The sequence below is a fragment of the Pyrus communis genome, chromosome 5, assembly GCF_041283825.1.
Source record: "Pyrus communis isolate YQ-2024b chromosome 5, ASM4128382v1, whole genome shotgun sequence".
Classification (NCBI taxonomy): Eukaryota; Viridiplantae; Streptophyta; class Magnoliopsida; order Rosales; family Rosaceae; genus Pyrus; species Pyrus communis.
The window spans coordinates 27,986,081-28,058,169 of NC_142569.1; the positions used below are offsets into that span (position 1 = coordinate 27,986,081).

The window sequence follows — 72,089 nt, forward strand, 5'->3', positions numbered from 1 at the left end:
AAGCTTTACGTGTATGTTCACATTGCACCGCACGCTCAACTTGGATCCATTGTAGGTGCCAGTCTTGTTGTATAGGTTGCAATAGGCAACTCCAACTCGTATATGATGCGCCTACCACCAGTCTTCATGTGATTATAGTACTAGAGCGTATATTATGATTACACTCAGTCCTATTCATGTCAGATTCCCTTTGCATGAACTTGTGTGTTAGCATAGATTGATAAGCACTTGATTTTACTTATGCTACTGTTGAGCTATTATGATTGGTATATTTTTGGATTTATTGCTAATTTACAGTTGATTTCATACTTATATGTAGTATGATTTTCTGGAAACTATACATGTTTTAAGACGATGGGTTAGTATGTTTAGAAATAAATGTGTTTTATAAACCTTTGCTTTTGCCCACTCATCCTTCTGTTTTTCGCCCCTCCAGGACTTAGATAGTTAAATTCTCTGTGACATACGAGGAATCTCTGGCAGTTCTGACTTATCCCTAAATAAATGTAGGAACTTTTTCCAGGATGTGTAACAAGTACTTTAACTAGTTTTGACTGCACTACTTATGTCGTATTGTCATCTATGCTCTGAATAATTATGTTTTTATGGGTTCTTCCCACTACTGTGCACTCTCTACTTTAGTTTAAATAAATGTTAGTTTTGGTTTAAATTTATCCATATTTTTATGTTTCATTTTCCTTTTTGGTTACGTCACCTTTAGGTGTCGGCCAGCATGCCTCGACTCCGGTCGAGGTGTGTCAGTTTGGTATCAAAGCATAGGTTTGGCAGTCCTATATTCCTTGTATGTGTTGTAATTCCTAATAATTTTTTTATCTCTTATGTCGGAATCATGCCACCTCGTCGAGCGCCACTGTTCCTTCTGAGACAAACTTTCCTGATTTTGGGCAACTCGGTGAGGCTATTGCCAGCGCCATTTAGTCTACATTTTGTCCTCCCTAAAGGACTACCTTAGAGACAGTATCCCATCTTCAGATAAATAATTTATTTGGCAACGAGGGACCTGTGAAATCCATGGCTTGGGTCGACCTTGTTGAAAAGACTTTTCACATTAGGCAGCGATAAGAGAATCTTCCAGCGGAGAGATGGGTTGAGACAACGACTTGGTTATTTCGTCTGGGAGCGGAATGATGGTGGTCTCAGGAGTCATGCTAGTTGTTTGCTCAAAGGAACCCTAATAATTCTGGTGCTCAGTTTTGCCATAGGTGCAATAGTTGTCATTACGGTGAATGTAAAAGGGGAAGTAGTGGATGCTACACATGTGGTCAGATGGGGCACAAATCTACTCAATACCCTCAGAATAAAAAAAAATCAACCACCTACTCTACCACCTGCAGTTCCTTTCCAGCATATTCCAGGTTCTGGCACCAACCCGCAGACAGGTTATGGTGGTGCTTTCCACCACCAGGGCGACATATCTAGTATCCAAGATGAGTGTATCAGTACCCACCTGATGTTCCTTATTACTAAGGTGGCTATCCACAGTACTAGGGGGTTATACGCCATATCAGGGTGACGGAGTGCAGTGGTATGCTGGAGGACATTACTAGAATCTTGATGTAGCTTCTAGCAATGGCGGCTTGACCAGGCAAACTAATCAAACTAATTAGGGTTGAGGCAATCAAGGACATGGCAATCAGAATAGGAAACATGGGTCATGGAGGCAGACAACAAATGCTGGGTCGCGTTAACAACATCACTATGCATGATGCTCAGAGTAATCCCGATTTGATCATGGGTATGTTGAATGTTCTTGGCCATCTTGCTAGAATTTTAATTGACTCGGGTGCTTCTCATTCGGTTATTTCCCGTATGTTGGCTTAAAAGACTCAACCTCACCCCAATCCCTTTGGTTATGAGTTAGAGTTCTCGATGCCTAGGGGTGAAATTTGCTATGTAAGTTGGGAGTATCGAAGATGTGGTAATGCCAGCTAATCTTGTTCCCTTAGACATTGTTGACCTCGATGTTATCTTGGGCATGGTTTGGTTATATTACAATTGTACCATGTTGAATTGTCGTCAGAAAATTGTTACTTTTCATCGACCAGGCATGCCTATCGTAACTTTTGTCGGCGAACGTAGTGGTTTAAAACACAAAGTTATCTCTGCCATGAGGGCGAAGCGGATGTTGAGGAAGGGTTGTCAAGGCTACTTAGCTAATGTAGTGATAACTAAAGAGACTCATGCACGGGTGGAAGACGTTCGAGTAGTCAAACATTTTCCTGATATTTTTCCCGACTATCGTGAAGTGGAGTTCACCATTGACCTAATTCCAAGTACCGACCCTATTTCTCTAACTCCTTATCGTATGGCTCCTACGGAGTTGAGGGAATTAAAAACCCAGTTGCAAGAACTTGTTGATAAGGGGTTTATTCAGCCGAGCACTTCCCCTTGGGGAGCTCCAGTCTTATTTGTGAGGAAGAAAGACGGAACTTTGAGGCTATGTGTTGATTATAGACAGCTGAATTGGGTGACGATTAAAAACTGTTATTCGTTGCCTTGTATCGATGATCTTTTTTATTAGCTTCATGGTGCTTGTGCTTTCTCAAAAATCGATTTAAGGTCCGGTTATTATCAGTTGAAGATCAGAAATGATGATGTTATAAAAACAACATTCCAAACGCGATATGGTTATTATGAGTTTCTCGTGATGCCATTCGGGTTAACTAATGCTCCAACAACTTTTATGGACCTGATGAATTGGGTATTCCGTCCGTATCTTGACAGGTTCATAATTGTCTTCATTAATGACATTTTGGTGTATTCTAAGAGCAAGGCTGACCATCCTAGACATTTACGTCTGGTTTTGAAGAAGCTAAGGGAGAATTAACTGTATGCTAAATTCAGTAAATGCTAGTTTTGGTTGGATTAGGTGTCATTCTTAGGACACATGATATTAGGTCAGGGTGTTATTGTGGATTCTCAGAAAGTAGCAGCAGTGGAAAATTGGGAGCAACCTCAAACTATCACTGAAGTACGGAGTTTTCTTGGTCTTGCTGGCTACTATCGACGTTTTGTGAAAAACTTCTAGGCCATATCATTGCCTCTGACAAGGTTGACTAGGAAATGAGTTAATTTTGAATGAAGTGATGATTGTGAGTAGAGTTTTCAATAATTGAAATATTGTGTCACTCATGCGCCTGTTTTGGCACTTCCCGATGATAGTGGGAATTTCGAGATCTATAATGACGCCTCTTTGAATGGTCTAGGTTGTGTATTGATGCATTATGGAAAGGTGATCGTGTATGATTTATAACAATTAAAGCCCTATGAGATGAATTACCCTACTCATGATCTCTAATTGGCAGCTATTGTTTTCGCTTATTTAGGGACACTATCTTTATGGGAAACGTGTTGAATCTTAACTGACCATAAAAGCCTCAAGTATATCTTTACTCTGAAAGAACTTAATCTCCGACAGCGTAGATGGATGAAATTGATCAGTGATTATGATTGCACTATTGAATATCACCCTGGTTGTGCGAATACTGTACCAGATGCTCTCAGCAGGAAATCTCACGATAGACTTAATGCTATTTATGCATGTCATGTTCCTCTTCTGACCGACCTAAGATCTACTGGAGTGCTTTTAGGAGTAGATCACCAGGGAGCCCTACTTGCCAACTTTCAAGTCAGAGCAGTTTTATTGGATCTTGTTCTTGAGGCTGAGATGAGTGACTCAGAATCCTTGGAGTTACAACAAGCAGTGTTGAACGGCAATAGCGGAGATCTCAGGATTCAAATGTTGGAAATGTGCCCTAAGGCCAATCATATGATGATACTTTACTGACATTTCACATGTTAAACTAATCTAGTTTAATATAAAGGGCAAAGATTATTGTTTACAACCATCTCATATAAATGTTATATGCTTAAACAATAAGTCCAAGGAATATGTAATTGGGAGAATGTGATATAAAAAAGTTAGATTCATAAGACCATTCTATTTAATATACATATCCTAAATGTTCCTGATCATAGGATTGCCATTTGGGCTTTGACAGTCTATTAAAATCAGTACGTGCTATGTCATCTCTTAGGGAGAGTGACTGGTATTGAGTCATTGGTGTGACTGACATTAAGACAAGCATGTAAGTGCTCAATAGAGAATGAGTCCACTGAATGCGATCAACAAGGAGTTCTCATACTTATGTCACATGAGAACTCATGGTTGGGATAATGCAAAGTAGTCATTTGACCTGAGGCATCATAGTTTTCTTGTGGTTAGGTCCTTGATCTTTGACTATGTTGAAGTCACTCCGTTAGAGGGTGTCCACGACATAGTTGGGGTTAAGCCACTTAGCCATGGAGGCAAGTGAATGCCTAACAAGGGATCTCTAACCTTTAAACTGTTTGAGGGAGAATACTCTATGATATGATTAATAATCTTTGGCCAGAGTATGAATAAGATTTAGGAAGTCAGTCCAAATCACATTCAAGGTAATCATATAAGTAAATGAATCACATTGTATAGTAGACATGAATAAATTATCAAACCAAATAATGTGGTCAAGAATATTGTATTATAGAAAGACCGTATTGCATTATAATCCTAAATTGAATAGGTTCTCCACCTCTTCTGATTAGCTTTGGTAGCCATGACATATTGCTAGGTATCACTCATGGTTTGTGGAAGCCCTAAGGGTGAGTAATCACTAAAGGGAGAATTGAAAGTAAGTTTCAATTCACAATTGATTTGAAGAGTTTTAATTGCCCACTGCCTCGCTAAAAGGAACCTAATGGATCGTACACCGAGTAAGGTAGAGATTGAAGAAACAACGGAGATGAGTAAGGATAATTAAATGGTTTAATTATTTATGGCTAGGATTAATTAATATGTTAATTAATCAAACGAATATGTTCGTTATAGACCTCGGGCTAGTTTTGGGCCACAAGGCCCAATATGATTTGAATGTCAAGCCCATTAACTCAAGTTGTATGACAACTTGAAAACACAAAGGGCTGTCAAGCCCAATAAACCCTTAAGGTCAGCCACATTAGAGGGACTATATAAAGAACTTTATAACATTTCATCATTAGGGTTTCTTTTGGAGAAAAGATGAGAACACAAAACTCTCTTTTCTCTCTAAGAGGCCGGCCACCCTAGAGGAACATAGCTAGCAATCTTCCTTCCTCTACGTCACTCATCTCTTCTTCAATGCTCTCATTTGTATGGAGACTTAGAGGTTCCCTATTTTGGGAACTTGGAGAATCCAGTCCTTCATTCATCCAAGAAGTCATGGAGCTAAGAAGCAAAGTTCCTCCATCCACATCCATTGAGCAAAGGAGTAAGGAGACTAAGGAAAGAAGGCCCTCATATGGGTGAATATCCTTTGCTAAGCAAATAGGTGTTTCAAAGGTATAAAAGTTTCTCAACTCCTTTCTTTAAGATTTGAGTTAAGTCTTGGTTCACCATAACTACTAGGCCTTGAGTTTCATGGGTAAAATTTTGTTTTTGAGTGCATACAAGCATGATTCCGCCTTTTAATTGTTAATTGCATGCATAAATGTTGCTCAAATAAACTAGTTTTCACAAATATTTCCTTCATCGAAGACCTGATGGTATGCTTATGCAAGGCGATCGAATGTATGTACCGAATGTGGAAGAACTGAAGAAGGAAATACTCGATGAGGCGCATATCTCAGCTTATGCGATGCATCCTGGGAGTACTAAAATGTATCATACTATTCAACCTTTCTACTACTGGCCAGGAATGAAAAGAGAAATTACGAAATATGCTAGTCCTTTTCCGGTTTGTCAGCAGGTTAAGGCGGAAAGAAAGAAACCATTCAGGTTACTACAACCACTTCCTATACCCAATGGAAATGGGAAGATATCACAATGGATTTCGTGTACAAGCTGCCTTGTACACGTAATGGTTATGACGGTATCTGGGTGATTGTAGATCGACTTAACAAGTCAGCGTATTTCCTACCTGTTCGTGAGAACTACCCGTTGAGTCGGTTGGCCGAACTTTTTGTTTCTGAAATTGTCAAGTATCATGGTGTTCCAGTTAGTATTATTTCTGATCGGGACCCTAGATTTACTTCGAAATTTTGGGTAGCTTTCTAAGAAGCTCTAGGTTCGAAATTACTTTGCAGCACCGCCTATCATCTTCAGACTGATGGATAATCAGAGAAAACTATTCAGATGTTGGAAGACATGCTGAGATCTTCAGTTCTGCAGTTTGGAGACGCATGGCACAAGTGCTTAATTTTGATATAATTCGCCTGCAACAATAGCTTTCACTCCAGCATTGGTATGTTACCATTTGAGGCGTTGTATAAAAAACTCTGTCGTACACTGTTGTGTTGGTTCGGTCGGCGAAAGAGTTTTGGTGGGCCTTGAAATTGTGGATGAGACGACGCAGAATATCCAAGTGATAAAGGGCAATTTGAAAGCAGCACAGGTTCGACAAGAGAGTATAGCAAATAGACATTCCATAGACAGAGTATATAAGGTTGGATATTGGGTATTCTTAAAGTTGTACCCATGGAAAGGCGTTGTACGTTTCGGGAAGAAAGGAAAGTTAAGCCCTCGTTACATCGGACCATATCAGATTATTGAGCGAGTTGGTGAAGTTGCTTACCGACTTGATCTACCTCCAGAATTGTCAAGTGTACACAATGTGTTCCACGTGTCCATATTACGAGGATACATCTTTGATCCATCATATATGATTCCTCCTTAGCCGTTAGAGATTAACCCATATTTGACTTATGATGAGGTTCCAGTGACAATTCTTAACTGGAAAGACAAGGTTCTCAGGAACAAAACCGTTTGTATGGTGAAAGTTTTATGGAGAAATCACTATGTTGAGGAAGCTACCGAAGAGATAGAAGAGCGTATGTGAGATCTTTATCCACATCAATTCTTTAATTATGATCTTTAGTAGTGTTGAAATTTCAGGGACAAAATGTTCTTAATGGGGGTAGGTTGTGACGACCCGTCCCTAATTTTCCATGTAATTTTCTCCCCGAGTGTGTAAAATGATGTTTATGCCCTTGTTGGCAAAGTGACGTAGACGTAGTTATTTGGCTTTAAATTATTTTTCTCGTTATCGTAATTATATAGTACTCGTTGTTACGAGTGTGCAAGCGCGACTTAGACCCAAATTAAGTTGCATGGTTTTGGAAGGTTTGGAGACATCTAGGCAACTCCTCGTGGCCACTAGCGTAGGTTTGAAGTGGAGTCAACGTGAGAACATATGGATTTGAGACGATGAAAATAGGGATGAGAGTTTTGAGGCTTTTTCAGTCCATTTCCATCCACTTTTTGAACTTTTGAAAGGTACAAACTTGTTCTCCTTTTCATGAGCTTCATTTCCATATAAAGTACGTCGAAAATGGTTGAGAAATGAAGAAGTTATGAAGTTTTAAATTTTTTTCCAGAAACCGGCGAACCAGACGGCGATGGACGACAGAGGACAACTGGAGAAGAAGGAGAATATTCTGTTAAAGTTAACAGAATATTTTGACGCCCTTAGGTAATGCCATTAAACTTAACAGAATATTATGTCAACTATGAGGGAATATTCCCTAGGGTTTTTGTCAGTTTGTCAGGCACGTGGCCTACGTGTGTGGCCGTGACTTGGAGGATCATGAGGGCTCGTCCGGCCTTCGGGCAGCGCGTGCTTGACATGTACGGGTCCGTGACATCAAGTAGAATGTTTTCGTATACTTAAACCTTCCGTTTGAGCAAACTATAGGGGATTTTCCTAGCCTTTTAGTGCATGTCCTAATTAATTAATTAGTAAAGTTATTTCACATATAGGTGAGACTTACCCCGAGGAGGTACGTGGATAAACAAGGCTAGGAGGCTACGATCCATCGACGTATCAGTGAGTGGGCATTTGTTTTTATATATTATATATAAAGTTTTATAGTTTCCACATGTGCTTTTAGATTGATTTTACACCTATCATGCCATGCTTTATTTAATTTTAAAAATGCCATATTATTGTTGAGATTTTTATATATGATCATGGCATGTTCTTACATATTACTTTCTCATCATGCATGCTTGCACCGGTGTAGTACTCGCCTCGGCCAGGGCCAGGCTTCACGTGTATGTTCACATTGCACCGCACGTTCACCTTGGATCCATTGTAGGTGCCAGTCCTGTCGTATAGGTTGCAATAGGCAACTTCGACTCGTATGTGATGCGCCTAGCGCTAGTCTTCACGTGATTGTAGTACTAGAGCATATATTATGATTACACCCATTCCTGTTCATGTCAGATTCCCTCTGCATGAACTTGTGTGTTAGCATAGATTGATGAGCGCTTGATTTTACTTATGCTACTGTTGAGATATTATGGTTAGCGTATTTCTGGATTTAATGTTGATTTACAGTTGATTTCATACTTATATGTAGTATGATTTTCTGGAAACTATACATGTTTTATGGTGAGGGGTTAATATGTTCAAAAATAAATGTGTTTTATAAACCTTTGTTTTTGCCCACTCACCCTTCTGTTTTTCTCCCCTCCAGGACTTAAATAGTTGAATTCTCAGTGGCATACGAGGAATCTCTGGCAGTTCTGACTTATCCCTAAATAAATGTAGGAACTTTTTCTCAGTTGTGTAATAAGTACTTTAACTAGTTTCGACTGCACTACTTATGTCGAACTGTCATCTATGCTCTGAACAGTTGTGTTTTTATGGGTTCTTCCCACTACTGCGCACTCTCTACTTTAGTTTAAATAAATGTTAGTTTTGGTTTAAATTTATCCATATTTTTATGCTTCACTTTCCTTTTTGGTTACGTCACCTTTAGGTGTTGGGCAGGATGCCTCGACTCCGGTCAAGGTGTGTCATTAATCTATTTAATTAACAAGTAAATCGAAATGCAAATTAGATTTAAATACTGAAAAAAATACTTAATGTAAAATTCTATATTTGTCTTTTGGTTCTTCACTAATTGCTGTGAGTCTTCAATTAAATAAATATCAAACTGTACTTCAGTTGAATAGGTACAATTCCACAGCAGCCAAACGCAGCATAACCTCATAAGCAAGATCAAAAATACTAACCCCATGACATGAATTAGTGAGCTTAACGACAAGATTAAAAATACTAAACGGAATCCTACCATCCACATTTTAATTCGATCACGACATAAAATGCATGCCTGGCTAGCTTTGCCTAAGACAAAATCACGTCAAATGAGGTTTCTCTATCGATACTATTCATCTCATGAGATAATGATTAATTTAAAAAAAAAAATATTAACTAATTTGTCGCCGAATTTTGTAGTGTGGGCTTATAACTAAACATATCATTAAAGTGATTGGTTGTATGAAGAACTAAGTCAAGTGGGTGAGAAATTCATTATCATCTCATGTTGAGGTCACATTAAGCATGCCTTGAGCCCTTGGGTTAGTATGGTATACCCACCTCTGATAAGTGCATAGCAAACAACAATTGGTATCTTAGATTAAAAAAAAAAAAAAAAACTAATTTTTCATTATATTATACAGTGTAAGTCAGAAAGTTGCATACATTCATGAGGTCTAAAGATTGTGTTTGAATTAATTAAACAAATGAATATTGGAATTTAACTCCAATACTTACATGTATTTAATACAACTATCATCTTGACGATTAGATGGTGATTGTGTTAAATAAATATATTCATATGAGTTATTTGACCGTCATATAGTGATTGTGTCATATGTATATGTAAGTATTGTAACTCATCCTTTAAAACACGGATGTTAAAAAAAAAAAAATATACACACACACACACACATGAAACTTAGTTCTTAGTCATGCCCAAAGCACATGCTTTGTTTGCCTTGCTTAGGGGTCCGCTTTGGCATAAACTCACCACTCTTAAATTAAATTCTATTGCAGGCAAAACTTGCAATACGCACTTTGAGAAGAATGACAAGTTGACAAGAGGAAAATGAGTGGGAGGACACAATAGAATCCATGCGCCCACAGTATCTTGTCTGTTCCTTATGATATTCTTCTGACACCCAGAATCACCGTATAAGAACGAAAATACCATGTTAATTAATTTGCTAGCTATTACGTGACCTTGAATAATCTTGATTGTTCAACGACTTGATTACAATTCCTTGGTGCACCCAAAATGGTCGGCATGCATTGCTGATTGGTGGTGTTCAGATATGCGAGCATTGGTTATTTCTGCGACTCCTTATTTCAAAATTTGCATCGCTCGTCTTACCATCACACATCTCCTATGAGTTGCTTCATATCTTGTTCATATATATATATAAGCCACATAACCATTATAATTCACGAAGCCTTTCAATTTGCATGGTCTCTTTATCCCTCTTTTTTTAGGGGTGTGTTATATATATAAGCCACATAACCATTATAATTCACGAAGCCTTTCAATTTGCATGGTCTCTTTATCCCTTTTTTAAGGGGTGTGATATCCACACCCCATTTTACTTCTCACACACCCTTTTAATTTTCGGCCGTTAGATCGGATGAATTGAAAAAGATCAATGGACAAAAATTAACAAGGGGTGTGTGAAAAGTAATTTGGAGTGTGTGGATAGCACACCCTTTTTTTTTTTTATCTTCTAATAATAGGAAAAAAGATTATTTCGGTACCGGATACCAACTTACAATATTTTAAATGAGAATTGTTATTGGCACTCTAAAAATCTCATTCTACACTCCAAACTTTCTATATTTGGAAAGAAAAATACACTTGTGAGGAGTGTAGAATGAAATTTTTGGAATGTTAATAACACTTCCCTTTTAAATATGGTCAAAATTTAGTCAATATACTATATTGATATTTGGTCCGCGTATAGTAGTATCAACAGAGAAATAATACATTAAACATTGAAAAACTGAAAATCAATATACCTGTCAATCATTGCCCTTTGTTAGATTGATGATATACTGAAGTTTATATTTTCAAGGTCTAATTATAATCGAAGATGGCATTAATCTAAGATTCTCGCCAGAGACAAATTGAACCATATTATTGTTAGTTTATTGTGAGGCTAAACCCACTCATTTCTTCATTAGTATAGATAATATCGTTTGTTCAAAAAAAAAAAAAAAACCATTAATTAGAAATACTAGAATTATAGTTGCACGTTGTGGTTGAAACCTCTAGTGTTTATTTAGTAGTTTTTTCTTGATGTGCAAAATGCAGAATAAGTTGCATTGTGTCTCCGCCTTATTAAATAGCAGGATGGAGTTAATTGTATATGAAACAAGTAAGATTACTCGTGTTTGATATTCAATGTTAGCTCATTTCTAACCGATTAAGTTTCTGCATCAGTGATTGCCCGAAACTTTTGCTACTCCAAGTGCACTACGTATAAGAGAGTACACTACCACACAAATGGCCTTCACACACAGATAGGATTTGTGCTTGTTAGTGTAATCCACATAGATATAAGTGCGTAAATGTCAATAGCTACAATTTAAGTGCGGAATCCAAAGTGAAAAGCTTGTTGAGACCATGTATCATTCACTCAAGCAGAACTTCCCATGCATATATCGTCCACGTAGGTCATTCCATAAACCATAAATCACCAATTTAAAACTATATTTCCATTTTCCACAATCTCCCCTTTCAATCAAAGATTCCATAGATCCTATGGGCAATTTCTATGCTTTGCGGCCAACTTAGGATTTAGGACCAGCAAGAGGTGCGGGCGGTGGACTATTGCACCATGAAGTTATGGATTCCCAACCAATTTACTAGCTTATAACAAAAATGCAAATTAATAATGGGCTTAGTATGAAGGATAATTAAAAACTAACCCTTGTTTTAGTGATAGTTATAGTTCTCTTTGCAATGTAAGAAGAGGTCCCAAATTTGAAGTCCACCCTATGGTTGACCCTCGATTACTAGTGATTTCAGCTACATGCATGAGAGTTGCAGCCTACAATCCAAATTGGGAACGGGTTTTTGGTGTTGGCTCGCCCGCTCGCATGTTAATCAAAGGAAAGTCTGAGATATTTTAGGTAAGTACTATATGCATCAGTACCAAACCAACTAAGGAAATCATAAGCACAAAATTCTAGCAACTTGTAAGGAAGGACCACAACCGCCAGAAGAATTAGTCCTGAAAGAGAGGAGGAATCTAAGAGATTTTGCTTTCTATTGGAGATAGACTGGGATGATAAGGATTCCAAATATCGTTAAGAGGGTGTATTGACCTCAAAGCATTACTTTATTAAAATTTCGTATAGATCCATAGAAAGTTGGTCAAAGTAGTTTTCAGCTAATGATAAGTGATAGCCCCATTAGCATGTGGCCTGTATACCACGACCATGATTGATGCAACTTGACAATGGAGGCCACATTTACTTTCGATGTTTCGATTGATATACCTTCTGCGTTTGATCAGCCAAAAAATCCTAGTCATTGTTTGATATGAAGATAAGAGATCTATTTACTAAAGGACTTTTCATTAGAATAGCACGAGGACACACAAATGCGTGTGCAGAGGAATAGGGTTTTCGAGATCATGTTTGATGACAAACTGATATCAAATGTAGGTAATCTGAAAGACAAAACCATATGTTTGGAGAAGAAATTAAGACTTGAGTATAGTTGTCCACAAGTAGGAGAAATTTGTGGGTCTGAACTGTCACACCACTATACAGTATTATATTATCCATAGACCGTTGATATAATATGATATGTTTTCATTAATACTATGACCTAGGTACCAGAAATATAAACCTTGTTGTCAGCTCATACTATATATAATACATGAATTAGTAACACTAAGTGATAGTAAGACAGTCACTGCCATTTTTGTTATTTCCAAAAGTAGAGTTCATTAAGCCCTGCAAACGTTTCTTGAGATTTAGAGAAGCAACTAAGTTCAGTCACTGAGAAGTATTCAAGAAAAAGAAAAGGTTCAGTCACTGAGAAATATTTCCAAATACTGAGATATCCTCCAAATCTTATGTCCCTGGATACACAAACTGGTTCTGGATCACAGAAGTTTGTAAACTGAGTAAACTAAGGTCTAGTTGCAGGATTTTTGCAAAATGTAGACCCATAGGTTGGGCTACATTAACCAAGTTGCAGATTAAAGCCATGGTATCACATTGTCTCCCTTCTAAAATCGGATTCCTCACACTTGACTTTTTGTTCTAAGCAGATATTCTCTTCACCTAATGCTGTCACTCTCTTAAATTAGATACTCCCTAACCCTGTGGTGTTATGCAAGTTATATCTTGTTCACCGACTATAGATAATCTGCCGAACAAAATATGCATCTAGCTAGTACACCATTATGGTGTTCCAAGTCCAACGCATCGTTTTCTTCGGAATCACCAGCGTGTTGGTGATGCTAACTTCACAGGTACTCAACATAGAATATTATAACATATCTGAAGTAAGAAGTATGAAAACATGCACTTTCCATGTCTTAGGTGCAACCGATGTATAAAATAAGTTTATGTCTCTCGTCATATGACTAGTAGTCACATAAGGCGAGAGATATGAACATGGTTATATACATGTAAATGTGCAAAGTTCCAAAAAAACCACAACTAGGCCACTTTAACTGTGACCAGTAAACGATTCTATCACATTATCGCAATCGGTTGCCCATGAGTTCATTAAAAGATGCCTAAAAACAGACTAACAGCCACCCAGCTTCAGACTGTTTGTTCATCCCAGAGACAGAGGTTAAACTTAAGCCAATTTTTTATTTTATATGAGGAATAACCAAATATAGAAATAAAGAACAATGATTTGTGGATCAAAATAAGCTAAAATTTGAAGGGCAAGTGGCAGGATGTATGAACTAGTGTTTGTGACTCCAATGCACCATCGTGCAGCAACAGCTAAAGACAAGGCAAAGGAGATCGTTATGGGATATGCTTGTTATATATATCAGTACTGAAATTTGTATTACTTTAGACCTGTTTGGCACATGAAGGGGTCAAAATCATGAACATCATAAAATAATTGATGTCACTAGTTCAACTCCTACGAACGACAAATTTGGATCAGATAAAATTACTATTTACTATCCTAGAAACTAGATATCTACAAAAATTGTTTTCTACACTACTATATACTGCAATTCTCCATTAATCATGAAAAACTTGGTTTTGTTCGTTGATGTTGTGATTCAAATGACAATTAGCAATAGCAACTCAATCTTAACTTTTTGTGTAAAATCAACATAACATAATGATTTAAGAGTTTAAGTTGAATTCAACCAATTATCTAGACATTCCTTTTAGAAAAAATAAAATTCGAGGGACATAAACAAATAGAGGACAATTAACCATGATTTATATACACGACTTATTGTTCTCTCAATTTTACTTTTTGATAAAAATTGTAGCCAATTTTATTGGTACATTTCCCCCTTTTTTTTTAACTACATAGTGAATAATATGAGTAAGTTTTCTGTGCCAAATGACCAAACTATATCAGAAAGGGTCCCAAACTGCTGAAGAGTTGGTAACATTATATATATTGACTTATTCTCAGAGAAAAACACAATTGCATCATTGTACGGACGAAGCAGGCCGCCAGCTAGAGTGCTTGGAACGTTGTTCAGGACACAGCACACTAATTAGCGAGATCACTTGTACTGCGGAGAACACAGGCCTCCCAATTTACTTAAATCCTCAAAAACAAGAAAAAAAAAAAAAAAAAGGTGGGAAAAAAAAAAAGAGAGAAAAATGGCTTGTCATGCACACGTGAAAATTTGGTACGGTCAATCTGATTGACTGTGGTTTAAGAATGGGGGCCCCACGTTAAAATCCTACAAAGTTAGGGAATAAAACAGAGAGGAAGTGATGTAATCCGGAAAGATTTTTCCTTGTACTAGGAACACAATCCGCTACACTAATGACTCATTTATGTAACCGTAATTAAAATAAGAGGAATATAATTGAGGAGTTGGAATGCGGAGGAATCAAAATCAGATTCATATTGAAACTGTTTACTTAAATGTTCAAGAATTAGAGTAAAAATGAAACTGAGTTCATATAAATTGTTTACGAATCCACATAATAGAAATGTATATGATTACCAAAATACCTTTGTTCTAAATAACGTATTTCTATGCTAATCAGTTGGATAATTTTTTATTCAAATTAATTGTATCATTAATGATATTTTTGGAACATAATAAAATCTTGATAGTAATTACCCTATAAACATTAATTATGTGTTTTCTTTTAATTTATATGTTTATTAAAGAAACATGAAATTCAAGAAATACAACCCAAGAATAGGAAATTATGGTAAATATCTAAGGTGTAATGGGTAAGAAAAATTGTTTCCGAATCCTTCGTACTCTCAAAATTGGATTACCACCTCCAATCAAGGAGTCCAATTCCTTCATTCAAAATGAGGAATTGAATTCCTTATTTTATGTGGGTCTCACTTTTCTTTTTATTCTCCAAAGCTCAATAAACAAAGGTAGTTCCCATAATCGGAATCCAATTTTGCATTTTGATCTAGGTTATTGGTGGTTGGATGCTTTAAAAGACAATTTCCAACTATTTATATTATAAAATTTGTTGTGGACCATGTATATGCGGCACATTGGAAAATCTCTCTAATATGAAGGAAATCTCAATGGATGAAGAGACTGTCACCATGAGAATTTCTACTTTGTTTTTTTTTTCCCCTTATTGGTATGCTTTATCTTCTAAAGATACTTTACAAAACTACCATTTTTCTAATCAAGAAGGCAAACTTCTATGATGGAGACCATATAGCTTCAATTTGCTAATTTCTAAGTTTAAAAGTTAATTTGGAAAATAAGCAAGAGAAAAACTTCTAGGTTTTTGTGCTTCACTCTTCTCAGAAAACAAAGTTGTTGTTCACACTCCAGAAAGACACCAACCTTAGTAGTAGTAAGCATCACCGTTACACTAACTATGGTTAAGTGAGAGTGATTTACTCTATCTGGTACACATACATATCGAAACTTTATTTCATCTAATTAATGAAATTTAAGACTTGTTTAGTATAAAGGATTGACTGCTTATCCCTAATTCCATTTTATTATAGCAGACTAGATGGAAATTGATAATCCTCTAAATTCAAGACATGTTGAAAGCAGAACACAACGTTTTTCATTTTAGAGGATTGGAAGGGTATTAAAGATGAATAAAACTCTCCTTTCTAATCCTACCATTTAAGGCAGGATTAGAGGGAGTTTTTCTCCTTGCGTAACTCATCTTTTACCTCTAAGTTGGTCACATTTTTTTTCATTTCTTCCTCCAACATATACCATGAAAATAATGTCTTATCTTGAATCTTACCTAATTATTTATCCTAAACAAGGCCTTCAGATGGTAGTGATGGTCCAACTTTTTTTTTTTTTTTTTTGAACAAACGATATTATCTACACTAAGGGGGAAGGGGGTGAGATTAGCCTCACAATGCGTTAGCAATAATGTGATTCAAATTTGCCTTTGGCGAGAATCGAATTTAAGACACTTACAAGTGAAGACGATCACCAATAGACTGTAATACTAAGTAGCGTAATGCTCCAACACTTAGGTGATGAGCAAAAATCTCCCTTCCAGAACAACCATCTTGCATTCTTTTTTTCTTTGGTTGAAAACTTGCACTTTTTTTTTCAAAAGTTTTTATATCAACTAAACAAGTTGAGGAGTGCAAAGTTACATTTTCGGATTGTGAATAATAACTTATGATAGGCAAAAAGAAAGAAAAGGACTTCAATCAGCTTTATTGGTTCTATCTATAAAAATTCTTGACCAAAAAAAAAAAAAAAAAAAATTCTTGGAGATACTGATCCTCTCCTTGCAATGTTGTTCTCCATCTTTGTCCTAGTACTATTTCTTCATTGAAATAATTTTGTGGTAGCTAAGGTGACAAATCATTCAAATTCCACTTCATTTTTCCAAGATCTCTTTGCCAACTGGCACTACCCTACCTCACTCCCACTCCCCCTCCTTATAAAGAGCAGGTATTGCCAGCACTCAGCTCATAAACACACACTTCCCTTCACTTAGGTCTTCTCTCCTTTCTCTCTCTCCTTAATTTTCCTTCCAAGCTTTTCACTATAGAGTTTATAGAAAACCATCTTACTCTAACAAATTATTCAATGGCATCAAGCTCAATGTCCTCAAGAGGCTCTGGCTCCTCCTGGACTGCCAAGCAAAACAAAGCCTTTGAAAAGGCTCTGGCTGTCTACGACAAGGACACTGCTGACCGCTGGTACAATGTGGCCAAAGCGGTCGGCGGCAAAACACCGGAGGAAGTCAAGAGGCACTATGAGGTTCTTGTGGAAGATGTCAAGCATATTGAGTCAGGCCAGGTGCCCTTCCCAGATTACAGGACTACTGGTGGGAACAGCCATGGCCACCACATGAGTGATGAGGAAAAGAGGTAGTCTTATATTGTATAAAAACATACAGTATGGTCTAAGTCTTCCACCTAAACAAAAATTACTATTATTTATTACTACTTGCTGACTTCGTGCACTATGAAACTTCTGCTTAAAATACACAACTATTTTTTAACACCACCAAGTTTTATTTTCCATCTCATTCCATGCTCTAATAAGACTATATACACTGACTTCCAATACCACCATCCACCCAAGTTGATCAAAGCTAGCGTTGATTTTCAGCTAAAGCTAACCCCATGTAATTTTGTATGCTTTGCAGGATGAGAAACCTCAAGCTTCACTGAAGCAGTACAACTCAGTTTATCAACTAGTTAATAAATAAAGACGTCATCAATTGCTTCATCTTCATTGCTACATCGCTAGCTAAATGCCATTATAATGTTCAATGACGCTGTGGCCATGCTATAGTTTCATGTTCGGTAGTTTGAGAAATCACAATCAGTGATTCTTTAATGTATGTCTTTGTACTAGTTGCGGTTTCTTTAATTTGTTTCTTGCTACGCTAAGCTTATGGATGCATTTATGTACCAAAGGCATGCATGTACGTTGTAATTCTGTGTGTAATATTCTAGTAGTGGAATCTTATTTTATGTTTTCTATAGTTTGTACTTATTTCTATATATACATTCTAAAATGCTAAAGAAATGCTAAAGCTAGCTATATGTTCCCATAAAAAGAAATGCTGAAGTTATTGAAGCTATAAACATTCAAAACATTACCCTGTTATAACAACTTATAAATATAAATAAAAAGCAAAACAATTAATATAATTTTTGTAACCTTAAAATTTTCTTCTCGAACTGCCTTGAAAGCTTATGAGACTTTGACAGTTGAGAGAGAGAGAGAGAGAGAGAGAGAGAGAGAGAGAGAGAGAGAGAGAGATCATGTAAACAGATAATAGGAAGAAGAATACACGGCAAATTTTTTTGGTTTCGAAAGAAACTTGTTAATGTTTTTCGTGAGGGTTTTTATCACAAATGATCCTTGAAATTGACCCTCACCATCAAGATGGTCCCTGAGATTGAAAATCAATCAATGTAGTCCCTGAAAATAAGTGTTGCAAATCAATGGGGTCATTCCGTCACAATTATGTTAAAAATTCCGTTAAGTGTTGATGTGGCACATAAATGGGTCCCATAAGACATTTTTTCTCACAAATGATCCTTCAAATTGACTCGCGACATCAAAATAATCCCTGAAATTGACCTACGACATCAAAATGGTCGCTAAAATTGAAAATTGATCAATGTAGTCTAGTAAGTAAGTGTCCTAAATCAATGTAAGTCATCCCGTCACAATTCTGTCAAAAATTCTGTTATGTGCTGATACGACACATAAATGGATCACACAAGTTTAATTAAATTAAAAAAAATTACAAAGAGGTTTAATAATTTAATAGTTATTAAAAAGTTGTGAACCCAAAAACCCAGTCTTGCATTCACCTCCGATCCCAGTCCACATTCCTCTATTTCCTTGACTTACTATTCTTTAAAAAAAATCTCGATAACCCATCTTTACACACTTTGACACCCTTCATCGAATTGAACCTGGATCGAGATCACCCTGGGTGACGGCTTGGTTGATTGGCAACGACTTATGGGACATCACTGTTAATATTTAGGCGATCAACATCCTCACAACCTTAATCTTGGAGAGCTTGTTCGACACTTCCCTGGTGGTTTGGTGACTCAAGGAACAGTGAGGTCTTCCTTGAGATAATGAGGTTATAACCGAGGTGCATCTATATATTGTTGGTTGAAAACTATTTCCAAACCCCCTTTTAGGCCTTGGTTAAGCTTTATGCCTTTGAAAATTTATGGAAGGGATCTCTCTTTGGAGTAGGTCCTACTATAAGAAAAAAAATTCTATTGTACAAAAAGGTATTTAGACAACTTTTTTTAATTAATTATTAAACCCACATAAGCACATAACAATTTTTTTTTTTTTTTTTTAACAGAATTGTGGTGAAAGCATCATATTTATTTGCGACATCTATTTTGAAGGACTACATTAATCGATTTTCAATTTTAGGGATCATCTTGATGATTTGGGTCAATTTCCCAAATTTCAAGGACCAATCTGATGGTGTGAGTCAATTTTAGGGACCATTTGTGATAAAACCAGTAAATATTGTGGGGCGCATTTATATGCCACATCAGCACTTAACAATTTTTAACAGAATTGTGACTGAAGGACTACATTGATTTGCGACACATATTTTCAGGGACTACATTGGTTGATTTAAAATTTCATGAACCATCTTGATGATAAGGGTAAATTTCAGGGACCGTTTGTGATAAAAACCCTTCCCTCGATGAGGTTTCCCACTTAGAGAAATAAATAAGGCATAAAGTGAATTTTAATAAGAACAGATGATACTTTCACATTAGTTAAAATCTAAAATTTAAGATGAGGCTCAAACAAAACCTTGTACTTATATTCATTGTTGTAAAATCTAAAATAAGGCTCAACAAAAGCTTGTACTTATATTCATGAAATAAGATAATGTCGTGATTTATCACACTTCTTGATATAAAGTTTGGAATAAAAAAATTTCTGTGACACCAGTTTAAGTTTCAGTAAGACAAGATAACCAAACATTTTATCATATCTCAACAAAATTGTAGCTAGCATTGGTGTATATATATATATATATAGCGACATCTTATTCATCTGAACATCTTATTTTTGTAAATAAATGAGGTTGAAAGTGTCAGAATATGACGAGATGAATCACTACCACATTAGTGAGAATCAAAACCGTGAGTCCTTTTTATATATAAGTAATACTACTCTTAAGAATCACAAGATGTTTGCACTCCTCACATATATGATTGGATACAGGTACAAGAAAACTTATGTTAATTAGAATGCGAATAACATTTTTCTACACCTCAAAATGTCATTCTAGACTCATCAACGTGTACTACTTCTCTTGTATTATATTAAAAATGCAGAATAACTTATTCACAATGCTAATAACACGTGCCTATTACACCTTGAAACTCAAACCACACCAATAAAAATATCTACATATTGTACCTCAAAAGGACTCATTTTGGTGAGAGCGGGGTCTAAACTACTGGAACAATACAAATTAAGATCCATAAATTATGGCATAAACACATCCAAGAATAATAGTGGAAATATAGTTTGCATTTTACATATTCACCTAAACCAATCTTCTTTAAGATTTAAATTAAGTTAGGGAGGGTTTGTTCACCAACCTCTCGCAGTATAGGAGAGATGCATGTGCATAATTTGTGCTTGGACTTGTGTTGTAGACTTAAGGTCAACCAAGTTACCATATCCAGTACTATTAATATTTGTTACCCCTCCCTTAGAAAATAAAACAAAAACATCCCATCGACAACGGTTTCATGGTCCTAGGAGTAGATTGTACGTAGTTTTTGGTGCGATCGTTTGAAGAGAAAAGGAAAACAAGAAAGAAATTAAAGACAAAACTGGATATTCATTTCATAGCCTTCACCAGAGGCGCAGCATTACAATGGGAAACCCTAATGGTTGGGTGTCAAACCGTTCTTTGTAATCCTACCGTTCCCCGAATAACTAGGAAGATATTTTATAGATAAATAGAAAAGTGGGCTGTAAATATGTAAATACAAGGGGCTGGAGAATGGACATATGGAAATTACATAGCAATTACATAGAAATTACATTGCAAGTCCAAAATTATCCAGACCCATAGTCCAAGGGAGCACAAAAGTATTTACTTAGTATTACAGTTAATATTTATCTTTATTTGTAAGTGAGAGGTTAGGTTCGATTCTCGCCAAAGATAAATTTGAACCACATTATTGCTAGCCTATTGTGAGGCTAAGCTCACCCCCTCTCTTTTAGTGTAAATAATATCGTTTGTTTGAAAAAAAAAAGTTGAATTAAAATCAACTGAAATGATCCCACTTAGTATTCCAGTTTAGTGGTATTTCCTTTTATTTGCAAATGACATATATTAGGTTTAGATTTCATAAATAATAAATTCGATATTAATTTATTCCTTCACTCCTTAATATAAATGTTATCACTACATCAGAAAATCAACTAACGTAATTGGATATAGGGTGACATTTTAGAAAAATCAGGAAACTTAAAACATGACCTTAATTGCCATTTAGTACGACGGTCTAATGGTATTCATTTTCACTTGTAAATAAGAGGTCTTAGGTTTGATTCTTGCCAAAAGGGAATTTAAATCACATTATTGCTATCCCATTGTGAGGCTAAACCCAACCTCCTCCCCATAGTATAGATAATACCTATTGTTCAAGAAAAAAAAAAATGACCCCAAATTACAACCAATGAGATAATGCTTTGTACCAACAAACTAGTGACCTTTGCCTCGTATATTATCATCACACTATTTCAGATGTTTGTTATCGCTCCATTGCAAGTTTCCTAGCCCTTTTCACCAAGGTCTACTAGTATTATTGTCCATTTGTAAGTGAGATATCTTAAATTTAATTTAGTTCAAATGACAAATTTGATAGGTACATTGTGAGATTTAACTTACCCCTTCTTCTACTATCGATGTATAAAAAAGAAAAAAATTCACCAGGCCTTAGAAACCATTCGACTTAAATGAACAAAAATTAATTTTGATGGGTTTTTCTGTGGTTATAGTGCGGCTGTGGGCTTCGTAATTAGAGACAACTGGTGGCCTTGTCAATCAAGTCTCAGTGGCAGTTGCTCTCGTGAAGCTCATAGGCTTGCAAAATTAAGGAATTGTGTTCGGTGACTTAGAAAGCTGAAGGATATCATGGAGGACATCACATCACTTGCAAATGAGTTCACTAGTTTTTCTTGGCCTATTATAATATGGGAAGAGAATTGGTTGGGAGATCAATTTAATGATACGAACTATCGGGTTTTTTTCTACCAATTGGGGCCCTCCTTTCACCACCCCATGGGGATGGTGTACAGGGTTCTATAATATTCAAATATCTAATATGCTTGGAAATTATAAAATTTTATTTTTTATTATTCCTTATTTTTTATATTTATATTTTTCTATATATCATATTTCTTAGGTGGCCCCAAGAACACTTGAAGTCTAAAAATATATATGTGAAGATCTTTCGAAGACCTTCCGAATGTTTGGTACAGATCTTTTTTGTGTCTATCAAGTATTTGATGCAATGCCTGGTAGGAAAGTCTCGACATGTTGCTTCAACATTGACAAATGCTCTGTTTATCACTCATTCAGAATGCGACATATATCGATATCTGTTGACATGTACATAATATGATTTGACTGATGACAACAAGCCCACCAAGTGTTTGACGAAATGCTTCTATGAATAAATTGAATTTTTTTGTCCCCTTTGCGCTTTGTTTCTATCTAAAAACTTAGTTATATTTAACACTAGGACCCTCCGAAGTTCCACTCTTGAATCCACCACTGACTCTACACATAGCTTTATAGAAGTGGTTTATGATACTACAGTGGTAGTAAACACGTTACAAGGAACTCCCTCCCATGTGAAAAAAGCTTCTCCTGTAAGTTTTTCTATTTTGTATCAAACAAATGAACGAAAATAGTCTTCAATGTTTTTCCTTTGAGAGCTTCCTCAATCTGTCATCCGCATTCCCCACTTCTGGCCTCCTGCCTTTTCATTTCTTTAGACACATTACCATAATCCCTCTGATGCTTAACTGTGCATCTGGTAGTCCCTACTGCCTATGAAGTTTGCTTTGTGGTCTTTCCAACCAAAATCCAGTGTCTGCTTAACATTGAAGATAAGCGGACACGAACAAATAACATTTGACCAAGATAGTATCTTGTAACACTCATGTTGGATCTAAATTCCTGCATCACCGTCTGTGGAGGAAGATGCACAAATCCTTTTAAATATAAAAGACAAACAACCGTAAGTAGCTAAGGACCGGTAGTCTTGGCTAAAGTTCTCCGACGATCAAGTTAGTAAATATATGAGACTCAAACACTAGGCAATATAATAAGTGTGCGATAATTGCGTTACTAGAGATGAACCTAGAATAGTGTATTTATATCAGTCGAGATAGAGACCTTTTAGGATATGGAATTTGTATTATACTGAGAGAATCCTAGAGTATATTTAGGAGTAAATATTGCATCCTCCTAGAAGTGTGATTATTTGTGGCGTACGCCAATTGTTAGATTGTAAGGATTCCAAGAATATAGGAAACTTGCTGATTTCTTACTAGATTCGGTTTTCGTGTCTTGCAAAACAAGCATGGTCAATCTCAGATAAGTCGTCAGACCTCGCTCTCTGCTTCAAAATAGGTTGCTGCTCCATCTATGTAGCTTTACTGTTAAGTCCATGACCAGACTTTTGAGGTGTTCCTATCCTATCCACCTTACTCCAACCTTGGAAAATCATGATCCCACAATCCCGAACTTTTAGTTTTTTTAATTAAATTTGGCTGCAAAGTCTATCCCACTCCAGCATTGCTATCATGGGAAGTGACTTTGAGGAGAATATATTGATAAACAAGAAAAATACAATATGTCGAGGGGGACATGAGGCCAAACCTTGACCATTAATGAAAACAAGTCAAAACCTCTTTTAACAAAGAGTAATGCTAGGAAAACTAAATTTGCAAACTAAATGATGTGTCACCAATGGGAAATGAGCACGTTTATCAACGTTTAAGTAATAATCCAATCATCAACTTCCATATCATTTAGTTTACAAATTTAGTCTCCCTAGCATTGCTCTTTGACAAAACCTATAACACGAAAGCTTGAAAAGGTTGTAAGAATAAGCATATGTAGCACAAGTAGGGCATGAATCCCACCAACAAACACCGGGTGATGCATAGTGTAGACATTGAAATTTCGGTGAAATAAATGTTCACAAACGCATTAAAGTTTCGACGTGCCAGTGCATACGTGGCATGCGCCACGTGTCTCATAAATCGTACACGTGGATGTGACTCATCAAAATCGAACTAGTCATCAAGAATGGCACGTGTCAACATCTGGTGGAAAGGAATTATTTGATTTTAATTTAATTAAATCAAATATTAATTGATGGAGTCAAATTATGAACTGGCCCACAAATCAAGTCTTGGTTCTTTAGTCAATTAATCAAGCCCATAATCAGGGCCAAATCCATCTGTAGTCAAGGCTTGGAAAGCATATAAATAGGAGCCTCCAAGACAAAGAAAGGGGTCCGGAAATCATTTCACGCTCAGATGCTGAAGCTTTGAAATTTTGAAGCTCTCAAGCACCTAAACCCCCCAAACACTCAAACACTCAAGAAGACTCGGAAAATACTTCGTGTTCTTCGTCAAAACCCGTGAAGAACCACCAAGCACCCCTACATGTGCCGGTTCCTCCATTGCCAAGAGCCAAAACCTTATGGCATTCGTTCATCCATGATCAAGTCATTGTGACTCTTGGATCAACAACACTACACATCTACACATTTCGGAAATCGAATCAGAGGATCAAGTTGTAAAGAGATTGTAACCCTACAAATTCATTAATACAAATTTATTTTGTACACGTATTCTTGTCTTATTTGTCGTAGGATTTTCATGTTTACACATAGCATTAAATTTCATTCACTAAGCGGACAAATTTTATGGAAGCAAGAATTGCTTCTGCTCAGAAGGCATATAAGAGTAGAAGGAAAAGGATTTACGTTTTGTGTGTAACTAACCTGGTGATTGAGTCAAGGTTGTGTAGTGTTACGTTTGAAAGGAAGAAGAATGCAAGAGGGGTTTTGGGAAGTGGTGAACCAGGGCATCAGCGGTCAAGAGAGGAAGCTCTCGAGATATGTTACATAGGTAAGATTGTTGCTCCCACGAGTTTACTTATTTTAAGAATTGATTTTCTGTTTTCGCGTATGTACTGCAAAATATCTTGGTGCCCCCATCAATTTTGAGCCCTTGACAGGAGCACTGTTGGTACTGGCCAGGGCCGGGCCTGGGTAACCGAAACTACGTGAACAAAAATGGAACTTCATCCGAACTACAAGGACCAAAATCATAGTTTGGCCTACACAATCATGTCGTCTAGTAGTAGCATTCAACCACCATTCAACCTACACAAAATCATAGTTTGGCCTACACAATCCGACTTCAAACAACCACCATTCAACCTACAAACTTATTCGTACTGGTCAAATTGAAAGTGTAGTGCCACAGTTTTAACAAATTATTTAACACCGCAATCTAATTGGTTAAAGCCGGGAGCAAAGTTTGGTTTTCAAGATATCTGCCTATAAATCGCAAGAGAAGATGTTCTATTTTGCCACTGTGGTTTGAAGGGGCAGAGTACTCTCAACTTCCTTGGTGTCAACACTCCTCTCAGCAACATTCTTTGACATTCCAAACATCTGAAAACGAATGTAAAATTATCCAGTCAGAATCAGAAGCAAACCAATTGAACATAAAAAACATTTGTGGATAGGCTGTATTAGCTTTAAATGTGAAGGGGGAACAAACCTTCTGCATGGTCTTCTTGAAGCACGTTTTGTGTTCATCCATAGATGCATTGAGAAAATCATCAATGTGATCCTTTAAATCCTCCAAGAAAGTGGCTTGCTTGTTCTTCTTCTTTCGACATGAAGTGGCGGCTGGGGTTGCAGCAGCCGGTTATGGCTCATGTTGAGTTTTATGTGATTCCATGGTGAGTAGCACCCAGAAGTCATTCGTTATAGAAGATCTGGACGGATGACAGACCAGTGAACTTCAAAGTTAAAATTATGCAAACCGATCATTTCAAACTAAATCCAAGGACTAGCCACAACAAGTCACTGCAAGAAATTCAATACTATCATCATATGCAGGGTAAAAAAAACTGAAGTAGAACCAACCAGCAAAACCCCTCTGTTTTCAATTCTTAAATACAAAAAACAATGAAACTATAGACGTAGTTTAGTGTAAAGAACACTCATTCAAACCTTTTCATCAGAGAAGCTGGATCTATATATTGGTATGTTAATATGCAAATTGGCAAAAATGTATTGATTTTTCGCGTAAACAGATGAAATGTGAGGGCAAAAGAATTTAGGATGAAGCAGCCTTCAATTAAATACGACATAAGAACATAAAGAACCATGAAAGTTTTCAGATGGCCTCCACACCCTATCTGCTAGCATTATATGTTAGTCTCTCTAGTGAACCATGTAGAATAAAGCTCAAGGAAAACCCTTTTTTCGGCGCTAGTTCCTTTTATCTTCTTATGGTAGCACTAATTAAATGAGATTCAAAGGGTGATTATTGTTTTAGATCCCAAATATCCCACAACCTCTATAGCCAGGGAAAAGTCTTTCCCAAATTTTCGAAAAAGGAGCACTTCTCTTCCATGAATAGCAAAGAAAATCTTCAACATATTCAGATCTTATTAAAAGTGGGCGGTCCCAAAATAAAATTCCATTCGAAATCAAGCACACCAAGGTACGACGAAATGCCACACTGAAACTATCACAGGAAAACATACCGTACACCAAGTTGTTCAGGGTGGGCGAAGTATAAGAACTTACAAGTTGTCTTTGATTCGAAAAAGAAAATAGTAAGAGCAACAATTAAAATTAATATCAGGTGATAAAAGATTGAATAAAAAGCGAAAGATTCAGAACCAGCAGATACCTCTGATCGCAAGAGAAAGCAAGTCCTAAGGTAATTCGCAAAGAAATTTATAATTTTGATTTTATTATTTGTTGAAGGAAACAGAAAAATGGGGTTTGGTATTTATAAATTATACCTGCTTGGTGAAGGAGGAACCGCCTCCAGCCAGAGTGGTTTCCAAGCAAACGGAGGCTAGGCAGTGTCCGTTGTAGACTTAAAGCGTGACGCTCAATTATGAGAGAAGCAAACGGGACGGGGTTAGAGGCTCTCTTTGGGATTCTGGTTTTGTGAATTTTTTTGTTTGTTTGGACTAAACGATGTTATCTACTTAAGAGTGAGGGATATGAATTTAACTTCACAATAATGTAGTTCAAATTTGTTTTTGACGAGAAAAAAATAATATTTGAATTGAATCATGCTTTTCTAATGGATAATGATGTTTCTTCCTGCATGCTTTTCTGCAAAAATAAAAAATAAATAAATAAATAAAGTATTTAATAAAGTGGCGCTAGGTATGAAGTTTTATTTTCTTTTTCACACTTATATTCAGTAAATATATTGAACAGTGCTCTAACTACAATATATTCTCAGAGTGGTTCTTTTCTCTTCCTGGCAAACATATAAAGTCTCCATAGAAAATTTTTCTACTAAATGTAATTTAAAAAACAAACAGAAATGTAAATAATTTATGAGATAGAGCACCCTAGCGAATTTATAAACCGTAGTTTGGGGTTACGAGGAAACCTATTAAAAGAAATAGAGCATGCGAATTGCATGAACAACCTGAAAAGCTTTTGCAATGCATATTAAATTACCCCATTAAGCACCCCATATGAAATTGAATTTACTTAAAAAAAAATTATAGGTTTTATTAGAAGACAAGATACATGTCTTTTTCATCTTTTCAAAAAATATATACGTGTTGTAGGCCTATTTGATTGAATTGTATATTTGATTGAACCGTATTTAGGACTAGAGAGGGAGAGGGACGGCAACAAGAGAGAGAAGAGAGAGATTTAATTGTGAGGTGTGTTGTATCACCTCATTGTGCCTTTATTTATAGTAGTAGGATAGGTTAAATCCTTACCCTTATAGGATTACAACTCTAATAGGATAATAACTACTAAAGGGGATATTTAAAGATATCCCTAGATACACTAGAATTTACACAATCACATTCCTATTCTAAATATGATTCCAACACTCCCTCCTGAGTGTGGAAATACTCAAACAAAACATCGCATCAGATCTTTAGCAGATAAGGTAGAACAGTTGATGAAGACGTCGGCACAATGGGCGAATGTGAGTCTCAAATTTAAAGAAGGTATGCATTGGTAGTAAAACTCACAAAACCTCGCTATGGTAAAACCTAAGGTGGTATAAAACCCATAAACTAAGGAGAAAAGTGAGAAGTATGCATAATGTCTAAAACAAACATCAGACGGGATGAAAGTAGTGAACTCAATGGAGTATGATCATCCCAGTGATGGGTGCCTCATCAAAACCTAGTTAGGTAGCAAAAACCCAGTGGGAAAAATGCTTCTAATTGTAGGAAAAAGAGTGCATAAAGATCAAGTGAGTATGCTTTAGGATACCTCCCCGAGTTAGACATAACTTCCAAATAAGAGAACTACAAGCAATTCAACTCAGATAATTTACGCATACCGATTCCTTAGACGAGCTTCTGAAAAGGGGACTTGGGCAATGACTTGGTAAAAAGATCAGCCAGGTTGTCCTAGGAATGAATTTGCTTGACTTCAATGTTCTGATGCTGTTGTTGTTGGTGAGAATAAAAGAACTTCAGCGTTATATGCTTGGTGTTGTCTCCCTTGATGTATCCATTCTTTAACTACTTGATACATGCTGCATTGTCTTCAAAGATCATTGTAGGAAAGTCAATGATGGTAGTAAGACCACTAGTGTTTCGAATATGTTCCATGACTATTCACAACCAAAAGCATTCACACGATGCTTCATGCAAGCCAAGAATCTCAACATGGTTTGAAGAAGTCGCAACTAGCATTTGCTTAGTAGACCTCCAAGATATAGCGGTGTCTCCAATGGTAAAGACATAGCCCATTTGAGAACGTGCCCTATGTTGGTCAGACATATATCTAGCATCTACATAACCAATGAAGCGAGAGTTAACTTGAGGACCGAGGGGGATGATGGCTCATCTCGAGGATTCATGGGTGCAGAACAAGTCCAAATCCGTCGTACCCTTGAGGTAGTGGAAAATGTCTTTAATACCGTTCTAGTGTTTGTGTGTAGGCGCATTGCTGTATCTAGTTGAAAGATTAACAACGAAAGAGATGTCAGGTTTAGTGCATTGAGCCAAGTACAATAAAGCACCAATTGCACTTAGGTATGGAACTTCAAGCTGCAAAATCTCTTCCTCATTCTCCTTGGAACGGAATGGATCTCGTTTAGCATCTAGAGTCCGAACGACCATAAAAGTACTTGAAGGCTTCGTTTTATCCTTATTAAAGAGTCTCAACACCTTTTGGGTGTAGTTCGATTGATGTACTAAGATTCCATTTGAACAATGCTTGATCTCTAGGTCGAGCCAATATTGAGTTTTTCCAAGATCTTTCATCTAAAATTCTGATTTCAAGTGAACAACAATTTCCTCAAGCTTTACGGGAGTTCTGATGAGGTTTATGTCGTCGACATAAACTGCAACAATCGCGAATCTAGAATGTGACTTCTTAATGAACATGCATGGGCATAGTTTGCTATTCACATAACCTTGACTTGTCAAATATTCACTCAGATGGTTATACCACATTCGCCTGGATTGTTTTAATCCGTAGAGTGATCTCTATCTAATCGAGAGAGTATTCTGTGGTCTAGAACTTTGAACAAGTCAATGGAAGTCCTTATGGAGTTTTCAAGTAGATTTCCGTATCTAGATCCCCATATAGATACGTGGTTACCACGTCCATAAGCTGCATATTCAGTTTTTCGAAAACTACCAAACTAATAAGGTAGCGGAATGTTATGACGTCCATTACGGGGGCATACGTTTGCTCGTAATCAATCCCAGGGCATTGAGAGAAGCCTTGCACCACGAGGCGTGCTTTGTATCACACTATTTCATTCTTTTCATTACGCTTCCTCATGAAAACCCACTTGTAGCCCACGGGCTTTACATGTGGTAGAGTAGTAGCTACAGGCCCAAACACCTTATGTTTCGCAAGCGAATGGAGTTCGACCTGGATCACTTGTTTCTAGTTTGTCTAATCCGTCCTACTTCGACATTCATCAACAGAAAGTGGTTCAACATCATTGCTAAGCATGATGTCGGTAGCTATTGTGCACGTAAATGCATTGTCGATCATCATCTAATTTTGATTCCAAACCTCATCTAATACTACGTAGTGGACCAAAATCTCGTAATTCTTTGGAGATTGGGTTGTCTCATCTAAGACATCACCATAATCTTGAATAACCTCATATGTTGGAACAAATGAGTAAGTGATGGTCGGATTTAGACTAGGGTCACTAGTTTGTGCCGTTTTCGTTTTCTGGGGTTGTGAATCCTTTGAATCAGAGGGTCTGCCACACTTAAGGGAAAGAATAGATGATTGGGTAGCCACCTATGTACCGAACCATGTGGAAGGTGCGGCCGCCCCACCGTCGGGGACGGTTTGGCCTTCCCAGGCTGTAATACGCCAAGGTATGTCTATCCTTGTAGGTGCATTTGTAGCAGGTATATGTGATCTCGTCACCTTCGCTAGATCAGTAAAAGCATCCAGCATGCTTTGAGCAATGCTCTGAAGATCTAGAATACGTCGTACTTCAGTTTTAGACCGGTTAGTGTGGGGATCTAAATGAGACATAGTGGGAGCATACCATGGTAATTCGATAAGAACGTTAGCGTTCTTATCTCTCCCTAATGACGGGAAGACTGTCTCATTAAAGTGACAATCTGCAAAACGTGCAGTAAATAGATTCCTGTCAAGGGCTCTAAGTAGTGAATAATTGATGGCAAATCATAACCAACATAGAATCCCATTTTTATTTGAGGACCTATTTTGGTATGTAATGGCGGTGCTATTGGCACATAGATTGCGCACCCAAACACATGTAAATGCGAGACATCAGGCTCATATCCAGTAACCAATTGTAACGGTGAATGAGGTTGGGTAGCGGTGGGCCTCAAATGGACCAATATAGCTGCGTGCAATATTGCATAGCCCCAGGTAGATACTGGCAGTTTGGTTTACATGGCCAAAGTCCGAGCTATCAATTGAAGTTGCTTTATGAAAGCTTCTGGGAGGCCATTTTGGGTGTTAACATAGGGTATAGGATGTTTAACTTTAATCCCAACTGACATCCAAGAATCGTCAAAGGTCTGTGATGTAAACTTTCCAGCATTATCCTGTCAAAACAACTTGATCGGATAATCAGGGTGGTGAACCTTTAGCTTCACAAGTTATGCTAGGAGTTCTGCAAATGCAGCATTGCATGTGGACAATAAACAGACATGTGACCAACGTGTTGATGCATCAACCAACACCATAAATTATCTAAATGGTTCACATGTTAGTTGGATAGGTCCACAAATATCCCCTCGAATCATCTGATGAAACATAGGAAGGTTGTGAATAATCTTTGTAATTGAGAGTTCAGTATTCAACTTCCCCAAAGAACAAGCTTTGCATGGCGAGAATCCAACATAGGGAGGTAAATGATGCCTATGTGATGATTTGAGGATACGACGCATCATGTCACATCCAGGATGATCCATACGGTTATGCCAAAGCAACAAAGTGGTATAGAACCCAGGCTCGAGGCCGGCCACATGGTGGGTCTCTATGTTGCTAATGGTTGTGATGTACAACCCACTTGGGAGACGTTCCATCTTCTCATGAATTCGCTTCTAGCCATACTCGTAAGAAGTGATACAAAGAAATTCAGAACAATTCTCTTTAGTGCTTTCAATATGATATTAATTATCTCGAATGTCTCTAAAACTTAGCAACGTTCTTCCGGAACGTGAAGAATAGAGTGCCTCTTTAATGGTTAAGACAATACCATTAGACAACATGATATTGGGCCTTTCTGTATCCTTTAATCAGGTTGGATGAGCCTAAGAGTGTTGTCAGAGGTGCATTCTTAGGTACAAAGTAAAATAGTGTCGCTCATGCAAGATGGTGTGCATGGTAGCACTATCAGCCAGATAACTAACTTTTCCATTAGTCATACCTAGAAATAAATTAATTGAATTGGCCACATGCATAAATATAATTCCATTCATTCAATTAATCAATCAAGAAATAATTATCCATAATTCAAAACAAACCAAAACCAAACAAATTATTCCAACTACTTAGAAAAATTGTCCAAAAGTTAAACCATAAACCTAAAAATTAAGGGGGGTTTGGCCACTAGGGGTAAAAACACCCTAAAAACATGCCTAGAAGAATAAAACTAATTCATCCATAGGGGTAGATGCCTCCTGAAAGTGTGATTCTCCATGTATGTAGTAGCATTTTCGGGATGTTCCATATTAGCAAAGTTAGACTCACGACGGGAATAATACTTGACAATAGCCTCGGGGGTAGCTCTGCATATGTGTGACCAATGATCCTTTGATCCACAACAGTAGCATATGTCCATTTCAGTGGAAGCTGATTGAACGGTAGCTTTTCTCTTGTTCTTGAAGTTTAGGGCCTTAGGCGCAAGGGGTTGGCATTTCTAGGTCAAATTTCCTCCCTTGGGTGGGGCCTTGGCTTTGTTGACCTTGGGCCCGTGGATAGGCTTGCCACCCATTACCATGGCCATGATGACTTTTTTGTTGTTTATGGCTGCTAGAATTGGTCGCATGCACTTCAGGCAGAGCGTTCGAGCCAGTGGGTCGAGCTTGATGATTTTTCATCAAAAGCTGGTTTTGCTTTTTAGTGAAAAGTAAAACAGAGATCAAATCCAAAAATTTGGTGAACTTCTGTGCCCTATATTGTTGCTGTAAGACAATATTGATGGCATGAAAGGTCAAATAGGTCTTCCCTAAGAGATCTGTATATGTTAAGTCCACTTTACAAAACTTAAGCAGTGATTAGATTCTACAAACTTCAGAATTGTATTCATTCACAAACTTAAAGTTTTTGAAGCGTGAATACTACCACTCGTGTCTTGTTTCAGGCAAGTAAATGTTTTTCTGGTGATTTAAACGATTAGGCAGAGCAAGGCAGAGGATGCGTGGGTCCTCCTCAGCGAGGTACTCGGTCTGTAGTGCATCATGGATGTGTCTTCAAATGAAGATCATTGCAGTAGCTTTCTCAATTTCCTCAACGGGGTTGTCGTCGATAGATTCCTTGATGGTGGATCTAATACACTTTGTAGTAAAGTGGAGCTTCACTTCATGAACCCACTTCAGGTAGTTTCTTCCAGATAATTCCAAAGTGTTGAAATCAAGCTTGTTGAAGTTGGACATGTCCCTAAAACGGAGGGTACAACAAAACATAGTTAGTCATATGGTAATCCATAGACATACATCGTAGAACCGGGTTCTATAGACATGTATTGGTTTAATTTAAGCATGAAAGCAATAAATTTCATTTGCTAAGTTTTGAATGAAAAATTCGGGATTCAAAGACACTAAATATGAAACTACAGCTTTAATTTAGTTTTATGAACGATTAGTTCATATAGGAAAGGTTCAAGCAAGAACACAGAATGCAATGTACTGATTTAAGTGTAGTGGATTTGAGAACTCAAGTGTGAGAGCTTCGGAACTATGAAAGGATGTCAACAGTTCAAAGTAGAAAAATAAATTATTGAATCGTTAATGTCCAAAAGTGATATTTAGGTCGATAAGTTTGGATTAGTTATTAGATTAATGGATCACTTTTAATTAATTCTATAGATCGGGACCAAATGGGGTCGATCGTAGAAGCAAAATAACGACAGATAAGTCATATTAGCTTCGGTTGTAATAACCCAAAGTACCCAAAAAAATATTTGGGTATACATGATAACGAAATTGGCATTGGGTCGAAAAAGAGAACGCGGCCTAGCAAAAAAAAAAAAAAAAAGGGCTGGTGACGGTTTAGGGATAGGCCCTACAGCACGGCTATGGGCCAGTGTGCCTAGGGAAGGGTTGCAAGCCTCTAGGCCGTGTGGTTTGGGTAAGCCCAGCAGCAAGTGCTGCTTTTTTCAGCCAAAAACAAAGCTTGGGGCAAGCTTAGCTTAAAGCTGGCTTGTGAGTTGGTGTAGGGTGGCCCAGCTAAGGTGGGGTCCAAGTTTTTAGGTCGGGGCAAGTCAAGCCCAACAACATAAATTGCTGGCGAGTTGGGCTAAAGCTGAGGCGAAGCCCAACAAGCAGCAGGTTGCTGCGGGCAGGCCTGGGCATAGAACATGAAAGTCCTAGTAGCTCTGCACTGCTTAAGTTGGGCCAGAGATGCGTGGGACAAGGCCAAGAAAGATTCAAGCCTTCTTGGTTTGGGCTAGGGGCTTCAGGCCCGTGATTTCCCTATCAGGCCTAGGGCCTGGGTTGTCTGATATGAGTAGCAAAGCCTAATGGGCTGCTGTCATGTGGTCCAAGGCATTAAACGACAATGTTCCCATGTTTGCTCTACGCAGTTGCTTTGCAGGCCAATTGTGGTGGTCGGCGATGGTGCTTAGAGGCGGCGTGATGGCGAGCTGCAACCATGCTGCATATTTCTCATAATTTGTTTCTTTTTTCAACTTTTCTAGGGTTTTAAGAAACCTAAATTGCTTCTAATATATATTTATATTGACAAATATATGAACCATATACAATATATATCGGGAGGGAAATATAAATATAGGGAGTTTATGCATCATGGGGAATGTTTTCATGCTTCGTGGACGTTTCAAATATTTTACTTCATTTTAAGTGTACCTGATTAGCAGAAAACAAATAAAAGCCTTTGAATTTTGTAGAAGAAAACCTCCTCCTACAATCATTCAGTTCCTTAGCTTCTGACAAGAGTGTTGATAACGTGGTGTAGGCCTATTTGATTGCCAGCAGCAAGAGAGACAAGAGAGAGATTTAATTGTGAGGTGTGTGTTGTATCACCCCATTGTGCCTTTATTTATAGTAGTAGGATTGGTAAATCTGTACCCTTATAGGATTACAACTCTAATAGGATAATAACTACTAAAGGAAATATTTAAACATATCTCTATATACACTCAGATTTACACAATCGCTTTCCTATTATAAATATGACTGCAACATTATGCATATTTTTATTAAATAAATACATCATATCATTCAATACCAACAGCCAACTGAGAATGTAAAAAAAAAAAAAAAAAAAAAAAAAAAAAAAAAAAAAGGTAAAAAGGATTTGGATCTTTCACTACAAAAAATTGTAGTAAGATATGGATCTTTCACTACAAAAAAATTCTCTTTCTACACGAAATAATCTTGTCGGACCAAATAAGGTTTTGTCGCCTATTTATTTGCCTGACAACATTTCGTTGAGAAATGACTGTTGCGCAAAACTGTTGCTCATATGTTTCATGTTTGTCTGACGAGGAAATTGTGTTGACCAACTTGGCCTGACAAACAAAACTTGCGCAATGGAACCATTTTGGCAGACATATTGAAATAAAAAATTTAAAATATTTTGCCTGACGAAATAGTTGTCTGGCAATCAATTCAAAGGAAAAAATAAATACAAAATAATGCTCGACGAAAATTTTCTTTTTTCTTTTTAATTAAGAAAGAATATCATTAAAGACAAAACCTTTGAAATTAAAAGCATTGAGAGCAATAGCCGGCAAGCAATAATCCCACATGTGAGGATTCACAAGTGAAAGATCAAGGTGAGCCAAGACATCTGTAACAAAGTTTGCCTTCCGGTATATATGGTTCCAAACAACTTGGTTGAAAGAGCAAGCAAGACTGCGGGCATCCTCAATGATAGATTTAATCCTTCTAGGGACCTCTCACTTTCCTTGCACTGCCTCATGAAAGCTTCAAATCACCCTCCACCACCACTTTTTGAAAACCCTTGGACTTCATAAACTTAAGCCTTTTCTTAAGCCCATCATTTCATCCACGGAAATAGTGACTCCATCCAAATTAAAAGCTCCTGCTCCAATGGCCTGACCATCACGATTTTTTAGCATATATGTTGTAGCAGCACAGTCCTTAGTAACCAACCCATCAAAAACCTTAACCATATCATTATGATTAGGATGTGCCATTTTATAATCTGATCAGGAGAAGCAGTACCCTTAGAAACTTGCCTCTCATTAGCTCGCAAGAAAAACTTTTCCTGAACTAGTTGCAATGGAAACTCCCCGGACGGGAGTCGGGACAACACTCATGAAGACATAATTACTTCTTTTTGACCATATTTGCCAACAATTTAGAATATGCATGACCTTACTCAACTCCGACATGTCTTCAGTATCACGAGACCTCAGAGTTTTCATCCAATCGAAGATATTATCACTATAATATTATTGCTATTTGGAGGAGCAATAGAAGAAAGATTCTAAACCTTTTTAGCAATTTGGCACTTGATAAACAGATGATTTAGATCTTCCTCCTCATTTTGACATATTGAGTGTCAATGTAAATTTTCACCGTCTCTTACTTTGTGAAAATGCACTCACAAAATGATCAATATATTTGATCAAAGACCTAAGCCTCACGCGCTCACGAGTTTGGGAGGAGGGGGAGGGGGGAAGGGGTTAGGCCAATGGATCTCTGATGCCTAAGTTAGTTTGGTAACATTGGAGATATATATAGGGAGAGAGGGCCAACCATGGTTAGGGTTTTACCATATACATGGCAGCATCCTATTGACTAAGGTCTATGGAAAGAATATTCTCAAGATATTACGTAGGAAATAATATCTTGAATGATGGTGTAAATAACCCTAATTGATTTAAGTAGGGATTACTTACTTGAATGGAATCAATCTTCAATTGGAAATGTAGTAACAATAGGATTTGGGTAATTAATCCTTATCTTTAATGCTTTGACTTTTCCTTGCCATAGTAGGTGAGCTGTGGGCAGCCGCATTCAGCTACTTGGATCTTCAGGGGTGTTGAGCTGCGTATGGGGGTATCTGAGGAGCTTGCCCATTTAATGAGGGCAATCTTCTCTTTCTTAAGCAAAATTCCAAGTGGCCTGTAGAATTTTTGCGGTTATTTAAGGCTCCACATCAGGCACATTTTATTAATATTATTGACAATTTTACTTAAATATTATTTAGTTTGTGTCCTATTATTTATCATAAGCCAAACAAACATTTTAACCTTCGGAAGAATAGACAGCTTCCACATTTTCTTTAAAAGATTGAACTTGTTGCCGTTTTGGCGTCAAGTTGTAGACTTGACTGAGAAACCACCATTATTAGAAATACCCCAGACAAATTTATCCTTTATATCTCAAAGAGGAATAGGAAGTAAGCAAATCTTTTTAACAATATCTCTATCCATAACTTCATTTAGTTTATCTATATCCCAACAATTATTAATAATGAAATCACTTTGTTGAAGAATACAAAAAACTAAAATTACTGCTAAAATCCGGTCTCCCTAGACCCCTACAATTCCAAGCAATGCACTTATCAGTCAATTTCATAAAGCAGATTCTTGTGGCTCCCTTCTACTTCTGCATCAACCTCCTCTCTGTTGAAGTGTAAATTGATGAACTAATAAAAGGAAGATTACAATTTTTGTTTAGAGAAAAGCTTCAAGTCATAGGTTAAGCTTGTGTGTTAAAATTGTAATGTGTTAGTCAAATCTAATAGGGCTTGATATTGGACAAGTGTCTTAATCTCAGTGTAGTATAGTTTGGATGGCTAAGATTGAATTTTAAAGTTGTATATAACTCTCTCTCTCTCTCTCTCTCTCTCTCTCTCTCTCTCTCTCTCACTTCCAACAGTTATATTGTTGGAGTGTAGGAGCTCTTATGTGAGAAAAAGTGCCCCGAAATATATGGAAGAATTTGTAGAGGGATATTCTTTGTGATTTTGATCGCAATTCTCTTCTTCTTCCTTCTCAAGTTTTCTGAGTGTTCTTCCATATTCATCATTAATATTCTTAGTTTAAAATCGAATTCACTAATATGGACTCAGAGCCAGGTTGAGTCTGAACTTTTGGACGTCGTGTTTGTGAAGGATTGAGCTTAGATTCATAGCAAAGGCTCATTGCGGTGATTCGAGTTTATATCAGTCATTGAGTCTAACATGGCTGGATCTGGAGGGGGAGAACTCAGAGCACCAGTTTTCAACGACGAGAATTTTGATTTCTGGCAAATCAAAATGAAGACCATTTTCCGTTCACAAGAACTGTGGAATCTGGTTGAAAATGGCTATAAAACTCCGATGAAGAAGGAAGAGGAGCTCACGAAGATGGAGAAAAGGCTAATGCGAAATAATGTAGTCAAGGATGCTAGAGCACTTGGAATCATCCAATGTGCTGTTTCAAATCAAATTTTTCCAAAGATCGCAACTCAGAAAAGTGAAAAGGCAACGTGGGACATTCTGAGACAAGAATTCATTGGTGATAAGCAAGTAAGATCTATGAAACTTCAAGGTCTTAGATGAGATTTTGAGTATACTCGTATGAATGATAATGAATCCCTCTCTGTGTATATTGCTAAACTGTTTGATCTGATTAATCAAATGATAAGTTATGGGGAAGATTTGAGAAATCAAAGGATTGTACAGAAAATGTTAATTAGTTTGCCTAAGTTTTATGATAGTACTACATTAGTGATAGAGAACACTAAAGATCTGGAGACCATAGACACTCAAGATATGGTTGCCATTCTAAAAGGTTATGACCAAAAACTTGATAAACATGGTGAGAGCAGCACAGAGAAGGCGTTTGCTAGCTTAAACATTGCATCGAAACCAAATAGGTTTAATGGTCAAGCTAACAATGGAAACTACCAAAAGAACTCTAAGTCAAAAAGGAAACAGTGGAGTAACAAGGCTGGTGTTCCTGTGAAAAATGAGGTAAATAACATTGGAGACAAGTGTAAATTCTGTGATAGACTGCACTATGGTGAATGTTAGGTCAAGAACAAGGTCAAGTGTCACAAGTGCAATAAAATTGAACACATTGCAAGGTACTGCAATACAAACAAGGATGTGCAACAAGTAAATTTTGCTCATCGGGTGGAAGAAACTGGTAATTTGTTCTATGCTAATCACTCTGGTAAAGTGAAGAAGATAAGTGATGTGTGGTACATAGACAGTGGATGCAGTAATTATATGACATCCAGAGAAGACTTGCTTGTAGATATTAACAGAAATGTGAAAGCCAAAGTCCAAGTAAGCAGTGGAGTTTTGGTTGAAGTGGCAGGAAATGAGACACTGGTTATTGAGACAATGAAGGGTAAGAGATACATAAAGGAAATGATGCTTATACCTGGTCTTGTAGAGAATTTACTTAGTGTAGGCCAGATGATAGAGCACGGTTACTTTTTTCTGTTTGGAGACTACATAGTGGATGTGTTTAATGACAAGTTTCTAAGTAACTTGGTAGTCAGTGAAACAAAAGGAAATAGGTGTTTTCCCTTGATTTTTAGCACAAAAAAAGAGTTGGCACAAAGAACAAGTGTGCAAGAATGTGCAAAGATATGGCATAAGAGATTTACCCACTTAAACTTTAAGAGTCTCAAACTATTACAGAGTCAAGGAATGGTATTAGGGCTGCTTGAAATCCAAGATAGCAATGATGTGTGTCAAGATTGTGTACTTAGGGAGCGTCATAGGGAGTCATTTCCAAAGGAGGTTACTTGGAAAGCACAAAAACCACTGGAATTGGTACATTATGATGTTTGAGGACCTATGCAGGTTCCAACCATAAGTGGAAACAGATATTTCCTCACATTCATTGATGACAACTCGAGAATGTGTTGGATCTACTTGATGAGGAATAAGTCAGAGGTGTTTGGGATATTTAAGAAGTTTAGAGCTATGGTTGAACTGCAATGTGGTTATCTACTGAAGAAACTGAGAAGTGATAGGGGTTGAGAGTTCACCTTTACTGAGTTTAATGCACTTTGTGAATCAATTGGCATGGAAAGACAACTCACTGTGTCCTACACTCCGCAACAAAATGGAGTGGCAGAAAGGAAGAATAGGACAATAGTTGAGATGGCTAAGAGTATACTGCATGAGAAAGGGCTACCCTACAAGCTATGGGGAAAGGCAGTCAACACAATAGTTTACTTATTGAATAGATGCCTTACAAGTGCACTGGACAAGGTCACACCATTTGAAGCTTATAGTGGAAGAAGATCGGGCATTAAACATCTCAAGGTATTTGGTGTTGTGCGCTATTCATTAATACCTGGAGATCTGAGACACAAGTTAGAGGCATCAAGTGCAAAAGGAATTTTCAATGGATATGGATCCTGTGAGAAGGGGTACATAATCCTTAATCTAATCACAAAGTGAAAGAAGTCTGTGTTCCTCTAATCTCACCTGAGTTTAGAGAAACTAATGAAGATGAATCTGGAAGTTCTCTCAGGTCAAGATTTCCCACTTCTAGTGAAAGATCAAGTATTCAGAGTGCAAGGGTGCTTATTGATACAAAAGCTTTCAATTCAACCCCTTTGAAATGGAGAATTTTAAGTGAAGTATATGGGTACTATAACCTGTGTATTATTGAACTTGAGTGTTTTGATGATGCTGCAAAAGATGAAGCTTGGAAAGTTGCAATGTAATAGGAGATCAACATGATTGAAAAGAACAAGACTTGGGAATTAGTGAACAAACCACATGACAAGCCAGTAATTGGAGTAAAGTGGGTATACAATACCAACTTGAACTTGGATGAATCTGTATAGAAAAACAAAGCAAGGTTGGTGGCAAAGAGGTATGCACAGAAACCTAGTGTGGATTATAATGAGACATTTGCACCTGTTGCAAGGAATAATTGACAACTATTTCAACTGGATGTTAAGTCTGCATTCTTGAATAGAGTACTTCAAGAAGAGGTGTATGTGGATCAACCAGAGGGTTTTATTGTCAAAGGGAAGAAGATAAGGTGTACAAGTCGCACAAAGCTTTATATCGACTGAAACAAGCTCCAAGGGCTTGGTATAGTGAAATTGATGCTTATTTATAAGAATGTGGATTCAAGAAGAGTGACAGTGAAGCAACCTTGTATACAAAAGGGATTGAAGGTGCATGAATGCTCATTGTGTCGATTTAGATGGATGATATCATTTATACTGGAAATAGTATTGAGATGATGGAAGAATTCAAAGCTGATATGATGTATAAGTATGAAATGATAGATTTGCGTTTGCTGCATCATTTTCATTATCCAAAAGAAGTATGCTACCTCTCTACTCAAGAAGTTTGGACTGCAGGATTGTAAGCCTGTTAGTATTCCACTTGTTCCAAATGATACGTTGAGAAAAGATGATGATAGTAGAGATGCAGATGAAGCACAATTCAGGAAAATAGTTGGCATCCTGTTGTATCTCACTACAACTAGGCTATATATTATGTATGCATCTTGTCTGTTAGCAAGATTCATGCATTGTCCAACTAATAATCACTATGGAACTGTTAAAAGGGTGCTGAGGTACATACAAGGAACTTTGGATTATGTGACAGTGATTGAAGTGGATCTGAAGATGATATGAGAAGCACTTTAGCGTAGAATACCTTTCGAAATGAAGTATTCTCTTGGTCCTCAGTCAAGCAACACTGTGTTGCACTATCCACAACTTCCAGGCAGAGTACACTAGTGCAGCAGAAGCCACTGCACAAACAACTTGGTTAAGGTTTGTGTTGGAGGATTTTGGTGAAACACATATTGTTGCAACTCCACTAAACTGTGATAGCACTTTTGCCATTGCAATCACTAAGAACCCTATCTTTCGTAAGAAAACCAAACACATCAACATAAGGTATCACCTTATCAAGGAAGCTTTGCAAAATGGGATCATTGACTTGGTGCATTGTCCAACCAAAGATCAGGTAGCAGACATTCATAAATGTTCTTGCTAAGGATCAATTCTGTCATCTCAGAGAGCAATTAGGAGTGAAATCAGTTCACAATTTAGGGGGAGTGTTGAAGTGCAAATTGATGAACTGATAAAAGAAAGATTACAATTTTTGTTTAGAGAAAAGCTTCAGCTCATAGGCTGAGCTTGTGTGTTAAAATTTTAATGTGTTAGTCAAGTCTCATAGGGCTTGATATTGAACAAGTGTCTTAATTTCAGTGTAGTATAGTTTGGATGGCTGAGATTGAATTTTAAAGTTGTATCTCTCTCTCTCTCTCTCACTTTCAACGGTTATATTGTTGGAGTGTAGGAGCTCTTATGTATGAGAAAAAGTGCCCCAAAATATATGGAAGAATTTGCAAAGGGATATTCTCTGTGATTTTGATCGCAATTATCTTCTTTTTCCTTCTTAAGTTTTCTGAGTGTTCTTCCATATTCATCATCAATATTCTTAGTTTAAAATTGAATTCACTAACACTCTTGGATATGCTTCCTTGGACTTAAAACGCCTACTTTAGGCCTAGTAGTACTTATCCCTGTTTCCGTTGCCATGATAGATGCCACAACATCCCCAGCAGCAGAGCTACTCTTCCCAATACTTCTAGTTCAATTCTTACCTACCATATCATGATAATACAAATGACATATAGTAGAAACAAACATTGACCAAAACATGCACAACACAGTTATTATGAATTATAGTAACTATATTAGTCCTCTTAATGATCAGAAGTGTAGCTGTAAGAGTAAAATTATCATTTAAGTGAACAAGAACTTTAAAGTTAGCATTTACCTTCTGCTCTTTGTTAGAGTTATCTTAAGTCTTCCTCTAGTCCAGCACAAGATCAGCCCTAGGTATCCACTTACACTTAGAAACTTTTCCTACCTCTTTCCCAGCATTCTTTGATATGGCATCATCAACCACCAACTCCCAATTTCTCTTATTGTCAACTTTCTTTTTCAACTTAGGAACCACTATGGTCCAACCCTCATCCTCCTGAGTCTCCACCACTTCTCTAATTCCAGCCTCCTCACGGTCAATATTCTCTTCTTCATATTAACATCAGAAGGAAAGCACAACATCACATCCTTTTGTAGGGATTCCTTCACATCATCATCAACATGGTTATCTTCAGTGTATACCAAAAGTTCATCCTCGAACACTTTGTCTATCATGACATACCCACCGTCTAAGGCCTCTTCTAAGTAAGCGTGTATATTGATCTCCTACACCCACAATAAAAACAAACTTTAAACAACTTCTCATAACTAATAAGGATAAGACTTTCCTCATCAAGGGTTCACAATTAGCACCCTCTTTAAAGGGATGCTCAGATCCACCTCCACTATGTATTGCTAGCCTTTACTAGCTAAATATTCTACCGGAAATCACTCATAATATCTAGCCTCTACTAGAAATATCAATACCTACAAATAGTCATACGGCCATAGCTAGCTGGTACATAGTGCATAATGACCATTTAGTAACAATAAATTATTAAATTCACAATAGTGTCATAATATCAATTTTACTTAAGTTTCATCAAATTGATTTCAAATCATTTATTCATCAAAACAATTTAATCGAAAACAAAAGTTTTAAAGGGATCCACTCACATGTAATCCAAGCGTACTTCCTCATTAAGTCCTTTGCCTTAGTCCAATTTAATCCCACTTGTACCCATGAATGTATAACTTAGCTTTTACAAGCATGTTCTAACATCTTGTTAATTCAACATCAAAAAGTACTATTTAGACATTGAACTTTCAGGAACGGAGGGCATGCGGGGTCAAAACTTGAGTTTCTCAACTCAAATCTCACATGCAATTTGAAGGATGATTACCTAGAATTGATTCGAGTTGGTTTCGAGCACCACCAGTCTCGAACTAGACAAAATTCAACCAGAAAAACTCGCCGAGAAGTGGGAAATTGCACAGAGCGTTACAGAGATTAAAACCTCAATTTATAACTCAAATTCAACATCCACAACCTGGAATTGATACCTAAGGATGATTGGAGTAAAGTTAGAGCTAAATAAAAGGTGTTTCCATCATTTTTCACTATGAACATGCTGGAGAATTCCACTGAGAACTCAAGCTCGAGTTATCATATTTTTGGCACCGGATTGTGCACGCAATGCATCTATTTAATTCCTTAGACTACCTAGATGATTACTTATGTGGTTTCTAGTTAAGATTTTGACGGAAAATGGTAAGGGTGGTGGTGGTGGTTTTCTGTTGAAGTATAAAAGTCTTTGGTTCATAAATGTTGAAGGCTAAATGTCTTTGATCCATAAATGTTGAAGTATGGAAGTCTTTGGTCCATAAATAAATCCCTAGCACTCTAGCATATCATCCCATATCACAAGTCTCCAAGGAATCATCATGGCTGCTCATTGTCAATGCCAACATTACCTTTTCTCCTTGATTTAAGGTTTTCACTTGTTGTTGCTTCTTAGTCCTGTGTTTAGTGTGAATCACCTTAAATTAAGGAAGAGTATAGGTTCTAGGTTTACCTAGTCTCTAGGGCTAATTGTAACCTTTTCTTTCTTTCTTACATATGTGTCCTTGTACATGCATTCTCCTTATGAAATACAATACACTTTAAATTAGAAAAGTAACATGGTATTAGAGCATGTTTATTTGTAACCTGTCTCTAGCCAATTCATCACCATTGCTTCTCACCTTCAATCTTAAGCCATGGCTGAAGAAGATTCAGTAAATATTAAGGGTGATACCTCCCATATTTCCCCTTCAAACTTCTCAAACACTGAGGTTAATACCAATCAGTATTTGTGTTTAGTTTTGTCGAATGAATTCAACTATATACCTTGGTCTTGTGCAGTTTCATTTGCCTTCAGTGGGAAAGGAAAGCTTGGTTTTGTAAATGGAAGCATCGAAGCTCCTGGAATCACCTCACCAACTTATGATGCTTGGCTCTACAAAGATCAACTCATCATGTCCTTACTTCTCAATACTATGGAGAAGCATATAGCTAAAATTTTCAGTTACTTAGAGTCCTCACAAGATTTGTGGAACTCTGTGAAGGACATGTATGGAAATCAAAACAATTATACAAGGGTCTTTCAACTGAAGAAAGATATTGCATGCATCCAACAAGAAGGGAAGTCTTTTGTACAACACCTTGGCAACCTCAAAACTATGTGGAATGAGCTGGATGTGTACCTTCCACACACCACAAATACAAGTATCCTACTAAAGAGGGCTGAAGAAGACAAGATATACCAACTTTTGGGAAGCTTAAGCTCGGAGTATAAGGATCTTAGAAGCCACATATTGATGAGTCAAAAGCATCCAACTTTGAAAAGCGTTTGTGTCATTGTCTAACCCAAAGAAACTAGGAAGAGAGCTATGAATGGTGAGTCTATCTCTAGGCCAACTGAAGCTCGAGCCTATGCTGCAAACCATAAAGTATACAAGGGTAAGAACCTCATCTCAAGTGTACTTACTGTAATGGCGTTGGTCACGTGGAAGAGAAGTGTTGGATTCTTCATCTAGAATTGATGCCCAAATTCACCAAAGATGGGAATGTGATTCCATCAAAATTTGCACAAGCAAGCCACTTCAAGAGTCAACATGTAGCTAACTTCACCTATGAGGTCTCACACGGATCCATGGACTTCACTGCAAGTTCTGTGACACTCATAAACAAATTTGCTACATACTTGCAAATCAAGGGTCATGGAAAATGCTGCATCAAACTCTCAAAATGAAGATAGAGATCATACTGCTATAGTAGGGCAATTTACAGGATTTCTTGACAAAAATAAGTTTGCAAGACATGAAGAGGCTTCAGGTATACTCAAAGCCTTCTCCCTTGCATTATAAAGAATCCTCAATATGATTGTTGGATAATTGACTCTAGTGCCATTGATCACATGACAAATAAACTTTCAAACTTGCATGACTATCAAGCATTCAAAAATCCCTCACTAGTGTCTATTGCAAATGGAAAAAATGTGTCAGTTTTGGGTACGGGAAGAGTTAGTATAGTCACAAACAATAATGAGTCATTAGCCCTCTATGTTCCCTCATTTCCTTTCTAACTATTTTCAGTAGGAAAGCTTGCAAATTCCCCAAACTATCTTGCCATTTTCTCACCCAACAAAGGTCTTTTTCATGACATCATCACCAAGAAGATGATTGTTGAAGGGTCCCCTCTTAATGATCTCTACTACATGTGCAAAAACTCAATCATGCCTAGAGCCCTTCAAGATGGACCAAAGTGTTTTGAAAACCAACAATTATGGCACCAAAGACTTGCTTATCCTTCTGAAGTTGTTTTGTCAAAGTTGTTTCCCATGTTTTGTCAATCACCACTTAAATGTGAAACATGTCATTTTTCAATGTTAGTTAGATTACCTTTTGGCACTTCTGTTTTTAAGACATGTAAGCCATTTGAGATGGTACAAACTGAAGTTTGAGGACCTACAATTAAATCAATGGATGATTATAAGTATTTTGTCATTTTTGTTGATGATTTCAATTTGTCATTTTTCTGTACCTCATGAAATCAAAAAGTGAGGTTTTTTGCATATTTAAAGATTTCCTTAGACTTGTACAAACCCAATAAACTCAAACATTAAGGTACTTAGATCGGACAATGGCACTGAGTTTTTGTCTAACAACATGGTTTAGTACTTGAGTTCAAACTGTTCACTAAACTAGTTGTGTAAGGACACCCCAACAAAATGGGGTATTAGAAAAGAAGAATAGACCTGCTTGAGAAGACTCGAGCTTTAGTACTGCATATGAATGTTCCTAGGAAATATTGGTCACTTGTTGTGTTTGGTGTGAATCACCTTAAATTAAGGAAGAGTATGGGTTCTAGGCTTACCCACTCTCTAGGGCTACTTGTAACCTTTTCTTTCTTTCCTACATATATGTCTTTGTACATGCATCCTCCTTTTGAAATACAATACACTTTAAACTAGAAAAGCAACATTTTCTCTCCGTGATAGAGAGAGAGAGAGAGAGAGAGAGAGAGAGTCAACGTTGTAGAAATGAGGAAAGAGAAGAGAGTAATCGAGAATGGGGGTTCAGTCGCACTCAAAATTTTCCTAGTTAAAATTACAATTTTGCCCTTCATTTACCGAAATTCGTAACTTAACTTTCGTAACTTCAAACTCGATTTTGCTTTCACTGATATACTTGTGAGTACAAAAAATAATTAAATAAAATAGAAAAATATGAGAAATTGACTCAGGGCTCCATAATTATTCAAGACACCAACTAGGGTCATTTTGTCTTTTCATATCCTTCGGGATTAAACTACATGATTTTCAGATAGGGGTTGTAACAACGAGGTTGTGAGTTTTACCTTTTATTCATTCCTTTCGGGTTTATTTTGAGACTCAAATTCATTCATTGAGTCGTCGACCACATCAACTGCCTTTACATCATCCATGAAGATCTCATGCGAACGCTATTTGAGTATTTATACACTCAAGGGGGAGTACTATGACATCAATTCTAGTGTAAGTGTGATTCTCTAAATCCTTGGTAGATTTGGTTCATTCTTTATGACAGTGATTATTTCCTATTAGGATTTGTATTACTTGCAAGACAAATTTCTCTCTTTCTTTGATTTACTATAAATAAGGGCACATGCAAAGGGAAATTGACATCCTTGAAATTCCACAATTCTCTCTCTCTGTTCTTTGCTACATCCCTCAGTGAAAATAAGTCGTAACACAGAAACATTTTTTTCTCTTTATAAAAAAATGAGCAAATTTGATATAAGTCCAGTTTTTTGAGTTATTATTAGGTTTAATCCAATTTGTTGGGTTAGTCCATTCACTTGTTATGAACATCTGTTTTAATTAAATTGTGATAATGTCATCACTTATTTATACGTTCATCATTACTCAATTTTAGTATTAAATATAAGAATAAATAATTGTTTCTCCTTTTCCTTGCTCCTAGTTTGTATCTCAAATTTTCTTCTACCTTTATCATAGGTTAACTGACACACTCCGAAGGTGACGAAGCCATAAAATGTAGTGTGGTGGAATATGTGAATAAATTTAAAACTTAAAGTGCCTAAATATAAGAGTGCGCTGTAAGCGGGAATGAACTCATTTCACACGTGATGTTAGAGCATAAGTACAGTACAGTAAGATATGGTGAGAATTATACCATCGAAGGTAATCGTCTACACCAAGATTTTCCAAGAATCCTCGTCGATAAGAAAGCTCAGCTACTAAAACATGGAGGGACAAAAAACAAGGGTGAGTGGGCCTGAAAATAAAGTTTTAATGAAAACCTTTGAAAACGTTATAACCCTTCGCCGTAAAACATGTACAGTTTCCAAGATATACATACTACATATAGTATGAAAATACTCACCGTAGCCCGCAAAATATCAAGATATCAATACGGCACAATAGTTTATATATAAGTGCATGGCGTCAGGAATCGTATACTTTTGCATAAGCAAATATATCAAACCAAGTGCTCATCGACACATGCTAACACACGAGTTCATGCATAGTTATTCTGACATAAATAGGACTGGGTGTAATAATGATATACGCTCTAGTGCTACAATCACATGAAGAGTAGCGTTATTCACGGTCACATATGAGTCGAAGTTGCCTATTGCAACCTGTACGACAAGATTGGCACTTACTTGGATCCAAGGCGAGCGTGCGGTGTGGATGTGAACATACAAGCGAAAGACTGGCCCTTGCCCTGGGCGAGCACTAACACCGATGCAGCAAACGATGAGCATAAAACATAAATATAGTCATGCCATAATGGTTCGATAATTATAATCAACATAATATCATTCATAGCCGTAGGTATAATCATGGCAACAATAAACATACGCATACATATGCATCCTGTAGGATTTATGATCACTTCATAATTTTCCGTTATTTCGTTAATTCTTATCAACATTAGTCTAAACTAGGCATACGTAGTAAATTCTCTTTCAATGTATAAATGGAAACCAATAAACACGTATATACTATATAAAAGAAAAGACCCACTCATCTGAAGTCCGCGCTATAACTCCCTAGCACGAATACTGAGGTGTAACGAATGATTGTCGCCTAGAACAAATATCAAATCACCTCTTATAATTCTTATCGATAGAACACGTAACTTACATCCCCAAGGAAGTTCTAGAATGATTTGTAACCCATTGACCAAAAGTTAACCGTCGGTCAAAGGTAGGGTCCACAACCCTACGTAACTCGATGCGGAAGATCTGCATCTCAGATTTTAGATCCGTAACTTCCCAAGAGTTTCAATAAGCTTTTAAAATAACATCCTAAAGTTTTGGAATGATCCAACGGTTAGATCTCCGCTAATCGCTAAAATTAAGTGGCAACCGAAATTTAGATTTACAAACTTAGAAAACCCGTCTGGGAAGATTCGTACGTCAGATTCCCGATCCATCATTTTCTAATATCCTTAAATATTATGTAATATTACGTATTAAAGTTTAGTGATGATCCAATGGCTGGATTGTCGAATCATATAATAACCAAGTGGCGGCCCTTAACAGAAATATAACCAAACAATGGAATTTCATCAATTAAATGTCTAATACGGAATCATGGCACCCATTTTAGCCTAGGGTGGTCAAGTAGTGTCTCTGCCCACCGCCTCCGCACGCAACGAAAAATTCAACTATTTCCAAAAATTATCAAATTTTACAAGAATGAATATCTCAACGAGTAGAGCAAGTTTTATACCTGTGGCCAAGTCTAATTTGGCCGGGCAAATCCTCAAATCGCCACGAACCCGTCAAAACCCTAGAAATGGATGCACTTCAATTCATCTTCTCCGGTGTTCCACCGTCCCCAAACTTGTTTAGGGTTTGTTCCTAACCTCAAGAGGATGCCGAAGGTGGTGATGATCAAAGAGAAACACTTCAGAAATGGTGGATCGCCATCAAAGTTCCCTCGCACCCATCAGTGTGGTTCTCATGAAATCGGAATTAATGTCTTCGATTTTTGGGTGAATATGGAGGAGAGATTGATGCTAAGTTGTTTCCAAGTGGTCTCACGCCGTGAATCGCCGAAGAAACGCCGGAGATGGCATCGGAAATTGATGTGGAACCTAGACATTCAACTAGGTTGCGTGGGTCAAACGGGTCGGGGAAGGTTTTGGCTGCTTTTCCCCTTCCCTCATTTCCCTCTTCTCCTATTGGTCCACTCCCTTTCTCTTTCTCTCTCATCTTCCTTCTTTCTCCTGGTTCTTATTGGTCAATCCTCATCTCTTCTCCTCCAATTGGGCAGCTCTGCCCCGTCCTTCTTCATTTGTTTCTCCTCCTTTCCGATTCGTTCTTCCTTTATTCCTCATTTCTCACAAAATAATCTTAAAATAATAATATAATAATTAGGAGGAATATATAAAATAATAAATAGTAATCTTTACAAAAGTACTTTTTGGATTTGTAGTTCTGTAAAACCCCTATCATAACTCCGGTTTCGATTCAGATTACGCTTATACAATCGTCCCATCGAGAACTTTGAGAGTAGGATAAAATAGTAACTTGCACGCGTCACTAAATGAAAGTCAAAGAAAATGAACAATCTTGCCAGTAGGGTATTTTCGTCAATGCACTCTTTTAAAAATTAATAACATTGTAAAATTAGGGATAGGTTATCACATTAACTGTGTTAACTAATGTATTTCGTATGTATTATATATTATTATTAACATATATAATAATGTAGATCTATAATTGTATGAAAAATGAAATTTCTTTGAACTATGTTCATGGATGATAGGTAGATAATTTTTATTTATTTTGTAGACACCTCTATCACTGGTTAAACATATTTTATCAACCTATGATATAGGTATCATATAGGCTTAAATGTTAAATTGGCCCCTGTGTTGAGTCATTTGGTCAATTTAGGCCCTGTGTTTTCAATTTGGCCAATTTTATCTTTGTGTTTATCACTATTAGCCAATTAAAGATATTTTTCATCTAATTTCTCTAAAAAAAAAGGAGGACTAAATTAGCAAAATCGAAAACACGGGGACTAAAGGTGCAAATTAAATTTTTGAGTAAAGATGCATAAATGAAGAAATTTAATTAAAGCTAAGATACAATATATAGGTAAGCAATCACCATTTGCCTATTTGGGAAAGGACACAAGCAATCGCCCCCAATTCCCCATCAGCATTCCCCTCTCCCGTGTTTCCATTTGAAACATCCGTCCCCCCATATTTAAAAACCCTCCCCCTCCTAAAATTTTATCAGTCCATTTCTTGCATCACTCCCTCTTCTGTTCCTCACAAATCTTATACTAAACAGAGACAAATGGTAGAGTCGTAGCAGAACAAACACAAATAGGACACCAAACCCTCAAAACCTCTCTCTGTCGATGTTTTAGCTGTATCAACTTTCAACTCCTTATCTTCTCCTCAGACCCGTCCTCTTCACCTACACACATCATCCTTTTCGCCAGATAGAAACCTCTGAATCCTCTCTGCTACCGTTTCGCAAACCCATCATGTGCATTTCTCCGACCACCAATGGTGGAGTTCAGAGCCGTCGGCCGCTGGACTTCTTGCAGACTGTGAACTTGAAGTATGTGAAATTGGGTTACCATTACTTGATAACCCATCTCCTGACTCTCTGTTTAGTTCCTCTAGTGGCAGTCATCGTCATTGAAGCCTCCCTGGTGAACCCGGATGACATTCACCAGCTCTGGCTCCAACTCCAGTGCAATCTCGTTGCCGTCATCTTTTTCTGTGCTATGGTTGTTTTTGGATCCACTGTTAATGTTATGACCCGTCCGAGATCCGTCTACCTTGTGGACTATTCGTGTTACAAAGCCCCGTCGCATTTGAAAGTGAGATACCACCGGTTTATGGAGCATTCAAAGTTGATAGGGGACTTCGATGAGTCCTCGCTTGAGTTCCAGCGCAAGATTCTGGAGCGATCTGGCCTCGGAGAGGAAACTTATGTCCCTGAAGCAATGAATTACATTCCACCAAGGATATCAATGGCGGCGGCTCGCGAGGAGGCAGAGCAGGTGATTTTTGGTGCTTTGGATGATCTGTTTGCTAATGCAAATGTTAAGCCTAAGGACATTGGTATTCTTGTTGTGAATTGTAGTTTGTTTAATCCAACTCCTTCACTGTCTGCTATGGTTGTTAATAAGTACAAATTGAGGGGGAATATTAGAAGTTTTAATTTAGGGGGTATGGGGTGTAGTGCTGGAGTTATAGCTGTTGATCTTGCCAAGGATATGTTGCAAATTCATAGGAATACATACGCGGTTGTTGTTAGTACTGAGAATATTACTCAGAATTGGTACTTTGGGAACAAGAAATCCATGCTGATACCCAACTGTTTGTTCCGTGTTGGTGGGTCAGCAGTTTTGCTTTCAAATAAGTCCATGGATAGGCGTCGGGCTAAGTATAAGCTGGTCCACGTTGTGAGGACTCATTGTGGTGCTGATGATAAGGCCTTTAGGTGTGTTTATCAAGAGCAGGATGATGATGGGAAAACTGGGGTTTCTTTGTCCAAGGATCTCATGGCAATTGCCGGTGGGGCTCTCAAGGCTAACATCACAACATTGGGTCCCCTTGTCCTGCCTTTAAGTGAGCAGCTTCTCTTCTTTGCTACTTTGGTTGCGAAGAAGTTGTTCAACGCAAAAGTCGAGCCTTATATCCCAGATTTCAAGCTTGCTTTTGATCATTTCTGCATACATGCTGGGGGAAGGGCCGTGATTGATGAGCTTGAGAAGAACTTGCAGCTTCTACCAGTTCATGTTGAGGCGTCTCGGATGACACTCCACAGGTTTGGTAACACCTCATCTAGTTCGATCTGGTATGAGTTGGCTTATATCGAGGCAAAGGGGAGGATGCAAAAGGGAAACCGTGTCTGGCAGATTGCTTTCGGCAGTGGTTTCAAATGTAACAGTGCGGTGTGGGAGGTTCTTCAAAGTGTAAAAGCTTCTCCTCATAGTCCATGGGAAGATTGCATTGACAGGTATCCTGTGGAGGCCGTTGCCTAGCAGAGCTCAACGACAATTTTTGGCCAGGGACTCAGTTTAAAGGGAGGAAACATTGATAGATTTACTGGCCATTTTATCTTGTTATTTTTCTGCCCCCTTATCACTAGTTTTCCTCTTTTCGAATTTTTGATCTATCGGGCATGTTATGTGGTATTTGGGTATAGAAGTAATGACGTTTCTTAGAGTTAGTTTGATATTATTGTTAAAAAGAAAAAAAGAAAAAAAATGTTCTCCTGAAAATAAATAGATGTAAAATAAAACAGTAAAATATTTAGTAAATTATGTTTGTAAAAAGTGTTTTTAGCCCAAAAAACAAAAAGTTAATTGTGTTTGTTAAATAGATATGACTTTGTTAAATGATTAAAAATATATATAATTAAATGTGATATAAAAGTCCCTTATTCACATTCTCTCCTCTCCCTCAATTTCTCCGTCCCTCGTAATGGAACTCTCGCAATCCTCGTCGGCGGCGACGAAAAAACCGTATGGAAACCCCTCTGTTCGCATTGCTGGCGATCCAGACTATCATCCCTTCCACGGTGGTGGGGCTGGTGGAGGGGAGGATATTCGCCCACAAGTCCAGACTCGATGTGGATCTTTTCCTTGACGCGATCAAAATTGGTGTCGTTGAGTCGAAGTCGCTGGATTTATACGACAGTGGAATTTTTAAGAGGGATTTGGAACCGGGCCCCCTGGGAGGAGATTCTCTCGCCAAAGGCCGATTTTGTGCGAAAGCTTGAAGAAGGGCGAGGAAGTGGCGCTCCATTCCCTAGAGCGATTGAAGCCTTCAAGATGCTCCGAACTGGGTCTTCTGGTTTCTGACCATTCAAGGTACACTGAAAAATTGGAGACAACCTTTTCCTTCTGGGATGTAAAGATTGAAGTTTTGCAAACATCCTTCCTGTTGCATGTGGTCCAATATTCTATAGGAAGTTCAGTACTAAGGTAACCTAATGTATTATCAAATTAACTATCCATGAAACTTGAATCTAAGACATGTCATTTATAAGTGAATAAAAATACGACTAGACTGTATTACAAAATGATTTTGAATGACTTGTGATTTTGATAAAAATAAAAATTTAGACTTACGGAAACACAAATTTTTATTGAGATTTTTTGTTTCATACCTGCTTCTAAAAAAATTTAAGCACTACCAAACTAGTACTCATTCCCCTTGCTCTTGTTGTGTAGCCTCATTTCTTGCTGGCGTTGCGCTGCTCGATCTTGCGCTTTCATGCTTTATTTTTGATTTCTTCCCAAACGTAGTGTGATTAGTATGGTTTCCAGCAGAGCTTTGGAGGCAATTGGAAAGTTAAAATGTACATGTACATCTGTTATTTGAAAGAATTTTAGTTTATAAGTTCCCTTGCGCGAAATAATAGCATTGAGATATTTTAAGTCTCATGATCTTATTCTGTATAAGCTTATGAAAATCAGAAGATATATATGATTGTGTATGCTATTGATTTTTATTTCGATATGGTTTAGAAATGCACTCGAGAAACTTCCTTACGGCCTGCGATTGGGTTCGCTGAAACTTTCGAGTTACAAAGAATTCCTTCAGCACTCCATTGTGATATATGACATGTCTAGTGATCTTTGTTGATGCTGATTAAATTTCATCCTATTAAAAAAAAAGAACTTTAACGAAAAACCCTCATATTGTTCATTTTAACGAAAAATTGCATTTTACACTAAAAAAATCAATCCTGGTATTATTCATTTTATCTTTTATTTTATCTTTATCGTTAAAATTTAAAAAATGCCAATGATCTTGGATGATTAATTTGGTGAGGTACCACCATGGAGCAGCTCCAAGCTAGGCGGCTATAATTTATCGTCTAATATTCCTTGCCCTTGAGAAGGGGTTATCTTCCAGTGAGGGTTATCTTCCAGTGATGCTGGTGAAGATACATTGATCCATTTTATTTTTGGATTGCTCGAAACTTGAAAGTGATGTTTTTCTACTCATTACCTAACTTCCTCTTGCTGTTATTAGGGTTCATCACCAAATCTGTTGCTCGATCATTTGCTTCTGATTTCGGCATTTGACATTAGGATCTATATCCATCGGTATATTTTGGTAAGTACCACTTAAGCGTTGCATCTATTAAAATGTGTTGCATCTGTTTACTATTTTCAGACAATATATTGTGGTGCTTCAATTGTAGTAGGGCCTGTCATTGCCTTGAATGGTTGCAACTTGCAAATCTCTCTCTATCTCTCTCTCGTTCAATGCTTCAGGATCCCCTGGTTTGGCTTTAAGCCCTTTATTTTTGAGAGTAATAAATCAAGAGTGATGTTATTCCTACCCCAATGTCTTATTTTCTCACCCATCTTTTAATGAAATTTTTAATTACAAATTTGCCCATTTACAAAAAGACTGATAGGGACATTAATGATCTTGTTTTGCTTAATTTAAAAAAAAAAAAAAAAAGGTGGGGCATGGGAGACAATTTGTCTACCTTAAACTCTAACTCATATTTTCATCTCCTTTCATTCAGAGAAAGTAAAAAAATAGCAATGGACTTAGAAGATGACTTTTTCATTAAACAGGTAGAAGATGACGCTTCTATGGATGTTTCCATTGAAATGGTAGAAGAATAATTTGTTTGTAAATCCTTTGAATTTGTCCATAGTATTTTTAAATTTGTTGTCGAATTCTTTTGAATTTGGATACCTCTATCGTTTCCATTTGAATTTCTAGACCTTAGTGGTTTTCATTTACATATTATTTGTCATATTTTTTAAGAGACAATTTTATAATTTCATATGTATGTATATATTAAAGGTTATTTTGGGAATAATAGTAGGTGAGAAAATAACATTTTAATTTTTTTAACTTTTTAAGGTGAGTGTGATTATAACGTGGGTGAGAAAATAAGACAATGGGGTGGGTCTAGTAGGTCTCTAAATCAATTTGATCTAGACATTAGGGTAAACAGCCAATTTAGTCCCTAAATTATTACTTGAGTCAAAATTAGGTTCCTAAACTATTTTATTCAGAAAAATCAGTCATTGAATTATAAAAATATACCAATTACATCCCTAATATTAGATTCGATGCTACCATATTCAATTTTCTGTCAATTTTAAGTCACGTTACTTGCATGTGACACACATTGGAGAGTAGATTGGTAATTTTACATAAAGAAATAGTTTATGAAGTTAACTTTAGAGGGTAAATTAGACGTTAGATTCGCAACCTACATGAAATGTTTATAAGCAAGAAAAAATGAAGGTATTACACTCTAAAGTGTGTCAAGTAATTTAAGTTGACGAATAATTGGATAAAATAGCTTTGAATATATTAGTAGGGATAAAATTAGCAATTTTTAATGAATTTAGGGACTTATTTTATCCAAAAAATTATTCAGGGCCTTATTTTCAGGTGATAATTAACTAAATCGGCACTTCACCCTTGGCATTATGTTTGAAACTGGGTTTGCAAGAGCAAATATGAATGAGAGAGCAGCAAATTTTCTTCTCTCGTTTGTCACCGGGAAGAAAGAGCATGTTTGTCTCGCATGTTTGTCTTGCTTGCAAATTTTCCTTGCAAGCAGTGGTTTAAAAAATGCATCTTAAGAAGTGCCTAGGTGGTTTCAAAGGTAGGGCGATCATGAAAATGCTTCTGTCCACCAGGATTAGGCTTAAACTCACTTAGATGCGGTTAAGCCACTCCTAGGCGACTGAGGCGCTTCTGAGGTGTTGACTGGTCGTCCATTTTGTTTAAAAATTCCCGAAATTTGAAATTGTTTTAGTTGAAATATGAATGTTTTTTAGTTGTAGAGCCGGTTGCACTTAAATGAAGAAAAAGAGGGCGGTGTCGTTGCGAGTTACCCAACATAGACTTTTTAAAAAAAAAAAATTATTTTATGGTTCTCAAAAGATTGAAAATAAGACATTTCTATAAAAGCATCTTGTTGTTGTAGGCCTAATTTATTGAAGTATATTAGGGACAAGGAGATAGGGGACCAACGGTAGACCTAGCATTCGTGTCTTTTTCGTGAGATAACTGATATCTTAACAGGTTGTGTCATGCAATACCCGTTAAAGTAAATGGGTATTGACCCTACCCGAATTCGACCTGTTATTATTATAGATTTTTAATGTGTTTGGTATTTTTAAATTACTTGATATTTTATTTTTAATGTGTTTTATAATTTTTGTAAATTTATATAGAATAATAATACAATAATACATATTTAATATACAATATACAAATACACTATGACTATTGTATTTTATGGTAAGTATTTTTTTGTAGTTTAAAAAATTAAAATTAAAATCATCAAAATAAATTTATTAACGTGTCGAAACGGGTTACCCATGTGTCACCCTCGTGCAAACCTCGTAAGGACCCATTATTAACAGTTCTTATCGTGTGACTCAATAATGACCCAATTAGTTATCGTGTCGACCTGAAACCCATTATTTTTGTGTCGTTTATATATCATGTTAACGGGCCAACAGCACAAAGAGAGAAAAGAGACATGTGTATTTGTGAGGTGTGTTATCTCACCCATTGTGCCTTTATTTATAGTAGTAGGGAAGGTAAATTCCTTACCCTAATAGGATTACAACTCTAATAAGATAATATCTAACCCTAAAGAATCTTCTAAAGATATCCCAAATATACTGGGATTTACACAATCACATTCCTAATCTAATAGAATTGAAACACTCACCCTTGAGTATGTAAATGCTCAAGAAAATGGCGCATCAAGTCTTTAGTGACGAAGGAAGTTCAGTTGATGAAGTCGTTAGCACAATGAGCGAATGCGAGTCTCAAATCAACGGAATAATGCATAAGAGCTAAAACTCACAAAACCTCATTATGGTAAAACCCAAGGTGGGATAAAAACCCATAGACTAAGGAGAAAAGTGAGAAGTTGCATTAAGTCAAAACTAAATGTCTTTTAGACACAAGTAGAAGAGCTCACAAGGGTATGACCAGCCTAGGATGAGTGCTTTGTCAAAACCTAGTTAGGTAGTAAAAACCAGTGAGAAAAATGCTCATAATCGAAAGGAAAACGAGTACATTAAGATGAAGTGAATATACTTCTAGATATTCCCCCAAAGTTTGACAATACTTCCAAATGATCTCAAATCTTCACATTTTCATATGATTCCTTCTCTTTATGGTTTACATAATGAAGATCCATTAGCTCATATTAAGGAATACTATAATGTTGTGAGTGGTTACTTTTGCAGGGGTGAGTGAAGCAAATCTGAGGATTAAAGTTTTTCCCTACACATTGAAAAATAAAGCTAAGTGTTGGCTAATGACTTTAGCACCTGTTCGCTAACTACTTGGGATGTCGTAGCTAAGAAATTTTTGGATCAATTTGCTCTACTCAAAAGACGACTACTTTGAGGCAAATCTTCAACTTTGCACAACATGATGGGGAACCTTTCAATGAATGTTAGGGGCATTTTAAAGGGCTTTTACTGCAATGTCCACATCATGGGTTACCTATTTACTTACAAATGCAATTTTTTTGTGATGGATTAACCCAAACATGTCAATCTATTGTTGGCAATGCAGCAGGTGGAGCTTTGAAGAAAAAGAATGCTCAAGAGTCATATAATATCTATGGGATGTTGGGATCTAATGCTAAACACAAAGATACAAGAGGTAAACGAGATGAATTGTATGAAATGAGCTTTAATAATAATCTTGCATTGCAGGTGGCTGGTTTGGAAAAGAAGCTTGATTCCATGCTCAATACAGTGCCCTAAATAGCTGAGGTGTGTGCCATTTGCAACATACCAGGTCATCCTACTTATCAATTCTCGGGTAGTGAGGCTTATCTCAAATTAGTTCAAGAGCAAGTGAACCTCATACATTCTTACAATTAGAGACCAAGGAACGACTTATTCTTTAATACATATTACCCTAGTTGGAGAAATCATCATAATCTCTCATGAAAGAATAGCAATCAGTTTCAAAATTTTGAACCAAAGCATGTCACTACACTTGAAGATATGGTCAAAATGCTAGCCTAAAACACCATTCAATTCCAGCATACCAATAGTACACCTCAACAACATTCTGTTGCTCTAACTAAAATGGAGACACAATTAGGTCAGATTGTCGATGCTTTGAGTTAAAATGAGCCTGGGAAGTTTCCGAGCCGACCAGTGATACTTCAAAGGAAGCAAGAGCAAGCCAAAGCAATCACTACACTTAAAAGTGGTAAGGTTATTAATAATGGAGTTGGCAATGAAGTTACTAATGAATCTGATCATGTGAATGCAAGTGCGATTCAAGAAGAGAATGAGAAACCAAATGATGATCCAAGCAATGTCCCTTCTTCACAAGGCTAAAAAGCCTTACATTCCTCCCATCCCATTTCTTGGAAGACTTGCAAAAAGCAAGCAGGATAAGTCATTTAAAGAAATTTTTGATATTTTAAGTAAAGTGAAAATTAATTTACTTGTGCTTGATGTCATTAGGAATATGCCAGCTTATGGAAAATTTTGCAAAGAGCTTAATAACTATAAGAGGAAGTATGGACTTAATGAGAAAGTAATGGTGTTCGAGAATGTGAGTACTATGCTCCAAGGAAAGCTTCCTCCAAAACTCAAAGATCTGGGCAGTTTGTCTATCAATGTCACCATTAGAGACAAGCTAGTTGAAAGAGCTATGCTTGATTTGGGTGCTAGCATCAATCTAATGCCCTATTCAGTGTACCTTTAACTAGGTTTGGGGATTTGAAGGCAACCACCATTTCATTGCAACTGGGATATCGATCAGCGAAATATCCAAGAGGTATAGTTGAAGATATCTTAGTTCAAGTTGACAAACTAATTTTGCTTGCCGATTTTTTAGTGTTGGACATGGAACAGGCTCTTATACATAGTCGTGAGTTACCAATTTTACTTGGGAGACCCTTTATGGCCACTGCAAAGACTATTATAGACGTGCAAAATGGTCTTCTCATTATGACCGTGCTAGGAGAAACTGTACAATTCAAAGTGTTTGAATCTCTTTCTGACCCTTCTAGTTCACTTGATTGTTGTTCGATTGATGTGTTTAATTCACTTGTTTTCCCTAAGTTTTTGTAGGCACAATCCAATGATCCGTTACAATCTATTTTGAGTCAATCTCAAGAGGATTTTGAATGAAGAATCTGCACTCATGGAAGTTGATGCGAGAATTACTTGACACTCAAATTAAACCCTCGTTTGACAATTGTAGTAGAATGGATAAGTGAGGGATCGTTCTAGACCGGGGATTAGGAGGGCTTGCTAAAACCTTCTAAATTGACTTAAAAACATAAAAACTAAATTAAAATACTCTTAACAAGACTACTATGACTCAGAATGGCTTTGAAAAACTCAAATTGTCTAAAACAATCAAATTGACTCAAATAGAAGCTAGAACTTGATTTAGACGAATTTGCAATTGTTTATGACTCCAAAAGCTTAAAGATACAAAAATAAAACAAATACGAATGATTAAGACTTAACAAAATAGGGGGGGAATTGTGGTTGGACGATATTAAATTAAAAAGACAGAATATAATTAAAGGCAAAATGTAAATATGAATGTGATAAAAATATGGATGATGGAATAGCCAAGGGGTTCTTCTCCACACATGTTACACTTGCAAACAAAATTGATTCTCAGTTGGTCTTTCGATAAGTTGTGAAACTCAATGCTCCAAGTTAATTAGATCCGCTTAGATTAACTTTCAGATTTCCCTAAATTCGTTGGATTGAATGGAATACGCATTACAGCCAAATTATTCTTAATCAAAGTCCCTAACTATGGAATACGCATGATAGAGACATTTAACCAAGATCATTAAGTTCAACGGAAATCATAAACATCGACGAGGCATTCGTTACTATGGAATACGCATGAAACTTATGCCAAGAATTCGTTTAACGCGATTGTTTATAAGCAACCTCTACTACTTGTGAATATAAGTTCATAACGATTAGGTGAAATTCACTTATATTCTAGCGTCATATTTATGCATGAAAATTAAGCTTGCAATCTCAATGAACATACATAAATAAGTTATCAATCAAACAGTTAAACGAATTGAATCCACAACTTATGAAATTCCAACCAAACGTAATCAATTCAAAATGCAAATATAAACATAGTTTCGAATCACCCCCTAGCTAAAGGGGGTTTAGTTCCTCATAACTTTGAAATCAAAGAAACACCTAAACATTCCAACAACTCAAACGTGAATTGTATGAACGTTTAGGCACTCTTCTCTTCCCTTCTCATACGTACAAAACAAAGAGAATTAAATTTAAACTTTGAAATCAAAGAAACACCTAAACATTCTAACAACTCAAACTTGAATTGTATGAACGTTTAAGCACTCTTTTCTTCCTCGTTGTTGTAGCACAAGGTCTAAGGTGAGCTTTGGGGATTATGTGAAGTGTTTTGGAGGGATGGGAAGTGGTTGGATAGTGGCTGCAATGAAGGAGAAAAACTGCACAGAAAATGGAAGTGTTTGTAACTGAAAATGTGTATGGAAGAGTGAATGAATTTTGAGGAGTGTTGGATGCTTATTTATAGGTGAAATGGGGGAACAAAAGAGGGAATATTGCAGCTAGGAGGGGATGAATGATTATGGGTGCATGTGTTTGGAATAATGAAGGGGGAATGTATGTAATAAAACAACTAGGAAAAGTTATGGAAAGCTGGAAATGGGAGTGGGAACTCACGGCATTGTTGGGTTGTTTATGGGAGAATAAATGTATGATAATGGCTAAATAATTAAAGGGAATGAATGGGAGTGACACTAGGTTGGTTATGCATGTGAATGCAAGGAGGAAAGCTGAAAATGCAAGGGAAGCTCACGGCACAATGTTGTTTTGCTTCTTGAAATGCATGTGAATGCATTTGAGTGTAATATGAAAAGAATGACTAATTAATGTATGTAGGGTTGATATGCATGTGAATTAGGTTGGAAAGAGGTGGAAGTGGAATGTTATGCAATGATAATGTCTTGTAAAGATGCTAATAAATAATGCATGTAGGGTTAGCTAGGTTGGCTTTGTTTGGGTGCATGTATGTTAATGGTGGTTTTGCATGTGAATTGATGGATTGTTTTTGATGGAATGGATGGTTCTTTGCATGGCTATAAGGGATAGAATAAGAGAGAATGGGCTAGGCCCTTTGTTTTATGTCCAAAGTGAAAATAAGGCCTTCAAATTCGTCCAAACTTTGGCTCCATGGATAAGCTATCCAATCCATGCCCAAAAATGCTCCAAATGGCCTCAAAATGCACTTCCTTGCTCCCTAAGCCCTTAGAACCTGAAAACACACAAAAGAAGCATAAAGAACTAAAATAACTAAAGAAACATAACGTAAATGTACGAGAACAAGCCATTTAAGTCGCATGAATATGCTCCTATCAAATACCCCCACACTTAGCTTTTGCTAGTCCTCGAGCAAAACAGAATAAAAACAAATAAACAAAACGACACTAAACACGTAAAACACAACCTAAACCTTCCAACAACCATCTTAGGGATTTCCAATGCACATGACATGTTAAAAATCATCATTCTCACAGATTTTTAGTCATCTTCACACTTAAGTACATTCTTAATCATAGTCACCATATACTAGTTCACAATTAAGCATTTAAAACCATGTTTTGAATGTAGTAACATGCCTTAGAGAATTTGCTCAATTCCTTACAAGATATGCACTCGATTTTCACTCAGAATTTCTAACTACACACCCTAATCTAGTCATATGTGAGAAGATTGATGTAAACATGAAAACGAACACTCACATATATGTATCATAAAGAGAGCAATTTCTGGAGTTAATAAGCATGTTTAGGTATGATCTCATGAATGGAATGCTACTACTTAGAATGAGAACCAATGATTCCATAAGCTCATATCAATTTCAAACTCCGCAAATTGAAACACATAACACTCAAGATAGAAGTTGAGGGATGTAACGGGGCTAAGGGTAATGGTTTAACAAAGAAAGGTAGAGTACACAAACGTTCTTAAAGCAATAGTGACCAAAGTATTGAATTAGGCACTTAGAATTCCCTTTAGAACGCAGAAGTTAACTTTGAACACCCAAGGGGAAGTCACAAAACTTAGGGCCATATTCAAACTTTTTGGGCCCTTTCATCAACAATCACACTTGTGAGTTCATTCTCACTTATTTTCACTCTTTTTCTTTCTTTTCTTTTTTTTTTTTTTTTTTTTTTTTTTTTTTTTTTTTTGTTTTCGTGCCTCCTTTAAGACTTAGGCACAAACATACACACAAAAATCCCTTCCCCCACACTTATTTTCTGCAACATATTAATAAAAAGGAATTCAATTAAGTCATGCTCACTATCCTTTAAGAACAAGGGTATAGGAAAGTCCTACTCTAGGCTAGGTAAGGGTTGATGTGGGTTAACAAAGAATAAAGGCTAAACGAGGCTCAACAGGGTTAAAACTTACAATAAATACGAAATATGGGAAGTAAGGCTATTTGGTTATGGTGGCAACTACACAACTTCATCTTGATATATGTTATGCAATTCAATGTCATGCTTTGAATGAAACGGATATAAGTTCTGGCATTTAGTTCTATCATGATACAATTTCATCCTAAGTAGCAACCAAGCAAGGAATAATGAGATCATGCAACAACTTTAGAAAACACAGAATCACAGAAAATAACTCTCCAAAGAAGGTAATGGCTCGAGTCTCACAGGGTTGTAGCGTTTGTTTGAATTCCTTCCTTCAAGCATGTTACAAAAACGAATTTTTCTTTTATGATTGCATGTGAAGTCATACATTATAACCATAACCAAGCATATACCAAGAGTAAATCAAACTTTTCTCTATGTTTATAACTCTTTCTAACCGTCATGCAATTATAAACCAAATCCTTAACATTGTGTTGGAAGGTATCCTAAGACACAAACTCACAAAAACGACTCAAAACACTCTTTTTAGGCTTTTCAAAACAATTTTTCAAATTTTTATGTGCTTTTCGGAGTTATAAAACAACACACACTAAAATAGTTTTAAAACAGTGAGAAACAACATGTGAAGTGATAGGTGATAAAATCCAACGAATTTGCATCAAATATACTTAGTTACCCCCCCACACTTAAATCAAACATTGTCCTCAATGTTTTAAGCATAGATTCACACAAAGCATAAGTAAATACACAAAAAGCACTTAAACATACTAAACATGGCAAAATGTAATTAACAAAGAGAAGAGTTTAGGGACGCAAATCTGGTTATGGAGTGTAAATTCCATCTTCTCTTTGTTGATTGCAATGAGGCTTGATCTTGATGATCCACAGGCTTACTCTCGAACTGGTTTCCGCCCATCATTGATTTTCCTTTGTGCTACTGGGCTGGAGGATTCTTTTGGTCTTCCCCGAAGGTCTGAGCTTATCCCTTTTGTCTGTTTCTTTGTTCAATCTGTGCAGGAGTGGTCCCTTCTCTGGAAGTGTATCAACCGTTGAAGATGACTACTCGAGAGCAACGCTAGGTAAGCAATCAGGAATAGGTTCCAGGCAGTTGGCTCCATATCGGAAGACTGACTCCAAGTGCCGGCTGATTGCTTCTTTCACTTTGCCATGCGAGTAAGAACAAGGACAAAGAAAAAGACAGGGAGAGAGCATGATATGAGATACTTTTGCTTTTGACCTTGATGATATGAGATACCTTTGCTTTTGAAGAAGCGGTGAAGGAATCAGCGCATGTATTTCCTCCTGGGTCATATGTACTCCAGGTATCTGGTATCATCTTTGGGGAAGAAGAAAATTTTGAGTAATTCAAAAGGCTTTGCTGGGAGTGCGCCCTCAGAGGTGAGAGAGAGTTGGGCATTTTTCTTCAGGTTTACCCTGCCATAAAAGACGAAGGTCGACATATATAGAGATAATATCAAGTGGTGGTACTTTTTACCTTCGTCGACAAACGTTTTGATCCCGCAAATCCGGCTTTTTGAAATAATGGCGCCTCTTCGATCTCTGAACACGCCTCTTCGATTTCTGAGCAGGCGCCCCTTCGAGTGCTGAACGACACGTGGTAGTGCAGATGCGGCTCCTTTTGACAAAGCTGCACGCGTCTTCTGAAAAGCTGAGAAAGTGTCGCCGAACTTTGCGCTTGTCGGCTAAAGACGTGTAATTGAGATGATGGCCTCCACGTGTTATCAGCTTTGTCAGATATCTTTTGACAAAGCTGAACGCGTTTTCTGAAAAACCGCGAAAGCGTCGTCGAAATTTGCGGAGGAAAATCCGGATCTCTGAATCGGTGGACGCGTCGCCATGGCTTTTTATGGAGCTATCGATCACCCCAACAAATACACTCTGAAGAAATCCCATTCTTGAAAAATCGACTCCGGCCCTTTGAGAATTAACTCCAACCACCCCTTCTTTCTGAACACTTTTGAAAAATGGCAAACTCATCGAACCTTAGCTTGGAATTGAGCCTTAGCAGTGATACGGGCGCGCCGCGTCAAGGTAACGTATGGCGCCCTTCTTTCTTTTCTTCTAACGGTCCTCTCACAGGTGAAGACTCCGTGATGCAGGACGCCACAACAGCTACAATAGTAGCTAGGAACCTCCTCACTCCGAAAGATAGTAGGCTGCTGTCAGGACGGTCCGATGAGCTGGCCGTTCAAGAGTCCCTCGCACTTAGTGTTCAGTGTGCGAGTTCTGTGTCCAACATGGGCCAACGCCTGCTTGCCCGCTCCCGTCAGGTGGAATCATTGATGGTAGAGGTGGAAAGTCTCAAGCAGGAGATCCAGCAGCTGAAGTATGAGAATAGAAGTTTGCACGTGCTTGCAAACAACTATTCGACGGGCATGAAGAGGAAGCTTGATGAGCTGCAAGAGTCTGAAGGTCGGATTCACAGTGACCGTCAAAGGTTCTCGTCTTTCCTCCAGAGGCAACTTTTTCCTGGCTCATCCAGCGCTTGGCCAAGTATTGAGGCCTGGAATGCTCTATCTTCGATGCCTTCTGCTCCTATGCCTTCTGTTCCAACGCCTTCTGTTCCTACGCCTTCCGCTCCGATGCCTTCTGCTCCTACGCCTTCCGCTTCAAGAGTAAAGCCACGTAGTGGGGCCTCAAGCAAACACCCTTTGTGAAGCACCATCTTTCTTTGTTTAGCAGTGCCTATCAATAAATCAAACATTTTCTCAATGTTACAATCATAGACTCACATAATTAATAAACAAACAAACAATAACAACTAAACAACCTAAGTAGCGCTAAGACACAAACAAACACCAAAATGACTCAAATGACTCTAAAAACACATATTTTTGGGTTTTTCAAAAGATCTTTTTTTTATTTTTTTTTATTTTTTTTATTTTTTATTTTTTTTAAATTTTTATCAAATTTTCGGAGTTTTATACCAAGACACTATAAAACACACTAAAACACTCTAAAAACGCTTAAAACAGCAAGAAACAACATTCTAAGTGAAAGGTGAATAAATCCCACGAAATTCATGCAAATACAAATTGTTTACCCCCCCCCACACTTAAATCAAACTTTGTCCTCAATGTTTTAAGCAGAAAGTCACAACAGAGCAAGCAAATAAACAAATACGAGAAAGAAAGCAAAGTAAAGGCAGTAAAGAAAAAGAAAGGAATAAAAATAAGTCTCTTAAAGGGGTTTCCAAGTTCTTCTCTATTCGGATGCATGGGTTGCCTCCCACGAAGCGCTTTCTTTTACGTCTTGCAGCCGGACGGTACCTCCGTTTAAGCTTGACTAGGTTCCACGGCATGGAGGGGTACCTCCTCCACGACATGCTCCTCAAACATCTCGTAATAGGGCTTCAATCGATGCCCATTCACTTTGAATTCTTGCTGCGTCCTTGAACTTTTGATTTGCACTGCACCATGAGGGAAAACATTAGTAACAACAAACGGGCCAATCCATTTAGAACGCAACTTACCAGGAAACAAACGTAGGCGAGAGTTGAAAAGTAACACTTTCTGCCCAACTGTGAAGGTCTTGGTTCGAATCATTTTATCATGGAATGCTTTGGTCTTGGCCTTGTACATCCGGGCATTCTCATAGGCTTCATTCCGAATCTCCTCAAGTTCATTCAATTGGAGCTTCCTATGAACTCCCGCTGCATCTATGTCCATGTTGAAAGTCTTCACGGCCCAATGTGCCTTGTGCTCTAACTCTACGGGCAAATGACATGGCTTACCATAGACGAGCCGAAAAGGTGACATCCCAATGGGTGTTTTGTATGCCGTACGATATGCCCACAGTGCATCATCTAAACGTAAGCTCCAATCCCTCCTTGTTGGTCCAACGGTCTTCTCCAAAATTTGTTTGATTTCTCGGTTAGACACCTCGGCTTGGCCATTTGTTTGAGGATGGTAAGGTGTGGAGACCTTATGGTTGACATGGTACTTTCTTAGCAACGCCTCAATGGTCCGATTGCAAAAGTGAGACCCTCCATCACTTATGATTACTCTCGGCATTCCAAACCTAGCAAAAATGTTAGTTTTCACGAAATCTGCAACCACCTTAGAATCGTTAGTACGGGTGGCTTTTGCTTCCACCCATTTAGAAACATAATCAACGGCTAGCAAGATATAAGTGAAACCATAAGATGGAGGGAAAGGGCCCATGAAATCAATGCCCCAAACATCAAAAATTTCAACATTAAAGACAGGGGTTTGCGGCATTTGGTCCTTGGTACCTATGTTACCCATTCGTTGGCAACGATCACAAGACATACAAAAGGTTCTAGCATCCCTAAATATAGTCGGCCAATAAAAACCACACTCTAAAACCTTGAGGGCAGTGCGTTGTGTGCCAAAATGACCACCACATGCATATGTGTGACAAAAGCTTAGAATTGAGTGAAATTCAGAATCATGCACACATCTACGTACAATTTGATCTAAGCAATACTTCCACAAATAAGGGTCATCCCAAACATAGAAACGTGCATCATTTTTAAGCTTATCACGTTGGTGCTTGTTTAGTTCATTTGGAATTTGTTTAGCCACCAAGTAATTCACTAAATCTGCATACCATGGTTCACTTACCTCAATGGAAAGCAGCTGCTCATCGGGAAAAGTTTCAGGGATAGGTACGGCATGTTCATGCTCCTCGTGGATCATTCGGCTTAAATGGTCAGCCACTACATTCTCGCTTCCTTTCTTATCCCGGATTTCAATATCAAATTCTTGAAGAAGAAGAATCCAACGGATAAGCCTCGGCTTTGCTTCCTTTTTCGTGAGCAAGTACCTCAAAGCTGCATGATCAGAATAAACGATTACTTTAGTACCAATTAAATATGAACGGAATTTATCTAAAGCAAAAACCACAGCTAGAAGTTCTTTTTCCGTCGTGGAGTAGTTCAATTGGGCATCATTGAGAGTCCGAGAGGCATAGTATATGACATGCGGCCGCTTGTCTCTTCTTTGTCCTAGAACAGCTCCTAATGCATAGTCGGATGCATCGCACATGAGCTCGAACGGAAGGCTCCAATCTGGAGGTACAATAATGGGGGCCGAGACTAGCTTCTCCTTGAGTTGGTTAAATGCCGAATTACACTTTCCATCAAACTTGAATGGCACATCTTTTTGAAGCAATCGGCAAAGAGGGTTGGACATCTTGGAGAAGTCCTTGATAAAACGCCTATAGAACCCTGCATGGCCAAGAAACGAACGTACCTCTCTAACCGAAGTAGGAGAGGGTAAGTGACGTACAAGGTCTATTTTTGATTTATCTACTTCAATTCCTTTTTCTGAAACAATATGTCCTAAAACTATACCCTGTTTTACCATAAAGTGACATTTCTCCCAATTCAAGACAAGGTTAGTTTCAACACATCGTTTCAAAATTAAGGTCAGATTATCCAAGCAATTATCAAATGAACTCCCAAATACACTGAAATCATCCATGAAAACCTCAATGATCTTTTCAACAAAATCGGAAAATATACTTACCATACACCTTTGGAAAGTGGCCGGTGCGTTGCATAAGCCAAATGGCATACGACGATAAGCAAATGTTCCAAAGGGACATGTGAATGTGGTCTTCTCTTGATCATCCGGGGCTATCACAATTTGGTTATATCCAGAGTATCCATCAAGAAAACAGTAAAAAGCATGACCGGCTAACCTTTCGAGCATCTGGTCGATGAATGGCAAAGGAAAGTGATCTTTCCTAGTCATGGCATTTAGCTTCCGGTAATCGATACACACTCGCCATCCAGTCTGAATGCGTGTAGGCACGAGCTCATTCTCATCATTCTTGATAACAGTTACTCCGGACTTCTTGGGAACGACTTGAACTGGAGAGACCCAATGGCTATCGGAGATAGGGTAGATCACCCCGCAATCCAAAAGTTTGATTATTTCCTTCTTCACCACTTCCATCATCGGAGGGTTGAGACGGCGTTGAGCCTCTCGAGTTGGTTTAGCCCCCTCCTCAAGAAGTATACGGTGCATGCATGTGGTAGGGCTTATTCCTTTAATGTCGGCCAAAGTCCACCCTATGGCCGTTTTGTGCTCTCGCAGCACCCTCTCAAGCTTCTCCTCCTCCATTGCCGTGAGACTTGATGAAATGATGACGGGCAATGTTTCGTCTTTTCCCAAAAACACATACTTCAAATGGTCCGGCAACGGCGCCAAAATTTGATGCGAGAATTACTTGACACTCAAATTAAACCCTCGTTTGACAATTGTAGTAGAATGGATAAGTGAGGGATCGTTCTAGACCGGGGATTAGGAGGGCTTGCTAAAACCTTCTAAATTGACTTAAAAACATAAAAACTAAATTAAAATACTCTTAACAAGACTACTATGACTCAGAATGGCTTTGAAAAACTCAAATTGTCTAAAACAATCAAATTGACTCAAATAGAAGCTAGAACTTGATTTAGACGAATTTGCAATTGTTTATGACTCCAAAAGCTTTAAAGATACAAAAATAAAACAAATACGAATGATTAAGACTTTAACAAAATAGGGGGGGGGGAATTGTGGTTGGACGATATTAAATTAAAAAGACAGAATATAATTAAAGGCAAAATGTAAATATGAATGTGATAAAAATATGGATGATGGAATAGCCAAGGGGTTCTTCTCCACACATGTTACACTTGCAAACAAAATTGATTCTCAGTTGGTCTTTCGATAAGTTGTGAAACTCAATGCTCCAAGTTAATTAGATCCGCTTAGATTAACTTTCAGATTTCCCTAAATTCGTTGGATTGAATGGAATACGCATTACAGCCAAATTATTCTTAATCAAAGTCCCTAACTATGGAATACGCATGATAGAGACATTTAACCAAGATCATTAAGTTCAACGGAAATCATAAACATCGACGAGGCATTCGTTACTATGGAATACGCATGAAACTTATGCCAAGAATTCGTTTAACGCGATTGTTTATAAGCAACCTCTACTACTTGTGAATATAAGTTCATAACGATTAGGTGAAATTCACTTATATTCTAGCGTCATATTTATGCATGAAAATTAAGCTTGCAATCTCAATGAACATACATAAATAAGTTATCAATCAAACAGTTAAACGAATTGAATCCACAACTTATGAAATTCCAACCAAACGTAATCAATTCAAAATGCAAATATAAACATAGTTTCGAATCACCCCCTAGCTAAAGGGGGTTTAGTTCCTCATAACTTTGAAATCAAAGAAACACCTAAACATTCCAACAACTCAAACGTGAATTGTATGAACGTTTAGGCACTCTTCTCTTCCCTTCTCATACGTACAAAACAAAGAGAATTAAATTTAAACTTTGAAATCAAAGAAACACCTAAACATTCTAACAACTCAAACTTGAATTGTATGAACGTTTAAGCACTCTTTTCTTCCTCGTTGTTGTAGCACAAGGTCTAAGGTGAGCTTTGGGGATTATGTGAAGTGTTTTGGAGGGATGGGAAGTGGTTGGATAGTGGCTGCAATGAAGGAGAAAAACTGCACAGAAAATGGAAGTGTTTGTAACTGAAAATGTGTATGGAAGAGTGAATGAATTTTGAGGAGTGTTGGATGCTTATTTATAGGTGAAATGGGGGAACAAAAGAGGGAATATTGCAGCTAGGAGGGGATGAATGATTATGGGTGCATGTGTTTGGAATAATGAAGGGGGAATGTATGTAATAAAACAACTAGGAAAAGTTATGGAAAGCTGGAAATGGGAGTGGGAACTCACGGCATTGTTGGGTTGTTTATGGGAGAATAAATGTATGATAATGGCTAAATAATTAAAGGGAATGAATGGGAGTGACACTAGGTTGGTTATGCATGTGAATGCAAGGAGGAAAGCTGAAAATGCAAGGGAAGCTCACGGCACAATGTTGTTTTGCTTCTTGAAATGCATGTGAATGCATTTGAGTGTAATATGAAAAGAATGACTAATTAATGTATGTAGGGTTGATATGCATGTGAATTAGGTTGGAAAGAGGTGGAAGTGGAATGTTATGCAATGATAATGTCTTGTAAAGATGCTAATAAATAATGCATGTAGGGTTAGCTAGGTTGGCTTTGTTTGGGTGCATGTATGTTAATGGTGGTTTTGCATGTGAATTGATGGATTGTTTTTGATGGAATGGATGGTTCTTTGCATGGCTATAAGGGATAGAATAAGAGAGAATGGGCTAGGCCCTTTGTTTTATGTCCAAAGTGAAAATAAGGCCTTCAAATTCGTCCAAACTTTGGCTCCATGGATAAGCTATCCAATCCATGCCCAAAAATGCTCCAAATGGCCTCAAAATGCACTTCCTTGCTCCCTAAGCCCTTAGAACCTGAAAACACACAAAAGAAGCATAAAGAACTAAAATAACTAAAGAAACATAACGTAAATGTACGAGAACAAGCCATTTAAGTCGCATGAATATGCTCCTATCAGAAGTAGTGGCTGCCTTGGAAGCATTAAAACCATATCCCTTCACTATTTCACCTCTTATAGAGCCATTAAAACCATCTGCCACACATTTAGTCCCTTCCATTGTTAAGCCTCCAAAACTTGAGCTTAAACAATTATCATAGCATCTGACCTCAACCCATTGGAAAAATATAAGCTAATTAGGGTGTTAAAAGAGTTCAAATTAGCCATTGGTTGGTCTATTGCAGATATTAAGGGAATAAGTGCTACCATGTGCATGCATCAAATTTT

General features: G+C 37.4%; 2 protein-coding genes, 1 long non-coding RNA gene and 2 pseudogenes across 4 annotated transcripts; 4 read left to right on the forward strand and 1 right to left on the reverse strand.

The window, feature by feature from the left end:
* The first annotated feature begins 16,972 nt into the window (after nt 1–16,972).
* Nucleotides 16,973–17,990, forward strand: MEE3 (Homeodomain-like superfamily protein). The gene is made up of 2 exons (XM_068465765.2): nt 16,973–17,367; nt 17,649–17,990. The coding sequence occupies exons 1-2, from the start codon at nt 17,084–17,086 to the stop codon at nt 17,671–17,673; spliced, it is 309 nt and encodes a 102-aa protein (XP_068321866.1). The 5' UTR covers nt 16,973–17,083; the 3' UTR covers nt 17,674–17,990.
* Nucleotides 17,991–25,341: 7,351 nt separating this feature from the next.
* Nucleotides 25,342–26,970, reverse strand: LOC148697066 (uncharacterized; annotated as a pseudogene). The gene is made up of 2 exons (XR_015963032.1): nt 25,844–26,970; nt 25,342–25,734 (listed from the first exon to the last, which is right to left on the reverse strand). The product of XR_015963032.1 is annotated as an uncharacterized LOC148697066 (transcript).
* Nucleotides 26,971–38,151: 11,181 nt separating this feature from the next.
* LOC148697067 (uncharacterized) lies at nt 38,152–39,948 on the forward strand. Its single transcript, XM_088693439.1, has 4 exons — nt 38,152–38,478; nt 38,635–38,925; nt 38,986–39,453; nt 39,769–39,948. The coding sequence occupies exons 1-4, from the start codon at nt 38,152–38,154 to the stop codon at nt 39,946–39,948; spliced, it is 1,266 nt and encodes a 421-aa protein (XP_088549565.1).
* Nucleotides 39,949–51,104: 11,156 nt separating this feature from the next.
* LOC137726591 (3-ketoacyl-CoA synthase 4 pseudogene) lies at nt 51,105–53,227 on the forward strand (annotated as a pseudogene).
* Nucleotides 53,228–53,342: 115 nt separating this feature from the next.
* On the forward strand, nt 53,343–54,349 carry LOC148697068 (uncharacterized). Its single transcript, XR_015963033.1, has 2 exons — nt 53,343–53,893; nt 54,143–54,349. It is a non-coding gene; the product is annotated as an uncharacterized LOC148697068 (long non-coding RNA).
* The last annotated feature ends 17,740 nt before the right edge of the window (nt 54,350–72,089 follow it).

Coding starts and splice junctions, on each gene's coding strand:
- LOC148697067 (XM_088693439.1), top strand. CDS start 38,152: ATGGCTGGATCTGGAGGGGGAGAACTCAGAGCACCAGTTTTCAACGAC. Junction 38,926..38,985: donor GTGTTCCTGTGAAAAATGAG/GTAAATAACATT, acceptor GGTGAATGTTAG/GTCAAGAACAAGGTCAAGTG. Junction 39,454..39,768: donor ACAAGTTTCTAAGTAACTTG/GTAGTCAGTGAA, acceptor GGACCTATGCAG/GTTCCAACCATAAGTGGAAA.
- MEE3 (XM_068465765.2), top strand. CDS start 17,084: ATGGCATCAAGCTCAATGTCCTCAAGAGGCTCTGGCTCCTCCTGGACT. Junction 17,368..17,648: donor ATGAGTGATGAGGAAAAGAG/GTAGTCTTATAT, acceptor TATGCTTTGCAG/GATGAGAAACCTCAAGCTTC.